This window comes from Ruditapes philippinarum, unplaced genomic scaffold (genome assembly GCF_026571515.1).
Source record: "Ruditapes philippinarum isolate M1 unplaced genomic scaffold, ASM2657151v2 ctg370_1_1_1_1, whole genome shotgun sequence".
NCBI classification, from domain to species: Eukaryota; Metazoa; Mollusca; class Bivalvia; order Venerida; family Veneridae; genus Ruditapes; species Ruditapes philippinarum.
In genome coordinates, this window is record NW_026852008.1 from 53,921 (window position 1) to 126,009 (window position 72,089).

At 30.7% G+C, this 72,089-nt stretch overlaps 1 protein-coding gene across 1 annotated transcript; it reads left to right on the forward strand.

Annotated features, from left to right (window-relative positions):
- The first annotated feature begins 453 nt into the window (after positions 1 to 453).
- LOC132746213 (H(+)/Cl(-) exchange transporter 7-like) lies at positions 454 to 33,619 on the forward strand. Its single transcript, XM_060735294.1, is given in 23 exon segments — positions 454 to 600; positions 6,492 to 6,614; positions 7,043 to 7,108; positions 7,643 to 7,775; positions 8,400 to 8,509; positions 10,388 to 10,615; positions 11,029 to 11,187; positions 12,823 to 12,933; positions 14,672 to 14,726; positions 15,047 to 15,107; positions 15,830 to 15,968; positions 16,615 to 16,708; positions 17,500 to 17,669; positions 18,523 to 18,574; positions 19,169 to 19,296; positions 19,770 to 19,855; positions 22,603 to 22,735; positions 23,383 to 23,460; positions 25,303 to 25,393; positions 25,710 to 25,754; positions 25,757 to 25,794; positions 27,757 to 27,837; positions 28,637 to 33,619. Coding segments are annotated over 23 exon segments (2,367 nt in total). The 5' UTR covers positions 454 to 510; the 3' UTR covers positions 28,733 to 33,619.
- Positions 33,620 to 72,089: the final 38,470 nt, after the last annotated feature.

Consider the following 72,089-nt stretch of genomic DNA (forward strand, 5'->3'; position numbering starts at 1 on the left):
TGTACCGATAGGCCATAGTGTATTATTGTATTTAAAACAAGTAAATATATAACGTTTTATTGCAGTTATAATACTTGAAAATCACATGAATGTTCAGAACTGTACGTTGTTCAAGTGGCCTTTCCGTTAGCGTAACTTTAAATGCAGTTTATCGTGATAACCACAAAATCACGTGACATTAGAAGTTACATTAATATGATAACATTATTTTAAACAGACAAGTAAATGTGATTGTACATATATCATTTATGAATGATAACATATATTGGATACATAGATCACCCTTTAACAATCAATCACATTTGATTGTTTCAGCACAACGGAAGGTTTTACAATATATCTCAGGTATTTTATTTTCAATTTCATTTAAACTAAATTAATGCATTCAAAATATTAAGTTTGTTTAAACCTAATTATTTACTCAACTGCAAAGAAACCGAAACGCTTTTATGTAACCACAGCGAGACTGTTTAACAAAACGAGTGTTGTTTTCATGCGAGAAATGTGATCATGACTGAACAAACTGGACTTGGACTCACGATTCGTGGAAGGAGTCTGAATATAATTCATCGATTACACTGTGAAAATTTAGTAACGCAGGTAACGCAGAATCCTGCAATTTTATTAAAATATTTCCAGGAGAGGGTTTGTCTTCTTAAGATCATTCGTGAGAATGGCGACCTACCTAGCGTGTTCAGAGGTTACTTTTGTTATTCGTCAATAAAACAATAACGTAAATATTTGTATATAATTATTAAATTTTTCTTGTTTTTATTTTTTTTATTTGTTATCCCTGAAACATTTGCAAAACTACTCGTGTCATATAACATTACTCTTAAATAAACAAATGAAATGTAACTCAAACAAGTTTTTACGAGGTAATGTCTCTCGTGCAGGATGCATCAAATCAACGCTGCATGGTTATCTTATTAAAAGGTAGATGAATTGTAATTTATTTCCTATCTTTAAGTATACATGTATGATATGACACTAGTTTTTAAACAAATGTCTAAGGTATATTGAATTTCAATACAATAAAGTTTTAAATGCATATTGTACTTTAAAATGTATACGGAACTCAAGTCGCCTTCAAAACCGTAGCCTTGTCAGGTCGACATTCTCAGGGATGATTTTAAAAAGTAAACATTCCTGAAATATTTGTAATGCTGGTTTTATTGCACAGATTCGGCGTTACTTTTGCACAATTCTTGCGTTATTTTCACACGCTACAAAATATGATTGGTTTCGGCACGGATCTTAAATTTATTGTATAAATCAGTGGTTTCGGTTATTTTTGTTTATAAATTTCGCAGTTTTTTAGATATTACTCATACTCGTGATTTCATTTTGTACAGCATTTTTTTTAGTTATGATTATATGGCAACTCGCCAGCTTTATACTGGTTGGAGAAACTACGAAACAGTCAATGTAGTTTGCTATATTCGACGTCACGTCACTGGCGGGATTTGAACCAACAATTGATATTTTGGTTATTATTAGTATTTCATATGCATGCACTCAGGTGTTTCAAAATATTGATATAATTATTTTACATTTTCATGTTCTATTGAGTTGTGTTGTTAAATTTAGTACGTCAACATGTATTATTCTAAGAAAACTTGTTATTGCATCCAGGATCTTTCTACTTGAAATACCCTGTTGAAAGAAAATTAATGCAGTATGACACATTTAACTTCAAGGATGATGTATTCACAATATAGCTTTAAGATATTAAATTTTTTTATGGTATTTTACTCGTATAAATGCGTAACCCTAGCATCTGTATAACATATCGTTAACGATGTTTACAAATGTTATCAGGGTCGATAATAGGTCGATATCAGGGTCAGGGCACTTACCCGTGCCTCCGTAAAAATGGTATTGCTCGGCCGTACATATACCATTTGCGTTATATAAACGTAGGCTACTGTACGTCTTCATTTTGGGTATGTGGTAAATACAATATTGTATTCGTGTAGGTTCATTTGTGAATTTATTGAATGCATTGATCCGGTAATGAACTTGTAACACTCATTCAATATACTCTCTATATATATTATGTATGTGTATATATATATCCCTGAAGTTATGAAATAAAGTTCAGGGGTGCGTTTCATAAAGAATCGTAAGTCTAAAACATAAGACTAAAGTTAGGACTGGATAAGATTGCACTTAGGAGCGTTTTCAAGAAAACTGTCTTAACTTCTTGTACTTAGGATTAGTCCTAACTTTTTTACTTAAGACAAAATCTTCCTAATGGAGATAAAAACATTCACTTGTTCCATATCCTGTAATATGTCATTGTCATGTTGAAATATTGTGTAGAATGGCGGATGATTAAATATAAAAGGCCTGTAAAATTGACAATTTAAACATTAATATTCTTTATGTATAACTAAGAATCTACTCATATCATTAATGTTAATTTGTAACCTTGAGCACTAACAATTTTTTTTTTTTCTTACATTCCTTTAAATTGTATACTTAAATTGTATACTTTCTTGAAAAAATACTCCATATTTTACTCAAATGTAAAATATCCTCTTAATATTTATGAGACAAATATCAATTCTGCAGTGAATTATTGTAGAATAATATGCTCCTAGTATAAATATTACTAACATAAGGCCGATAGCGGAGTTATTTATTACAAAGCATTTAAAAACAATTAACCATAGATCACATCATTTTACTGTACTGACAGTATACGTAAGAAAAAGATAATATCTCATTCTAACATGGTAATAAAAAAAGATAATCAATAAAAACATTTTAACATTACTAAGCATAGTTCTAAGTAGTTTATCTACGTCATTTATTTATATGACGTCATATCTGACTTTATTATTATGTGTATCTTTCTTTTTCATGCCATGCATAATTTTTATATCTAATCACTTGACTAGTCAGCCTTACTGTATCTGTTTATATAGGGGAATAATGTGAGGCGTGTTTGAATTTTATGAAATTTTAAAAATTACTGAATCTTGAAAATGAAACAAATCGCCAAACTAAGTCCGGCAAAGCCATATCAGTCACAATGTCAGTCATACACTATATGAGTAGTCATGATTTTCTTTACTAATTAATAAAACCTATCAATACACTGGTAACAAAATGAACATGTTTATTTTAACAAAAGTTTTATTTACCTTAAACATATTTAATTAAGTAATATCACAGTAACCAACACTTATTATAATTTCATATTAAATCAGTATAATTATAACAAAAATTTATTTAATATACAGTATTAATATCCTTTTTCTTCACTTATCCTTCATTTTAACATATATATATCGTTTACCAGAGAATAAAACAAGAGCTGCAATGATTTTTTCAGCACTTGTTTTTGCTATTTATCGACTTAAGACAAAAGTTAGAGGTGCCCTGAGGCAACCTATAGGAAAAGTCTTAGTTTAGTCTTAAAATTGTACTTAGGAACTTTTCTTTGAAACGCATTTATCACAGCTTATGCACTTACGTACTAAAATCTGGCTCTAAGATTCTTTATGAAACGCACCCCAGAGTTCAAACAATCCAGATATTGACCTAGTCTACAGTTAGATACAACTTATAAAAACTGTTTAATTCAGATCATCCCAAATAATGTGTTTCAATCGGTATATGTCATAATTAAGATAGAATATCCGTTAATATGATTAAGAGTTTGTTTTTTTTAGAAATGACAACTGTTTTTTTTATCTGAGTCCAGGGTAGCAAATTGGACGTCGTTTTGCCTACTCCCTGATATCATTATTCTTTACGGCAAATCTGTTCATAAGTGTGAAGAAATTCGAATCTGTCAGCAAACAGAGACATCCACGCTAGCTTCCATGCATACGTCTTGGTCGGTGCCATGCCTTGAACTTCTCTAAGAATGGCCTTGGAATATATGAATACTTAAGTAATAGTGTTCTTTTTTTCTCTTGTATTTACTTTTAGCTTCATTTTTAGCGTAAAAACAAAAACATAGCCATGACAATCATATTTCATTGGATTTTAGTTAACGCGGGGATAAAAGCCGTGTAAAAGCTATGATATTATGTACGGAATTTCCCGTGAAACGGAACATATTCATAATTTATCACGTGATAATAACAAAATGTAGGATGGCAATAATTCATTTTTTCTTCACTCTGGCTTTGCTTTCGACAAGAACAAAATGTTAACTAACCTAATTCAGTAAATGATAAACATATTTAAAATATATATATTTATGTTTTCAAAAGTCCTAAAATTATGTCCATGGTGAAATATTGCATAATAATTGTGTCAACCCTACTTTTCACCAGTTCTTGTGCTTATGAATACAACTCAACACAACATGCCGCTCTGCTAAAATGCAAGATTGCTGCCCCATCGTGAATTGTCTAATGAAAGCAACTTTTTTCTGTTGTTAAAATTCTGTCATTTTATCTCTCACAAATGATTGCACCATTATATCGATTGTATCTATAATAAAGATCACGGAAACCTTATGCTGAAACTTATTGATGAAACATGTATTCTTATAATTTTGTTTCATTGGACGTGGCGGTATATGACTGCATTCCTAATGAAATTACTTTAAAACAAAACATGATGTTCTTATTTTGCAAAAATGTTATTTAATGATGCAACAAATTTTATTTGATGTTTAAATTTACAAGCAATATTGTTTGTATATAGTAGGGCTAAAGCATATATATATAGCCTGGAACCTGTTGATAATCGATCTATTTACCCATATAATCACAACTGCATTTAAGAATTCAAATCTCCCTAATATTATTGAGTCCCCTACCGGTTACCGGAAGGTACTTTTAGGTAAACACCTCCGTCCGTCCGTCTGTCCGTCCTGTCTGTCATCTGTTCCGTCCGCAAACTAGATCCGCATAACTGAATAAGTACTGAAATATTTTTTAGAAACTTTATATGATAGATGGCAGTATGGAGATTAATTGCACGTCTTTTTCGTTTCTTCTATGTTGAAAATTCTGGTTGCCTATGGCAACACAATAGGCTAAATATGGCAATTTTACACATAAACTGGATCCAGTGATAACGCAAAATAGTACTGGATAATATTTTTATGAAAGCTTTACTGGGTAGGATGGCAGCTTGAGATTATGCACCGTCTTTTTCTTTTCTTCCTATGTTTTAAAATTCTGGTTGCTATAGGCAAACAAATAGGCTGGAATATATGAGCAAATTTTACACATAAACTGTATCAGGTGATAACGCAAAAGTACTGGAAATATTTTTATGAAACTTGACATATGGGTAGATGGCAGTCATTGAAATTATGCACGTTTTTTTCTTTCTTCCTATGTTTAAAATATCTGGTTGCAAAAAAAAAAAAAAAAAAAAATGGCAAACATAAAAGACATAAAAAAAATATGGCAAATTTAACACGCATCAAACGTGAATCATTGATTAACTCAAAAGTACTGGAAATATTTTATGAAACTTGACATATGGTAATAGCAGTCTTGAGATTATGCAATGCCTTATCTGTTTCTTCCTATTTTGAAAAAATATCAGTTGCCTGCAACAAATAGGCTCTAAAAACATGGCAAATATAACAATATTTTGTGATTAGTCAAAAAGAGCTGAACATTTTTATGAATTGCATCTTTAATTCAAGAGTTATCTCCTCTTTAAGAATTTTGCTTTTAAAATGGTATATATTTTGTAACAGGGATGTTTTCAAATATTAACTTTAGAGTGTCCTTCAGTCCGTCTGTCTGTCTGTTCATAAAAAACTGAATCCTGTGATCACTTTTTAAAGAGAACTTTTCCAACAAATTTTTTTAAAGTATGAGAAAAAATTGAAACATTAGTGAATGGCCAATGCCCTTCAGAATGTTGATGGGGTTCTATACCGGTAGGGGACTTATGGATTGCTTGCAATACTATGATAATTGCTTGTTTTGTATCATTTATTTTGATCCTTTTGCCATAATAATTACATGGCAAAACATCACTGATATATAGTTTTTAGCTTGGAATATACCGAATATCTTACAGACATGTCAAACAGGTTGAAGAATTAGGTCACGCCATTATATCGATGCACTTGTGAGAATCGCTCATTAGCCAAATTAGGGAAAGCCTTACCATCTTTATGTTAGATTAGATACTTTCAGTCAATTAGAAACATGTTTTAAATGTTTTAAAATGTAGCATAAATTTAGGAACTTTTAACAGACAATAAATGTACTTTTAATAAGAACACATTATTTATAAGTCTATTTATTATCTTCAACGTCTTACGGTATTGGAAACATGTTTTTGATCATTTTACTGCACAAAAATACATGTGAAAGATTTTCGTGACAGTGTTGTAAATGTTAACAATCAGTAGGTGACGTATTTTGCAAAAAATGTAAAGATTTGTAAATAGATCGATACAATGAATAGCACGATACAATGGGGGTTCCACTATATGTACATGTAATGCATTTACAAAATTTCCTTTTGTTATGTATTTTCTTCTCACATTACAGATAAACAATAGAGATGGCATAATTCCATCACAGAGTGAGGATGTGGAAGACGCAGTAAAACCTAAAGTGAAAATTGAGATGGATTTAAATGATACAGAACATGTTCTTGCTGGAACATATGAAGTATGACACTTTTATTAACTGTAACATTTTTTGTTGATGAGCATGAATTTGGACATTAAGATTCATCTCTTTTTCTAAATGATAGAAATAATGTGATTTAATAGAAATAATGTAATTTATTACAGCTTATATAACTTTTTATGAGATTACTGATGTTTACGGCACACTAACATAATTTAGGTCACATGGCGCCGAAACAGGAAAGATGATTTTGGCTAACCTCGGGTTTTACAAACACCAGGGGTCAAACCCACCTCACTTGCTGGAGCTAAGAGATACATGTGTGTTTCTTGAAAGGAAAATGTTATTATATCTAAATGATGTATTGATGTGCATAGAGAAAATGGAAAAATACTTTACATAAATTATATATTTTAAACAATCTTCCTAACAATCGTCATATTTGTTTTTTTCTTTTCACATTTCAGAGTCTTGATTATGATGTCTGTGAAAATGTGATACATAGAAGAGATGAATCTGGTCGAGGAACAAAAGTAATTTTTCAGAAAGACTGAATTTATTTTTAATAAGAAATGAATGCATATATTTTAATGATTACATATTATGTGAACAAATATTTGCAGTACATATTTTACATATTTTTCGATGTTTGAAATTTTTTTTAGAAGCATAATTATATACATATATAAAATTTCACTTAAGTGTAGTAACAACCTTAATAACAACATACATTACAGGATCTTTAACTTTATTTACTTAAATTTAAATGCATGCATGTGGAGTAGGAATTTACTCTCTTCTCTTAAAGATATGTGCACCCGTATAGTCTCTTGATTTAACACAAACTGATGGGATACAATATCTATTAATGCAATGCTAGCTATAAAGAAAACCTTAGACTCAACATCATTGATTGATCTGCATATTCCTATTTTAGTTCTTTAGTGATTATTTGTATAATAAAAAAGAAAGGATATCTCATGAAAATATAATTTGGAAAGTTTAAGATGAACTCCTTTTCATTGATGAAACTGCTTTTTATTATTATGTACATATAATTATTACAGTGGGTGATCAAAAGAGAAGTTGCGAGATGGGCTGTAATGGGAATGATAGGTATTGTCACAGGTCTTATTGCTTCCCTCATTGATGTGTGTGTCGAATACGCATCTGATCTCAAATTTACATATGTCAAGCAGTGTATCCTTGTTTATAAAACATATACATGTAACAATGATCTCAATAACTTCTATTTATGCTGTATACAGTAAACCAGTGCTTCATATTTCTTTTTCAGTTTGATAATACATGTACATGTATTAAAAAAGTGATCAATTAACTGTTTAATTTTGCATTGAAGTTAAAGAATGTTCTAAGGTTTTATCATTTGCATGAATTTTGTTATTAGTTTTCAGTGTAAGAAATAAGGATTTGGATCGACCAGGCTGGTCGGACTACCAGATTGGAATATTCACTAGCCTAAAAGTCTTTTCACTAGCACGACTCATTTGTTCAAAACAGTTGTTTATATTGCCTCTGAAAATACAGTAGCCTGGTCGGGCTTGTTACTGTGAAAAGTTTGTAGCCCGAGGAGAATTTTAGTAGTCAGGGGCTATAGGACTACTACTAATTTCAAACACTGAGTTTTATAACTAAAATCTTTCATCTGAGAAATTCTCGGCAAGTATTAATATTCTTAACATTCTGTAGCACTAGAAATGACAAAACATGAGATAACCTTTAAGAAGACAATAATACATTGTGTTTGAAAAACGTGAAATAATTATTTATAAAATTGCACATTTAGTCTTAACTGAGACATAGATGTAGATGATTGCGCTGAAAAGCATTGTCTAGTAAATCCATTTGTAGCATGGGTTGGTTTTAACGCATTAATTGTGATGGTTGGAGCTATCCTCACTGCTGTGTTTGCAGTAAGAATTTATTTATTTTCAATTTAAAGAGTTATTATCAACATTTTAGTAAATGCTTTAACAGAAATAAATGACTTTTTTATATGCAAACGTGGTTACTGTTTATATGGAAGTATTTTAAATGATAATTATTTTTTGAAAAAAAGGCGTTTTTATGCCCCCGCCATGTAATGGCCGGGGCATATAGTGTTACCCTGTTCCGTCATTCCGTCCTTCCATCCTTCCGTCCTTCCGTCATTCTGTCATTCCGTCATCATCAGTTTCCGTTCATTATCTTAAGAACGGTTGCACACATTCAAGTCAAATTTGACATATGGATATGTCATGAGAAAATACAGGTCAAGTTCGAATTTGGTCATGGTTCGATGATTTTTGGCAGAGTTATGCCCCTTTTACTTTGAAAATAATATGAAATTTCAGTTTCCGTTCATTATCTCCCCAATGGTACAACACATTCCACTCAAACTTGACATATGGATATATCATGAGAAAATACAGGTCAAGTTCGAATTTGGTCATGGTTCGGTGATTTTTGGCAGAGTTATGCCCCTTTTACTTTGAAAATAATATGAAATTTTCAGTTTCCGTTCATTATCTCCCCAACGGTACAACACATTCAACTCAAACTTGACATATGGATATGTCATGAGAAAATACAGGTCAAGTTCAAATTTGGTCGTGGTTCGATGATTTTTGGCAGAGTTATGCCCCTTTTACTTTGAAAATAATATGAAATTTTCAGTTTCCGTTCATTATCTCCCCAAAAGTACAACACATTCAACTCAAACTTGACATATGGATGCGTCGAAGGAATGCGCAGGTCAAGTTCAAATTTGGTCATGGTTCAATGATTTTTGGCAGAGTTAAGCCCCTTTCACTTTGAAAGTAATATGAAATTTTCAGTTTCCGTTTTTTATCTCCCCAATGGTACAACACATTCAACTCAAATTTGACATATGGATATGTTTTTGGAATGCCCAGGCCAAGTTCGAGTTTGGTCATGGTTCAATGATTTTTGGCAGAGTAATGCCCCTTTCACTTTGAAAATAATATGAAATTTACAGTTTCTGTTCATTATCTACCCAACAGTGTTACATATGCAACTTAAATTTGACATATGGATATGTCAAAGGAATGGGCAGGTCAAGTTGGAATTTGGTCATGGTTGATGATTTTTTGGCAGAGTTATGTCCCTTTCACTTTGAAAAATAATATAGATACATCTTAGGAATAAGCAGTTTAAGTTTGAATTTGGTTGTAGTTCAATGATTTAAGACAAACTTATCTTTCCTGAATGTTGGAAAAATTTTGAACTTTCACTTTCAGCACTCTTACTTTTAGTCATTATAACAAATATGCAATATGCTATTTTTAAAAGGTTTAGACTGAATAATTTCAGTGCCTTGAACATTGTATGAAAATGGTTTGTGTTAACATTGAAAAGTTTTAAGGGCTTTGAACTTAAAATGAAAAAAATAATTAAAGCACCATCTGAAATTTTGGCTGCATGCGGGGGCATCCGTGGCATGATGACACATTTCTAGTTTTATTATCTAAAGCGTATGTAAGCACCCATTGTTGACCCCCTTACATCATCCAACCCGGATGTAAAAGATGTGCCCGCGCAAATTTGACTGTTGGACGCAGATGCGTATCAATATTATATAATGTTTGATGTATGTGTAAAACGGAAATATCATTGTTAAAACAAGCATTATAGATGAGAACAAATGCTTGTCTTGTTACTATTTACAAGCTTGTACAATTGTTAGAAGAATATTATGATAACTATTTAACTGAACAGAAGGTAATTTATAATTATGACTAGTATATTTTACTGTCTGAAGGTTATGTTTATGCTGTATTTGTACTTTACAGCCTGTTGCTGCTGGAAGTGGTATCCCACAGATTAAATGTTTCCTCAATGGTGTTAAGGTGCCACATGTTGTACGTGTGAAGACATTGGTTGTGAAAGTTATAGGAGTTGTGTCAGCTGTAGCTGGGGGTCTTGCTGTGGGCAAGGAGGGACCAATGATCCACTCAGGGGCTGTGGTGGCAGCTGGTATCTCCCAGGGTAGATCATCATCATTTAAATTTGATCTTAAGGTAAATTGTCTCTCATTAGTAAAATTCATAGAAGTTCAAGGTAACTTTTTTTTTTATTTAGAAAAGTCATATAAGTTCCAAGTACATTTCAAGGAATTTTGTTTCTTATTAACAAAAATTCATATAAATTTCAGGTACATTTTATTTTTGTGCACATTTATTAATAATCATTTAAATAGTAGCCAAGTTTTAATAGACAGTTATTGGCAATGTTACTCATTACTAATACAGTTATGTTCTGACAGTCTTTATTTCCAACTTTTATTTTACCTATATTTTTACTTGATTTCATAGTTCTCAATTAGAGGGGGGATTTTTATTAAGCAATTTAGCAACTTCTCATGACTGCTTATTCAAAACAATACCATTATAATAATATTTGTAAATAAGGTTTGCCATGTTTTACTTTACAGTTATTTGAGTATTTCCGCACAGATACAGAGAAGCGTGATTTTGTATCCGGTGGGGCAGCAGCAGGTGTTTCTGCAGCTTTCGGGGCACCAGTAGGGGGAGTACTTTTCAGTCTGGAGGAAGGAGCAAGTTTTTGGAACCAATCTTTAACATGGAGGATTGTAAGTTTATATGAATCATTCTGATATAAATATGTAAAAAGTACAAAATTAATTCTTACCACACTTAATATCACAAATGGACTTGTCCATCTTTCAATCTAGACAAAATGTTCATCATTTTTGTGTCGCCTCTACGGAGTAGTGGCGACATATAGGGATCACTTCTCCGTCGTCTGTCTGTCCGAGCAAACATTTGATTATTATGAGCTTCATTCCGTAGTTAAATAAAGAACAAAAACTCATAAAATTCAAATTAAGAGCTATTTTTTTGTTTTTATGAGCTTATTTTGCTTATGGACGTTGGTCCAGGTGGTGTTTATGAGCTGATTTGCCTCATAAACATCAAAAGTTGGTACGTCCGTCTGTCCATCCGTCCGTCACAAAACTTGTCCGGACTACTCCTCATAAACTACTGGTGCAATTTCATCCAAACTTTACAGGAATGATCAGTACCAAGTCTAGTTGTGCATATTGTCAGCATTTTCCGATTCAATGATTTTTGTCAGAGTTATGGCCCTTTAATAATTTTTATTTTTAAAGCTTGTCCGGACTACTTCTCTTATACCATTAATGCAATTTCAATGAAACTTTACAGGATTGATCTGTAGCTCAAGTCCTTGCGCATATTGCATGTGTTTTCCGGTTGAATGATTTTTTGCCGAGTTATGGCCCTTTGATAAAAAGGGTTTTTTTCTGTGTGTTGCCAGATACACAAAAGCTTGTCAAGACTACTCCTCATAAACTACTGGTGCAATTTTATCCAAATTTTACAGGAATGATCAGTACGCAAGTCTAGTTGTGCATATTGTCAGCATTTTCCGGTTCAATGATTTTTGTCAGAGTTATGGCCCTTTAATAATTTTTATTTTTAAAGTTTGTTCGGACTACTTCTCTTATACCACTAATGCAAATTTCAATGAATCTTTACAGGATGATCTGTAGCTCAAGTCCTTGCGCATATTGCACGGGTTTTTTCTGGTTGAATGATTTTTTGGCAGAGTTTATGGCCTTTTGATAAAAAGGTGTTTTTTCTGTGTGTTGCCAGAATACGCAAAAGCTTGTCCGGACTACTCCTCATAAACTACTGGTGCAATTTTATCCAAACTTTACAGGAATGATCAGTACCAGTCTAGTTGTTGCACTGTCCCGTCTGTCTGTCCGTCTGTTACAAAATTTGTCCCAACATGAAATTGGCCATCACGAGGCGACACATGTGATTACTGATCGCTCTTGTTAAAAAGAAAAGTTTCAAAATGATTACTTACTGAATTGCAACAGTGCAGACTATACTCAGCTGGCACAGATGTATCTGCACTGGTTGCATGGGTAGATTCATGTGCTGCCAGTTGGTTAAAGTGACATTAATTGCTAGAGTTCATTAAACAGAGTTTAATGGACAATATATCTAACACAAAGTAGTTAACAAAAAGCAATGACTCAATAAATTTTAGAAATATTTTTTTACTGTTATGTATTAGTTTGATATTTTGATAAGCATTTCAAAATGTTATGTTGTCTTTGCTGTTATATATATAATAATGGACATTCTCCTTTAATTTATTGACCTTGATGTAGAGTATAAAGTGTCTTATTATTCTAAGTATGATGGATTGGTGATTTGATTTTTATTTTCAGTTCTTTGCATCTATGTTATCTACTGTAACATTAAACATAGTAGCTAGCTGTCGTAATGGTAACTGCCTAGACTTGTCATCACCTGGTCTTTTCAACTTTGGAAAATTCAATGTAAGGCAATAAGACTTAAAGCAGCATGCTCCAGATTTATGTTAATTTTCGTAAAAATTTTGAAAATGTATTTCAAAGTAAAATATTGTGAAGTTAACAAATAATGTAATTTACACATTGCAAACGGCACTAACAAGCAACGAAAATTGCCAAAAAAGAGGCCAAAATATACAAAACTACCTCTTACTGTGTTAGTAACGCAGTAAAATTATAGTGATTGATACTGCAAAATTCGTCATTAATCGCACATGACATGTAAATAATTAATTAGATTTTGAATCTTTTTACTTTTCTTAAGATATTAATACATTTGTCTAAAGATAGAATTTCTTGAAATATTTTGGCTCATCCGGAGGCGTGCAGCTTTAAACCTTAAGCTTTAACAATTAATATTATTGTATATGTAGGAATATTGATATCAAGGGGAATAAATCAGAAGATGCAACATTTTATTGATATTTGATAATATGCTGTTGACTGTGTGAATGTTACGAAGTCAATGCATTTAAAACAACCATCTTGAAATTAACCTAGGCATTTTATTTGTTAGATTTAGGTAATTTCTGTTTCCAGTTTATTTTTGTAAGAAATAAATGTCAATGCGCATGCTCAATTTTTTTTTTTTTTGATTTTAACATTTGTCTGTTAAGTGATTTGATATCACATGATTATTTTGATTAACATTATTTCCTGTTCAAACAATGACTAAGCTTTTGATTGTGTTGATTTACAAATAAGAAAGTTGACATGATGTCAGATATAATGTCAATTAACTGAATGACACTGAAAAAATACTTATCAGCTGAATGGACATGGATTTTTTTGTAAAGTAACCGTGATTATTATTCTGATTGTTTATAACAATATAACTGTTTATTACATGCTTTTCGGTGGTTTATAGAAATATATCAGTGATATAAAACTGGTAATTTCACTGTTTGAAACAGTGAAATTACCACTTTGATAATTTCACTGTTTTGAATTTAATCCCCATACGTTGTTTCAATGAAATACAAGCGTGCACAGTACTGGGTACCAACTTAATGACGTGACGTCGTAAATGACGTCACGTTGTATAATTATTTGGCGCGCTTTTCATTCAATATTTGGTTAAATGTCTTTTTAAAACGTTTCTTTGCATATAATAAAAAGAAAATTTGTTTAGTTTAGTGTAAGATCGAAATATATTTCACCTTGTGAACACCAAAAGTTTATATTTCACTCGTGGCTGCACCACTCGTGAAATATACCTTTTGGTGCTCACTCGGTGAAATATATTCCGATCTTACACTGAACTAAACAAATATCCTCTATATATCTAATCTGAAAGTTCACCAGCATTGGATTTGCAATCCAGGGGTCACTTGTTCGATCCTCAAATGAGGCAAAATTTCTCTGTGACAATTGATGTCTCAAGGTCATTTGTCTTTCACCCCAAATTCAGAAATCATATGGGATAAGTAGTCGGTCACTTTTGGAGAATTTGATTATTATCTGTAGCAGGTTTGATGTATCAACCGCTGAGATATGACAAAAACTGTGTTAAAATCAGCATTGATAGCAGAACATTTAAATGAACAAAATATGATCTCTTATCATACAATATAATCTAACAATACACTTTGAAGTTGTTATATACTTTTTTCTTTTTTTTCTGATTGATGTTTCTTTTGGTTTATTTGTTTTATATTTATATTGGTTTATTTTGTTATTACATGTATGTTTTTTAACCTTTCAGCAAACAAGTTATGGTGGAGTGGAGATTTTCATGTTTATTGTTATGGGTGTTATAGGTAAAAACATTGTTTTATTCCTTAATACAAATAAACATGCAGATATTGTATTGGTTTAAACAAAATTTATTTCTTCTTCAGTATTTTAAACAAAATTACAATACATAAATTCCATACAGGATTGAGTAGAAAGCTATCATATTGTATTTCATTGTAAGATAAAATATTTTATACATCTTTATTTTAAAGTAATAGTTGATTCTGTTTAAAATGCATTGGTAGTGTAGTTTGTAGGGTTTTTCTCTTTACAAACTGTTAATACAGGTATGTTCTTTTAAACTGTTTTAATATTCAATTGTGGTCACTTGCTTTATTTTCAGGAGGTTTACTAGGTGCCTTGTTCAACCATATTAACTATAAATTATCTTTATTTAGACTCAGGTATGTATAATATATAATTTTTATATTCTGAGTTCAGTAATATAGAGCAATAGTTTGTTTGACTGTTAGTGATCTTAAACATTCATTATATTACAACCTAAAAATTGATATACAGGTGATCCTCAAAGCTGCTTTTGTATCAGTATACAAGGATATATGATTTTTAACCATAAATCTTTGTTTTGCATGTGAAATCCAAATATATTTCACACAGTGAATGCCAAATTAGTATAAGAGCTGGTGTTCATGATTGAAATATAATTTGATCTTACATACAAATGAACAGTTTTCCATTTATTCCATGCTTTTTTGTGTTTTTCAGTCATTTTTTTGTTTACAAACTTTTGCAGCACAATGACATGCACTCTGATTCATGACATCAAGTCATGACATCACATAATTCATGTTGAAAAATAATTCTTTAAAGATTCACTGATCATTTTTAACATGATATGTAAAAATCTTCATGTGCTTATCGTAATCAAGCACATTTTGATTTTTACCTACCACAGAGTGTATTTCTGAAGATATTTCCACTTACTTATGATACACTGTTCTTATCTACATTCAAATATGGCCGGCTACTGTGAAAACTCCTTTAATAATTACAATGTGTATTTAGAAAAAAATAATTTCACTGTCTACAGAAAAACATGTTATAAAGACCCATATTTAGTAGAATTGAAAATATATATGAAGTGTATGACTACATATAATTTCAGATACATTCACTTTAAGTTTTTACGTGTTTTGGAAGCAATGATGGTTGCACTGATATCTGGGACTGTGTCATTTATTGTTATACTGAGCTGGAATGATTGCCAGCCTATGAGAGCTGAGCCTGCATCTTATCCTGTTAAGGTACGCATCATGTTATGTAAAAGTGTTTTCATATCTTGTATATTTATTATCTCATCAATTATATAAATTGTCATAAAATATGGAGGTCAACTTCTTTCCTTGTAATGGCATAGCCATACTATGTTTATATATGATTGTAAAATGTGACTGTAAAAATCATATTCTATAAAGGTTCCATATTCACTTGATGTACCAGTTTATATCATATCCTGTAAAGGTATACATCATATCCTGTAATGATTAACATCATATCCCATATCCATTTAATATTCTAGCATACATCATATCATTTAAAGGTAAACATCATTTCATGTAAATTATTGCCATATCCATTTCATATATACATCATATCCTTTAAAAGTCAAATTCAAATCCTGTTAACTTGTTTCATGAGATAATGATGAAGTTATATCATATTACAACATCATATCATATAAAAACATTTATTATAACATGAATACAAATCTTGTATTTAAACAAGTGTGATCCAAAATGACAGCATTACATACCAGTAACATGGACAAGTTGGATATAACTAAGGGATTAGAGGGGAAAAATATATTTATAATGAGAAACATCCATGAAAGATACAAAACTAACCTGAAACTTTAACCAAATTTTAATCAAATTTAATGATTAATTTCAGTTTTTCTGTACTGCTGGACAGTATAGTTCTACAGCTTGGTTGTTCTTTCAAACTCCAGAAGAAGGTGTCAAACATTTGTTCCATGATGCTGAAGGTAGGTTTCAGTTTGAATACAAAACAATACTTTTTTTTATGAAATTTTCTGCTTGACTTGTTTTTATGCTCTATGTGATTAAAGATCACCATATAAATTAATAGCTGTGACTCTGTTAAAAGGCAATATGATTTGTGCATTCAACAATAGTTTACTGGAATGAACTTTCTTATAATCACATTTTGTTAGTTTTGATTTAATTTTGTCAATGTTGTGTCAATTTAAGTAGAAGAATGTTCCCTGTTGTTCAATTTAACTACCGGTAGTTAAATATATAGTAGAGAATTTCAATTTTATTTGGTATAAAACCTGTAAACTGGTTCAAATTACAATCTTAAAAATCAAACTTAAAATTTATTCTTTAAAATTTAGTTATTTCAAATACCGGTACATTGTATATGTAATATTTGTTTACAGCGTTTTTTTTCTCTACTTTGGGAATGGTGCCGGTACCAGACTGATTGGGGGCAAAATGCGTTATTTTTACTTAAATTGGGAATTTTTTTATGCATTTTTTCAGCTACAAATAAGATTAGTCATCATGAATAAAGATAGCTAACAGCTTCCACTGTCCAGGTAGAACTAATGAGTAGAAATTTATATGAATATGTTGGATTTAAATAATTTCAGAGGAATCAGTTGGCCTTGTGGGAATTTGAACAGCCATTTAGGGAAATTAAACTTTGGAAATTGGGAATTTTAATGTCTATTTTCTATTAGGAACAGTACTGTTTTAGGGTAGTAGTTATATAAAGAAAAAAAAAAACACTGGTTACTTTATGACACTATAGGTACCTACAGTGTAGTGACATTGGTGCTGTATTGTCTGACATTCTTCTTCCTGGCTTGTTGGACGTATGGACTGTCTATACCTAGTGGATTATTTATACCAAGTTTACTGGTGGGTGCAGCATGGGGACGGCTGTTTGGACAATGTTTACAACTGATGTTCCCTAATGCTGTGAGTTGTCAATCAAATTAAAACTCATACAAATACTGATTTTAAATGAAAAGATTATTGTTTAGATGTATACTAAAAGTTAATAAAGATTTTCATGATTTTTTCGCATCATTTATATGTATTAGATATAAGCAGGGCTGCCAATTACCATGGATTTGCGGAAAACTCCTAGTTTTATGATCTACAGAACCATTTTTCAGATTGATTCAGAGAGAAAATTAATTTCATGGGATTAGACAATATTACAGTTTACTTTAGCAAATATTAGACAATCCTCTACCAATAAATTCATGAAAGTTTATAATTGTATTTGACTATCAGTACGGCTTGGATTTTATTATTATCTCATTATTATTGTAAACCTTTTAAAGAAGTGACTGCTATTTGAAAATATTTACGAACCATACTACCTGCAAGTTCTCTTAATTGTCATAGAAAATTTACAAAAAATGTTGAGGAAAAAAAGAAGTGAAGCACTTGCAGATCAACTGAACTTTCAGAGCTTTTGAAAAATGCACTCCTTGGTCACAGAACCCATGAATTTCGACTTTACCTGTTGGCAGCCTTGTTTTTTCTTATGTTATATAAGGTCACTTACTGAAATTTGTTTAATAATTTTCTCAATTACATTATATATTGCTATATAAATAAAGGGAAAACATTGTCTAGTGGTTAAGATTTCTTCATTTCAGACTTTACTATAGTCATGAAAATGTTTCATATGATGCCAGTTCTGGTTTGTCATAAATGTGCCAAAAGAAGTTGAAAGGACTTGTTTTACAATGTAACTTATGAATTTATTTGAACTAGTACAATTGTATATAAATGATGTATTCTTTCATGGTTATTGTAGGAATGGCTAGATTCTGGAAAGTATGCACTGATTGGAGCTGCTGCCCAGCTAGGTATGGTTAGATAAATAATGTATTACATTGCTATGATAACATTTGAAAGAATTATGCTGTTGAAGGCCGATCTTCATATGGAATTTATTGCATTTATATCAATTAATATTTGAGAGATCTTTTAAAAGTAGTTTGTTAATTATCCTAGCCTATTGTATCATTTAGAAACATTTTTAAATGGAATTTGTCTTTGGCAATCATTGATATTTATTTATGTTTGTTAGGTAGGTGCTTTAGAAACACATATATATTTGTTGCCAAGGGTATTGTATTCAGTATATTAGTTGCGTCATGACAAAACCAACATAGTGTGTTTGAGACCAGCATGAATCCAGACCAGCCTGCGCATCCACGCAGTCTGATCAGGATCCATGCTGTTCGCTTACCAACTCTGTTACAAGTAGAGAAACTGATAGCGAACAGCATGGATCCTGAACAGACTGCGGGGATGCGCAGGCTGGTCTGGATCCAGGCTGGTTGCAAACGCACTATGTTGGTTTTGTCATGACGCGGCTCAATTATGATTTCTTTGATCAGCTTAAATAAGTTCTAATTACATGTAGAATATGAAGAATGATGAATTGTTAATTTTAGGTGGAATAGTTCGTATGACAATAAGTTTGACTGTGATTATTATAGAAGCTACAGGAAATATAACATTTGGTTTACCTGTAATGGTGGTACTTATGGTATCCAAGTGGATTGGTGATCTCTTTAATGAGGTATGTGTATCTGTTGAATTATGTTTTAAGCTATAATACTATCTTTACGATAAATGACCTAGTTATAAGGCAAAGATTTATAGATGAGCTTTTCGAAAGCCACTAATACTCATTCATATTAAAATTTAAAACATTTAAAAATATTTGGTGTTTGTTAATTTTACGTGATTTTCAAAGAATACTGGGACTATCCTTCTTATCTGGCATAATACTTGATAAAGGCTGCCAGTTTGATTCTGCTAGATACCATGAATTTTTCCAATGAAGATATCCAGCTAACTTGTAAGAAGTTGCAGGTTCTACCTTGATGCTATTCTGTAAGTACAATAAAGCATGGCTATGTATCTCGGGTCTACCTCTACCTGTAAAACCTGAAAGTTGCCATTTGATCTTAGCTGGAAAAAAATTATATAGACATTTAGACATAGGTGTATTATTTAATATCTTCAAATTTTTCATTTGATATGTTTCAGGGTATATATGATATGCACATACATCTTCAAGGTGTTCCACTGTTAGGCTGGGAACCACCAGTACTTTCTTCAAACATCTCAGCCAAGTAAGCATTTCTTTATTTTTTTTATTAGTGAATTGAAGTATAGTAGGAGATATTTTTAGCCATTTTTAATGAATTGATTTATTTATGAATCTTATTTTTTTTGTCGACCATACTATGTAATGTTGGTATCAGTTGTAAGGAAATTTCATTATTAGTTTATTTGCTTCATGCCAGTAGTTAAACGCAAATGGTTTAATAACAAAACAAAATTATTTGTTAGGAGTTTTACTTAACTAGTGACTGAACACAGTTACTTCCCCTCCCCTGTAACCACATGTTACAGTTTTTGGTTGTAGTCTCTTTTTAAGATAATTATTAAATTCTTTTATATTAGATATGTAAAACCAGTATGACATTTCTATATAAATCCTTGGTATCCAAGATGTTATGTTGGCAATTAACTGTTTATAGATTGCATGAGCCATGTTAAATACATGTTGAGATACATATTTTGAGATATTTATTGCTATGCCATTCAGCAATCCAGTTTAGTGTTTTAATTCATACTCTTCATTTAATTCAATAAATACAATGTTTGTGACATATTTTTATAACACTCTGTGCAGTATCTTAGAAAACAAAGCTTTGACTGTGTCAGCACTTTAAACTTTTATGTTTCTAAGGTAATTTTGAATGCATGCATATAGCATGCTTTTGTAAGTATAAAGGTGTGAAGTGTTTTTAAAGTTTGATAATTGTAATATACTGAGTTTGTTGTGCCATGCTAACATTTTTCAGACTAGCACTTAGGGTATATAGTTCAGTAATGATGGCATGTATGCTATCCAAATAGATGTTCCTTGAAGCTAAAAGGGGTGTTTGTGGCCAAAGTGGTTAAGGTTATTGACTTCAAATCACCTGCCCCTAATCTCTGTGGGTTTTTATCCTGCCAGGGACTTTGAAATCTTACATATGAGGGAGCTTTCTAGCTACAAGCCTATGGAATGTCAGAATGTAGTTCCATTTAAATTTATAATTAGTAGTCATAGTAACTTTTGTTATAAATGTAGTCATTATTGTTTAACATTAAAGTCACCATTACTATAACAGTATTGCTTTGATTATAAAAGTCTTGTTGCCATTGATGCAAAATTCATTATATCATTGTTGCCATTGTTGTTATTTGTATAAAATCAATTTCGCAATAGATACAATAGTTATGTTGCCTTTGATACAAAGTTAATGTTGAAATTGGTATAACATTCATTGGTGTAAAAACATATGATCATTGCCACAGAAATCTGATCCTTTTGTACAACTGATGCATGTCATCATGGGCGTAAAATAAATTTTGCCTTTGGTACAAAGCTCATATTGCCATTTGCCATATATTTATATTGTCTGGTATAAAATCATTTAGCCATTGCAACAAAATAATTTTGTCATCAATTGGTCATTGTTGTCACATGTTCACAGATATTTTGCCATTGAAAAAGTTGTATTGGCATTGATGCACCTTGTACAAAATTCATATGACTATTTATACTACATCATTTGCATTGGTACAAAAATCAACAGTGCCAATGCTTTAAACATAAGATGCTATTTGTTGGTACATTCATAATGCTGCCATTGGTGCCATTTGTACAATATTTATATCACCATACATACAAAAGTTGTATTAATATTTTTCTCTATAATTGACATTTTCTTGTGTTACATTAGTGTAAAATCCAGTTCACCCACATGTTATTGTGCAAAAATCAGATTGCCATGCCTACTTTACATATTTTTGCCTTTAGAAAAAAAATATAGATACTGACTTACAGCTTGTAACGAATAAAGAAGGATTTGAAACCTTGTCAGAAAGAATATTTGATATTGTCCCATGAAAACAATCTGTTTACAATAATGGTGACTCTTTCCTTTGAAGTTCTTTGATGTTGTTTTATGTCACTGTATTTGACTTTTAAAGAAACATCAAACAGAAAATATATTCATATTTATAACCAACATCTGGTGTGAGTGAGATTTTTCATAAATCCAGACTTATTTTATTGACAGCTAATGTAGATTAACAGAATAAAAATAGACATTTGTAGAGGAATGTGACATGAAACAAAATGTCCATGAATTTCATCAGTCTGTTCTATTGGCATTTCTTAAAATGTTTAAGATTAAATAATGTTCTAGGTGGCACATAGTTTGATTGTGGTAAAGCCTTAAAATGTATTCTTGGGTAACAGTTTTATTAATAAAGAAAAAAACACTGCTTTTTCTTTACATAAAAGATATATTGCAAAAGGGAAATATATTATCTCAAATCAAAGTCAGTATTTCAGACCATTTATTTTTGCATTAGTTGTTTGTAATTGTTATAAAAGAAAATCTCAGTTTACTGGGTAGATAACATTAACATTATTTCATAAAGTTTCCTTTTTTTATTGCCAAAAATTGGTGTAAATATTTAAATCAATGCTTCCTTCAATTTATGTTTTAAGCGTTAAAAGATGATCTTTAAACTATTTGAGCCGTGCCATGACAAAACCAACATAGTGCGTTTGCGACCAGCATGGATCCAGACTAGCCTGCGCATCCGCGCAGTCTGATCAGGATCAATGCTGTTCGCTTACAGACCCTATTACTAGTAGAGAAACTGATAGCGAACAGCATGGATCCTGATCAGACTGCACGGATGTGCAGGCTGGTCTGGATCCGTGCTGGTCGCAAATGCATTATGTTGGTTTTGTCATGGTGGGGCTCATTATTAGATTTGAGTTTTTACTAATATTTATCATATTTAACAGAGAAGTGATGAGTCATCCTGTAACAGTATTAAGGAAGTGTGAGAAGGTGGGGCGTATTGTGGACATTCTCAAAGCTGAATCTCATAATGGTTTTCCTGTAGTACAGGACTTTGATCCAGATAGTGTTCAAAATGTAAGACAAGTCATTGTATTTTCTTTGTTTAAACCAAAATGCTATCAATGTTGTTTTTGTTTTTGAGATAGACTTATAGCCTTTTCCCTGTTAAATATTTCTTATGGACGTGTCCAGGTTTAATTTTTAAATTGTCCATTAGGTAATGTAAGGTATATCATTATTAAAATACATGTACTTTATAATCCAAAACTTTAATAGAATCTGGGCTTTACTGGTAGCATCACTTGGTAGCATGAACCTTCTAGTTTTAATCTTAACTGTTAAATTTTTTAAATTTTATTTACTTAATATAAAGAATTACTTCAGTTCTGCTTCTACTTGGTAAAAGTTTTATTTCATTACTGAAAAAATCTTGTTCATAATTTTTTATAAAAAACTGAAACATCTAGGTTGTTTTGTATATATTTTGTAAGCATTGGTATGTACTGTACCCTTGCCAGTGCTTAAAGTGTAATGTTGATATTGAAGATTAGCAATGATATTGAATATTAAAAATCAAGATAATTTCTTTAGGTTGTGTTACAATTTTATCTCAATAATAACATTGATTACCTTTTGTATGATGCAACTTTCTTGTAGCAGAATCATCTTATGTGTTCCTGTTAATAATTGGTGAAAATAAAAGATTTTTATTATTACTATAGCAAGATGGTGTTCAAACATTTGGTACATTCCGTGGTGTGGTACTTAGGGACCAACTTATTGTACTTCTTAAATTAAAGGTAAAAAAAACAACTTTATACTCTCTACAAATTAGACCTTTCTTTATGTTTCATTCCATTTATGTTTCAGTATTGAAGCTATTATGTAACATTTGTGACAGACTAGTAAATAAGTGTTCAAATTGAACTTCTTGTTGCCATTATATAACAGAATGACTTGTAAAATATTTTTGAAATGGCTTTATATGATGTGCTTATTATGCTCACTCCAAAAATAAATCCTCTATTTTGTTATACCCCCAAAAACGAAGTTTGGGGGGGTATATAGGAGTCACCCGGTGGTCGGTTGGTCGGTCGGGCGGTCGGTCGGTCGGTCGGTCCAGACGTCCGTTGCATTTTCCTTGTCCGGACCATAACTTGAAGACTAATGGTTGGAATTCAATATAACTACATACAATGGTCAAGCACATTGAGAGGAAGTGCAGTGCACAAGAACCATAACTCTATCTTGACTAATTACAGAGTTATTGCCCTTTGTTACTTTTCCTTGTCCGGAGCATAACTTGAAAACTACTGGTTGGAATTCAAAACAACTTCATACAATTGTCAAACACAATAAGGGGAAGTGCAGTACACAAGAACCATAACTCTATCTTAAGTAATTACAGAGTTATTGCCCTTTGTTACTTTTCCATTGCTTTCTTTTGTCCTGACCATAACTTGAAGACTAATGGTTGGAATTCAATATAACTTCATACAATGGTCAAGCACATTGAGAGGAAGTGCAGTGCACAAGAACCATAACTCTATTTTGACTAATTACAGAGTTATTGCCCTTTGTTACTTTTCCTTGTCCGGGGCATAACTTGAAAACTACTGGTTGGAATTAAAAACAACTTCATACAATTGTCAAACACAGTAAGGGGAAGTGCAGTGCATAAGAACCATAACTCTATCTAAAGTAATTACAGAGTTATTGCCTTTTGTAACTTTTCCATTGCTTTCTTTTGTCCGGAGTATAACTTGAAGACTAATTGTTGGAATTCATTATAACTACATACAATGGTCAAGCACATTGAGAGGAAGTGCAGTGCACAAGAACCATAACTCCATCTTGACTAATTACAGAGTTACTGCCCTTTGTTACTTTTCCATTGCTTTTTTTGTCCGGAGCATAACTTGAAGACTAATGGTTGGAATTCAATATAACTTCATACAATGGTCAAGCACATTGAGAGGAAGTGCAGTGCACAAGAACCATAACTTTATCTTGACAAATTACAGAGTTATTGCCCTTTGTTACTTTTCCTTGTCCAGAGCATAACTTCAAAACTACTGTTTGGAATTCAATACAACTTCATACAGTTGTCAAGGACATTAAAAGGAAGTGCAGTGCATAAGAGCCATAACTCCATTTTTGACAAAATACAGAGTTACTGCCCTTTGATACTTTCCTTGTCTGGAGCATAACTTAAAACGTACTGGTTGAAATTCAAAACAACTTCATACAATGGTCAAGCACAAAAAGAGGAAGTGCAGTGCACAAGAACTATAACTCCATCTTCAGTATTTATAGAGTTATTGCCCTTTGTTCCTTTTCTTTGTCTTTCTGGACTTATTACAGAGTAATTCAATAAAACTTCATCAATGGCCAACCACATTGAAAGGAAATGCAATATACAAGAACCACAACTATCTTTAATTGCCCACAACCATATTTCTATATTTCAATTCTTTTACAAGATATTCTGTTACTAGTAACATCCTCATTTCCTAAGCAGTTTTGTGGGGGTATTAATCACATTTAGTGATAGTTCTAGTTTTGTATGTTATGGAGCCAATAAAGTAATTTCACCAGTTACAAATTTGTATTTTTCACTCAAGTACAATTGTATGTTTCAGATATTTCAAGAATTACCAGATATTGACAGAAGATTATCAGATTTAAAATCTTCAGACTTCAGGGATGCTTATCCAAGATTCCCACCTATACAGGTATATTCTCACATAATCTCATGATTTATAATATGAGTTTATTATTATATTGGGAGGATGGCATTAAGAAAATTAATACTACTGGATTACTGGCTTATAAATTTAGATTACCTTCAAGTTTTAAACTTTTGCTAGTGGTTGTATTGACTTGCCTAAGTTACCAGTATAGAGCCAAGTCTGTCTTCACATCCTTCAAACTAATACATAATTGTTTTAAAATCTTACAGTTATGAGTAATATGTCTTTAAGTAGTTTTTAGTCATATATATTTACTATATTTTAGTATTTTTGTTCCATTTCTATCAGATTTTACAATAGATTTGATGTATCCTCACAAGAACGAGATTTTACAATAGATTTATGCCCTTTATGAACCCAGGAACATACACAATACAGGATGTAAGCATTATTTTTTTCTGTATTTCCTAATCCTTGTACCATGCATATATGTTAGATAAAGGTTTACTTGATCCAGTTTGTTCAGTATTTATCATTCTCACAGTCTATACCTGCAATCTTTTGGGCATTTTAATTAAAATAATCCCTCATTACAAACCATAAAATAGTGACTTATACTTGCTACAAGCAGTCTCATTTCTTTAGATTTAAGGTATATACATTCTAAGATGTTCATTTTTAGCTCAACTTTTTTTTTTTTTTTGAAAAAAAAAAGTAGAGGTATTGCTATAGTCGCGGCGGCGTTCCTGTTCCCGTCCGCAAACTTGTACCTGGATCATAACTTTTTTATTTCTTGGTGTATTGTCTTCATACTTGGCCACAACAACCCTTGAGACAAGACCTTTCAGTAGACCAGACTAACCTTGACCTTCATCCATAAATGACCTTGACCTTCAAGGTTAAAAGTCCAAATTTTGCTTGTTCATGCTGTTATTGGCTGTAACTTTGTTATTTTTGAATGGATTGTCTTCAAACTTGAACATAATACTCTTCAAGGATATCCCTTAAAAATAACCAGACAGACCTTGACCTTTACTCATAAATTACCTTGATTTTGAAGGTCAAATTATTGAAATTTTCAACTTTTTTGGCTATTATTGGCTGTATCTTTGTTATTTTTGAATGGATTGTCTTCAAACTTGAACATAATAATCTTCAAGGATAACCCTTAAAAATAACCAGACAGACCTTGACCTTCACTCATTAATGACCTTGACTTTGAAGTTCAAATTATTGAAATTTTCATTGTTTTGGCTGTAACTGGCTGTAACTTTGCTATTATTGAAGGGATCAACCACCACCACCACTACGTGTCACCAACACCATGTGTCATCACCACCACGTCACCATCACGAGTCACCACCAACACGTGTCACAACCACCACATGTCACCACCACCACATGACACCACCATCACGTATAACCACCACATGTCACCACATGACACCATTACATGACACCATTACGTGACAACACCACGTGACCACACCACATGACTCCACCACATGACTTCACCACGTGACTCCACCACCTGACACCACCACGTGAATCCACCACGTGAATCCACCACATGACGTTACCACGTGACTCAACCACGTGACTTTACCATGTGACTCCACCACGTGACTCCACCACCTGACACCACCACATGACACCACCACATGACATCACCACGTGACTCCACCACATGACTCTACCAAGTGATACCACCACGTGACTTTACCACGTGACTCGGCCACGTGACTCAGCCATGTGACTCCACCACGTGACAATACCATGTGACACTACCACGTGACACCACCACATGACTTTACCACGAGACTTTACCACGTGACTCCACCACGTGACACCACCACAAGACACCACCACATGTCAACCACGTGACACCACCACGTGTCACCGCGTGACTCACCCACGTGTATCTATTTATAGAATTTTCTATTTATAGAATTGTGTGTTTCTATTTATAGAATTGCATGTTTCTATTTATAGAATTTTCTATTTATAGAATTGCGTGTTTCTATTTATATACATGTATATATATAATTTAGTATATTTATATATACAAAATATATAAACAAAACTTATGTGTTAAGACAGACCGATTAATTTTATAAAAAGGAAACGTTAAGATTTTGTTCAAACATTTCTTTGTTTGCTTTTAGAGAAAGTAAAAAGTCAAGCGTTACCCCCGCCCGGCGGTGGCTCTTGTTTAAAAGCAAAATAGCCTTGGAAGGCCACGACTTAATATTTTTTCCAAAAGCATATGTTCTGGAGGAACATGTTATGTTAACACACCCCATTAGACAATAGGTCCATTGTTTAAATACACCTATACAACCCATAGTAAATTGATTTCATTAAGTAATCTTTATTTTATATGTCTATATTAACATATTTCAGTGTTCATCATTGCCAAGAATATTCCGTCTATTCAGAGCATTGGGTTTGAGACATGTAGTGGTGATAAATGAAAGGAATGAGGTAATTGTCACACTTTCTTAATGGTTAATCTAAGACCATCTTTTAGTCCTTATTTTACAATATAATATCATATCTGGGAAAAATTGAAATTATATTAAAACATGAAAATATCAAGAATAGAGATGTTTATCCAAAATGCTTTTTTAACAAGAAGTTTGAGATGTACATAAAGTTATATCACAATGTTGGTATTGATATACAATGTGTTGTCACTAGCAATATCTTAAGTGTTGTTTGCTTACTGGTTGCTGTCGACACTATAGACATGTCAATTACTACTTACAGTAGCTAAAATACTATGAGTGGTTACTAGCAGTTAACTTATTAATTAAATATATTAAATATAGGACTGGAGTTACTGACAGATCCATCAGTATTACTGATACACTACCTGTAGCAATAAACTTCTATACTAGTAAAGGCATTAGGTGTTTATACAGTTTTTTTTTAGTTTGGCTATATAGGAAGCTATAATCTTATAGACACACTTCCAAATCCATTCCTGGAACCTACCAGTACTAAGCAATGAGTGTAAAGTTTCTTGCTCAAGGAAATAACGACTTGCCCCTTAAGGGGTTTGAACCTACATGGCTAACAGTCCATAAATACATGTAACTAGTTTGATCCATTAACTAATTGGTGTTGCATCAACTAAGCATTGGTGTCAAAAGCAGCAGTAATAGCAATAGGTACTATGGATATACTGCTAGAAGTTACAAGTGGTTGTAGGGGCAGCATTACTGTTATACTGGTAGTAACAACATTACATCATCATTTAATATAAATCTATCTATTTCAGGTGATAGGAATGGTAACAAGAAAAGATCTGGCTCGTTATAAGGTGCATGTGTCATGCGGAAAAATAAGAATAAAAGAATTAAATGTCTCAAGATAACCTAATTAATGATAAAAACTTTTATGTCACTGCTGAAAATTTCATATTATGAAATTGTTTCAGTATATTTTGTTTGTACTGAGCTTACATAGACTTTGATAATATTCTGTTAAGCTCTTGTTGTTAAATTTTGCTACCTGTTAGGCTGGTCAAGTAAAAAAATGTTTTCCTTTTTACCATACAAATAGGCTGTTATAGATGGTGCTTTAAACACAATGTATGGATTGGAAAATTTGAAATAATACCATATCCGTAACTGCTCTGAAAGAATAACTATTTCAGACCTAGAATATATTTGTTCTTCAAAAGTTACCTTTCCATTTAATCTCTATAAACAATACCTCATTTTCCTAAAATTTTATATTTTCTGAAAAGTTGTTATTGGTGCTAGTGTTCATTTATGTAAGACATTTACTCCTATGTCAGCCATGCTTCTTTATTTCAATGGTTAAATACACAATTAACTTCTTCAGCAATTGTTTGTATAGTAATTTTGAAATAGTTTTTTTTCAGCAACAAAAGTGCAATGTTGTGGGTTTTTTTGGATAAAAATACTTAATATATTAACATTTATTAAAAAAAGTCAATTTGTGTTCACTTTTATTAAACATAATGTTTTAAAAAATAATAGTGACATGTTTTAGCTGTGTTCATTTATTTTTGCTATTATTTATTAGAAAAACTGATTTATGAATTACCGATTACAGGCAAAACATTGTACCAGTCTGAACATTATCAAACCTTGTAACCTACATGGATATGAGAAATTGGAAATATAAAAACTGCCATAGCAATATTAATGTCTCCTACCAAATCTAGTAGGGTATGTTTTATCAAACAGAGAAAATATTTAAATTTTGCTTTTACTATAATTATGAATTTAAAGTGTTTATGTTTAATTTATTCTTTGTACAATGTGTATACATTTTTTTTATAAAGATGACCCTGTTTTGTACTTGTTTGATACAGGTGTTAACTACTTTATTCAGATTTATTTAATTTAGTTTTTATATTTTGAAGTGATAGAGCAATGAAAATGCCTTACCTTTGCCACTAGTATCAGCGTGGGCTAACCTTCACATGCTGCATGACACCATACACTTGAATATTCACTGAAATCTTCTTACAATAACTATTTTATTATATGACCAAATTAAAATTCTTCATTTGGTAAATCTATTTCCTTTTTCATGCATGCAAGTCCTAAATAAGCGGACAGAAAGCGCAGTAGTTTTTTTTTTACATTTTTGTCTCATTTGTTTCATTTATTTAATTCCGTTTTAAAGTAGGTAAATGTTCATAAGAAAACACAGAAAGATGTTTTTAGTTTATCATTGTATTTTTTTTACCCAAAAACAAAACTCTGTCTAAATCTGTAAATTACTATACCAGCCTACACATTAACTAACTTTGAAATACAGATCCTGGGATTTTTCCCAACCTTTGTTGTAACATTTGACCATGTTGAATAAACTATCTTTTTCTAGTTATATTGGCTACTGAATAAATAGCGCAGTAGATTTTGAAATGATTTTGTCAAGTTTCTTTCTTGAGTTAAGTTAAGATGTCAGTAATAATTTATTGATATATTAAACTGAATTACAATGATTTGTTTGATTTTTTTCATTATTATTTTTTTTATCATCTTGTGTTTTATAATGAAACTCACTGCAAGAAAGAGAAATATATTTTTTTGTAATGTAATTTGATAGTCAAACAGATGTTGTTTCAGTTGTTTCAAATTTCAAGTCATCATATTAGGATATTATCAAGCTTGTTATATGATATTACAAATTTAAAACTTTAAACATTTTTCTAAATGTTCAGTGTGAGCATTGTCTCTTTAAGCTGTATGAGAAGTAGATAGTTACATTTAAAATACACAGAAATAAAGTTCACATCTGCTAGTCTGATTGTCTATTTTACTTGGCACACAATTTGAACACATGAAGCCAAATGTTATCTAATGATGTAGCATTTTATTTTTGTTTTCTGCAATGTACGTAGGTTCTTTTTAGTTTAAATTTAACATCTTTTTTTTTTTTAATTTTCAAAGATAAATGTAGTCTAATACTGGTATATAATATTCATAGCCATTAACAGATAAAAAGTTAAAAGTCATTTGAGGTAACTGTTGAAATAGTCAAAATGTTGAAAAATATATTTTAGCTAAATATTGAAAAAAAAAGCAAAGTAAATTAGGAGAAAAAAATTGTTTCAATAAAATGTTGAAAACTATTTGAGCCAAATGTTGAATTGGAAAATCATTTAAGCAAAATATTAAGAAGGTATTTGAACAAATACTGTGAATTTATTTAAACAAAATGTTGGGGAAATCATTTGAGCAGAACAATGGAAAAGTCAAAATGTTGGAAAAAACAATCAAACGAGCTAGATTCTGCAAATAATTTGAGAGAAATATCTTTTAAAAAAATCAATTGATCATTATGTTTGGCACATTGGAACAATATATATTGAAAAAATGTTTTGAGCAAAGTATTGGAAAATCACTCCAGCAACAATTTAAGAAGAACGTTGAAAATTAGTTAAGCAGAATGTTGGATGTGGTAGGGGCAAATTTTAGAAAACTTTTAAAAGAATTACAGAAAAATGTTAAAAATTATTAGGACAAAATATGTTTTAATAAATCATTTTTGCAAAAAAAATAAATGAAAAATATTTTGAGTAAAAGGCTAAAAAACATTGTTTTTTTACAAAAGTGAAAATGGTAGGTGCTCAATGTTTGAAATGATGCCTGAAGTAATTAATAACAAAAGGTGTATTCATATCTGTTATACCTTTTATATGCATAAATTTAAACATATTTTATTTCAAACATTTTCACACAAACATATATTACATACTATCATTAGTTACATGATAAACAATGTTGAAAAATGATTAGATCCGAAAGCATACAATGCTTATAGAGGTCTTTGTCTAACATAAAATTCATTACTGTAAATTTGGCGGTAAATTTCATGTTTATGTGCATTGTGTAATAAAGGTAAAAAAGTTGTTATTATTTAATAGTATATTATTGAAACATTGGTTAAGAACGCTGCTGTTATTGTATGTAAATTTATACCTATTTGTGCAATATTCTTTTGTTATATTTATTATTTTGTAGTTTTCACTAAGTATGTACTCCAAGTTATACACATTATGAATGTGTGACTTTATTTGAGTTTGTTTTCATTTATGTTTTTACAATACATGTATTAACATTTCAATTAGAAGTACAAGTAATGTTATGCAAGTTTGCAGACGTAGCACCTTTGGTATTAAAGCTGCATGCCTCCAGATGAACCAAAATATTTAAAGAAAATCATACTTGATAAAAATTACTGAGATTTTAAGAAAAGTAAAAAGATTCAAGATAAATGTAATAATTTTCATGTTATGTGCCATTTATGACCAATTTTGCAGTATTTTCACTATCTTTCGACTGTGTTACTAACGCAGTAAGGGGCAAATTTTGCATATTTTGACTGTTTTTAGTAATTTTTATGGTCTGTTGAATGTTTGCAATTAAAAAATTATTTACTTTGTTAATTTTACAAAATATTAATTTTTAATGCATTTTCAAACTTTTCATGAAAATTATCATGAATCTGGAGGCGTGCTGCTTTAAGAATATTTATTATTACTTTGTGGTAACCTATGTTAATTTAAAATTGTCTCAGTAGACAGTGGCTTCATTAGCATTTTTTAGAATTACCATTTTTCCACAATTAAGTCTTCTATGTACATTTAAAATTTATTGATGAATATGCGTAAATAGTTTAAGTGATTTTGGTGTTATGAATGTAGCATTCATTAGTTCCATTGGTCAAATAAGAAATGGACCTATTGTCACATCACTCTCCTTGATGTTGGTACTTGGATAGGAAGCAAAAAGACTGGTTACCCCAAAATAAATGTTTGAATGGGTTGCCCCTGTTTCATTGTAGAAATTTTCTGTGTTGACGCAGAGCCTTGCTAAGATCTATTTCTAAAGAAATATTCAAGATATGCCTCCACTATGATAGTTGTTTCTTCTAAAAAAAAACTCTTTTATTGAATCAGCAGAGACCCTAGTTTTTTTTATCTATACTCAAAATTTCATGATGAAAGGAAAATTTAATTTAAAAGATGGTTCATACAAATTTTTGTATTGGTCCTATGGGATATCAAAGAGTTGCTATTTGTGTAGTAATTTATTATTATTGTTGTTATCAGGGTAATACGAGAAATATTTTCAGTATCACTGGACAATCTACTGCAGTTAAAACCCGGCTTTAATTGAATTAGTCTGATCTTTCTAGGAAAAAAAATGATATTATCTCTTTATCAGATATATCTTGGTTTATTGTTATGATCAATTTCAATATCCACCATAGAAACAGGGGAGGCCTAATGTTTTATATTACGATAGTTGTTTTATTTTTCATACTGAATTTTGTTTCATTGCCTTGTTCGTTCTTTTCTGTTTATTTAATGAACAATGTATATATTTTGATATCATTTTTGCAGCAGGAGCACAAGTTAAGTCAAGTTATATTGTAGATATCATGCTTTAAACATTTAATTAGTTGAATAATCTCCCTCCTTTAAAGTTTTATATAGCACCAAATCCTGATTATTAAATATTTTTTATCTTTATGTTAAGATATGAAAACACATTTTACTGAAGCAGTTTATCATGTTGGTAATGTAAAACATTTATTCCACAGAAATTAAGAGATGAGTTTTTAATGGAATAGTCCGACCTAATCAAAAGCGAATTTCAGAATGATGTTATTTGTTTTGTTAAATACATGTTTGTTTACAATTGTCATCATTATCTTTAGAAAAGATAGTGTTTGTTGTTTTTGTAAGAAAATTGAAAATAAACTGATAAATTTCTTCAAGCATATTTGTTATGTTTCAGTGTTTTATATATCTTGTAAAATTCAATGCTCAGACAGTCATAAGTTATAGCTTGTGACCACAAGCATGTAATTTTACAGAATGAAATTTGTTTAATTTTTTTTTATCTTTATGTTAAGATATGAAAACACATTTTACTGAAGCAGTTTATCATGTTGGTAATGTAAAACATTTATTTTACAGAAATTAAGAGATGAGTTTTATAATGGAATTATTCTTTTTAAGTGCACATAGTTTTAGTGTACCGAGGAATATAGATATATACGTGTTGTGATAAAGTTTTAGATTTCTACATTACTAGGTGTATTGCATTTCAGGAAATAATTGCGAACAAAACGAAACTTGCAAAATACGTTCTTTATGTTTAATGTATAATGCAAACAAGTATACCGTCAAACAAAATTACAGGCGATATAAAAATTACCCGATTGATAGTTTAAAAATTATAGCATTGTATGACCAAATTACAATTATACAGGATGTCCAGTTTCATTTTGTCCTTTTATGCTTTAAACAAACCATTTGAAGTTCCGAACAATCTAGTGAAACATTTACTAGTGTAGAAAAGCTATGTGGAGGAGCACGCATCATACCCATAGAGATAATAAACTGCCGAAGGAAGCTCTTGCGCGCGTTATTTACATAATATTTTTTTGTGCTTCAAAGTAAGTTTTTTTTCTCACACTACATCAATAAGGATCTTTGTTCCAAACAGGATTGTCTGCTTAATGCATGTCTTGATCAAAGCGAGCGGTTTGAAGACAATAGTAAAGAAAGAGATCAAGATTTTACTTGATGTCTACAATGCTCGAGCACAACAGAATCTTTAGTCAATAGCATTCTAGAAACGTACTCCTTTTTAGCATTTTTCAATAAGAAAAAAACGTAGGAAAAACGTAAAAGTAAATTTGTAATGTGATGAATGATATATCAAAAAAAAACATTAATGATTAATACGGTTGCACCATGATTCTTTAAGTGTTGCTTTGTTTCAAGTTTTCATACAAGCTATCAATAAAACGTTAATTGCGATGCTGATTGATTTATTAAGTAGACAACACATCTTTCATATTTTCTTTATGAAATTACTCATTCACAGTCGGGGAGAATAATCTTCAAGTCGTTCCGTTCAGAATTATTGTTACTGAACATAAAAGAAAACGGATAAAAGATACATAAAGAAAAAGCACTACCGTTAACTTTAAGTGTAACAATATATAATATTGTTATGTTTATTGAAGAAGAAAAAAAAAGATTTATTTCCGTACTTATACAGTCTCTTGTAAAATACATTATTTTAGCAGTGCTTTTATATTTTCTATCCATATGTGGTTTTAAGTTGCTTGACAGTTTTTAAAAGCTCGCTTACCAATGTGCCATATACACAGTGTACACATTCAATCATTTTTAGAAGAAAATAGAAACAAGTGAACCACCTCTTCGATAACATCTCTGTTGCTATTATGTATAAGCATGCAAAAAATATTTTTTGAATCTACAACCCCCTTAATATAATTGCAACCGGGAGTGATTAGCCTTGACCACCAGTAAAGAGCCGGACAAGACGCCTAACTGTTAAAGCTGAGTTTTTGTATTTTTATTGAAATCCTGTCGGCCTTGAATGAACTGTTCCAAGTACAACGCAAGGAAATTCCATTACATCAATCCAGCATGTTTTAGATGCGGCATTATTGGTGAACAGGTAAAATTAACTGATTATTTTATTGCTTATTTAAGCAAATACTTTTCTTGTGTTTTGAGAGCACCATATTTCTTTTAATGTCGTGTACAAGTGCGTGTTAACTATGTACTTTTAAGCAATGCCCTTCCTACCGAAGAAAATATGCAAATATATAAGACGCCAAAGGTTTATTTTTACTTTCATGTTGACAGAAAAAAATACTTCAAACGATAATTGTATGCAAATACAGCATGACTGATTATAACAGCTGGTACTTTGATATCACAATTATAACTTGTATTATGATATTTTTATGTATCTACAACAAATATGATAAGCTTTGTATTCATTCATGCATACTAAACTGGTCTTATACTTGTGCATATGTAATATCTTATGTGTACATAGACGAGACAGAAATAAAGATATATTTATGTGTTTATGTGTCTCAAAAAGGGTTTAGGGCTGTAAATATAATATTTGTTATCTACCGTCTCTATAATCATGATAATTTACATTTTATCTTATGTCATTTTATCATCGCAATAAAAAATATATTTGACGATCTTAATAATAGCTTGTAACGAAAAAAAGAACTATTTCTTTCAGTCATTATACAGAATGTAACAAATGTAAGATATCGAAGTCTTTTACAGAAGTCAAGAAAGTAATTCAGTAACATTTTTTTATTGAATTTGCTAATATTTTGAATAAAGATAAATTATATTTACAAGATACAGGGTATCACTATTTCAGTTCTTAGTATTTTTGAATGAATGAATGAATTTAAATCATTATTCACAATCTTGATTATGTAACTTACAAGGGTAATTTGTAGGATAATAGAAAATGAAACGTACATGTGAAGTACAACACTATTGAAGCTGCTTCATTTAAATTATTTGGGTATGTTTATATAACCGCATCAAATAAGCAAACAATTAATTTCTGCCTATTAACAATTAATTTGTGCCTATTAACAAAATTCATTTCATTACTGATTCGCAGATATAGAAACTATTTACTAAGTATAAAGGGAACATTAGCTTGAAAAGAAAAAGATAAGGCATGTTCAAATTATATTATTGGATTAGAAAATCAGTAAAAATACGTTAATGTCAGATTAAATTGATTGATAGATGATATCAAAGAATTATATAATGAGTTTATATCTTTGTCTAATTGAATTAGAATACGCTCATTGTCACAGTAATTTATCATTTAGTTTGAACTACTAATTGCAAAATCCACATCGGCAAATGTAACAAATTAAAGATTAATATTCCTGCCAACCATGATCTGATTTAATTAAATTGTAGGCTACCAACAACATTTACATGTTAACGCAAATTCTCTGTTAGATATTCAGATATTTGTGACGGTATTCTGGATTACATTGTGTCATGTAATCTATAATACAGTATGACAGAGAAGTTAATATACTATATTTTAAAGCGCTTCTAATTTGTTATAACTTTCAATAAAAAAATACAATAACTTTTAATCTATATACGTTTTTACTGTTACTTCTCATCAGAATTAAGCAATGTATACTACCCGATGGGGACAAGGTTTAAAATGCATCCAAAATATTTGTTCTGCAATCAGTAGCATTGTACTTTTAGACTTCAAGAAAATACAATAATGATCAAATTAAAGTACAAGCTCCAAAAGTACATGTAGCATTTTACGCGTAATCCAATAAACTTAAAATGATATGTTAGTGTGAAACGTGTTGTTTAATGTGGTTGGTTATATAAACTAAAATGCTATTAACCTATAGCTCTTCAGCGCTTCTTATGTAAAATTCTTCCAAGTATAATTTCCAATAACCGTAAATTATACCATACCCAGACTATGGTATAATTTTCAGTTTTGAAGATCGAAGGAGTAAGTGTTTCTGGGCGGAGCTATAGGTTAAAACAGATACACCATTGGTGCGTTGACGATTTCTGGGTTTGCGTAAATTATACCATAATCACGTGACCTTTCTTCTGCAACCTCACTCGACTTCGTCTCGTGAGGTTAAGGCATAAGAAAGGTCACGTGATTATGGTATAATTTACGCAAACCCAGAAATCGTCAACGCAACAATGGTATATCTATTACCTAACATTCTCATTAAATCACACATTTATGGCAGACAGTGAAAGCTTACCCCTTTTTTTTCAGCTGCAGATTAAAAATATTTCCACGATTATTAAAATATGAGGATAACATATGTTTTATACACATCTATTTGTTGTCGGTGTGTAATGTTGCTTGTATTTAAATGCCAATGATATAATCCTTGCTGGAAGAATTAAATGTTCAATATTGTTTAGTAAGTGTTAGTTAAGTGTTCAGCAAGTGTGTAGGTTTTAAGTATAAAAGATCAGACATATGCAAACATTAAAAATGTGTAATTTATGATACTTACTAAAATATCAAAATTGCATTAGTAATGTTTAAAAATACCTGTAAATTGTCAAAATAAATATCACTAGTATTTGAACATGAACCTTAAACTAACAACGGGATACGGCGGGTGCATGTTAACATTTTAATGTCAAACATGGAATCATTGTTTTCTTACAAAGGCCCATTTAAGAGTTGATGAAATTTCTTAAATTGTAATATATTTTTATTTGGCTAAAACGCATTTTATACTTATACATGTATACCGCCAAATTACGTTTAATAACAAAATTAACGCTTGCTTAAAAGTTTAGAAATCAACCTCATGTACCTCGTATTTCCGTTACATGCACTTTTGTTAACTGGAAGAGATTAATTTTATTAGTTTTATTTTCTTTGAAGACAAAATAAACTATTCCAGTATCTTGCAGGCGGTTAACCACACTACATTTAAATAATGATTTGATAATTACAAACGTGCATGTTGGTTTCAAACGTCCCTATAAGCTGTATATATTTAGATATCCTCACTTTGATAAAGTCCTAACTATGATAAAGTCCTCACTTTGATGAAGTTCTCACTTTGATAATACCATTTCAAATGTATATGGGAATACATAACTTTTTATCAATCTTGTCGTTAAATTTAAAAAAAAAAGGGGATATACTAATAAATTTGTGAAAATGAAATATCATTTAGACTATGTTTCAGAAGGTGATAGATAATCAAATGCACCTTTACGTTCGTAATATTCTTAAGAAATGGACCAGCGCTTGTTTTAGGAATATCTCGTTCTTTTTTATGCCCAGTTTTCATTTAAATGTCTGTGATTTGTACTTCTGTATTTACGTTAAAAGAGAAACATATTTACATTTGGATGTACGTTGTCTGTAAAGCAATGGTATTAACTACTAAATGAAGCTTGGTAAAAATAAATGGCTGAAGCTTAAAAACCAATAGGTTCACATATAGGAATCTAGAATACACTTTATAAAATCGAACATGTAAAATTTTCATTACTTATTACACTGTTTTAAACGACTCGAGTGGATGTGATCGTATATGCGCAAACTTAGAATTATCGTTCTGTCAGAGAAAATGAAATGTTTGTTCGCAATCTTTTTCATAGAAAAAAAATCAAACATTCCTTTGCAACCAATCATGAATACATAATTTCCCACATGACATGTTACAGAAATCGTTGACCAATATGCTAGAAACTTGGAAAAATATGGTCCGTTAACTTCTGAACTTGAAGAATTTATACAAGAATTCAGAACTAGGAAAAATACACTAGAGGAATTCATATGAACCCTTCTTGTTTGATAAATTTCTAAACCGATCTGAAATTGTTTGCTTTTTTAATACTACGTCATCCGTTCACTCCCAGACAGTCCAAAAGCTTCCTTTTTCTCCTTTAGAAATAATGTAATAATAGTATTATATTTAATTGAAAACTGTATGTCTTCCTATCAGATAAAAAAGAAACGCTAAGCACCCAAAAAAAATTGTATGTGAAGCATTTACTTGTACACAGGTCTGTTTTTGAAATGTTTATTTACAAAGTACGATCCCTGTTTAAAACATTCGTAAAATTGTTATAAAACAAGAAGTTCAATGAGTACTTTACAACTTCCTCCTTTGTTCCTCAAATACACTTTAAAGAACAATAAATCTTTACTTTCCGACACCATTGCAACATTTACAGATTATTTTTTTACAGTAAATTAATGCTAGTAAATAAGAAAAATATTACTATATGTTGTAACAAGCTATATATCATTAACTTTCAAATGCCGTCCCCAGCATCATTAGATGTATAATATATATGTACTTCCCAGCATCTGACCTATAATACCGTATGTAGAACACAAACATCTATTTAGTTTTCTTTAATTAGTAAAATATATGAGAAGATGAATCATGTAGAGTCAATTATCCATGTAATTAGTATAGATAATAGTAGCAGACTATCTTAAAATTAGCGATATATCAAGATTTATGAGGATTCTATAAGATTTCTATATATTCAACTATGGCCTTTTATCGTACATTGCAAAAAGTCATTGTAAGGAGTATTGAAATGGGGGCAACGAAACGTAATAACTGTTTTATGGAAATTCTTAAGTAAAATCTAAGTATTTTTGAAAGACGTTTTAAGAATGGAATATGATTTATATCCTAGGATATGAATTATATCCTAGTACGACTACATCTTTAAAATATCGTACAAAAACGGTTTGCGAAAGACAAACGCCCAATACAGTTCCGAAAATAAACTTTTCATTGTTGTTGGAATGAGTCATGCCTAAGCAAACTGTATTTTTTAACTATGTCATCATAACAAAAATCTAAAAATTACTTAAAGCATGCTAATCTATATTCAAGCATGAGCAAGATTATCTGATATTGTTGCAGGAATATAATTGTATGTCAACACACTCAAAGAAATGCTGTCGCCAATGAAAATAAACGCGCTCATTTTTCTTAAATGCAAGTGTTGTATTGTTTTATGTTACAAAGTTTCCCTAATTCAGCAACAATCATTTACATTGGAATTGGAAATAGCTTGTTCAAAATGTAGAGAAACGTACAGGGGGGCAGTACTTGTGTTTTGTATATGACGGTACATGCAATGCCTTTCAGCTGTACATATTAAGACATTAAAGTTTTCAATTATAACGCATTAAATCATGCAGTTTTTAAAGAGCTTATTTGCCACATTGTTAGAACATTTTGACATCCATTTTGTGGCATTTTCTTTTTGCACGAAACAAATTCTGGAATGTTTCAATTTAGAAAATGTTCAGTCTCAAGTGAATTTTAACAATGATATTAATTTTTAGATAATTGTATTATTGTTATATTATATCTTAATAGTTTTGAAAAGAATCGATCGTTAACTGGAATTAAAGACTGCTATAGTCTCTGGTGAATTATGATTAGAAAATGAGACACTTTACTGTAATACTCATGAGTAGTCCAAAGTTTTCCCTAATTTGCAGTTTAACTCTGACATTGTCATGGAAACAGCATGTGTTCTAAGCAATGTGTATTGAAAGTTCTTTTCTACATATTATAACGATACATGTATTTTTTATGAAAAGGTGTTGTATTAAATAACATGTATCATACTTTTGTATTGTTATATTGCATATAATTGCACTGAAATTATGCTCAATAAGAAAAAATATACAATTATATATAATATACATTTCTCGTTTCGTTATTGTCGTTTTAATTTATTTTAAGCGTAGGAGGGTGTGTTTTTGTGGGAGGGGGTGTTAAGCTTCCTCACATGAAAGAATCCTAAGTCCCTGTCGGGATTCGAACACAAAGCGGTGAGGGGCAAGTGGTTTGAAGTCAACGACATTAACCACTTGGCCACAGATGCCCCGGAGGGAGAGTGTCAGCGAAATTGTTATGTTTCATGTATGCCTTTTATAAGTATGTTAGGTATAAACTTTTAAGTCAATTCTTTTTCTTTTTCATGATAAAAGCACACAAAAAACAAGTGATCTGTATAAACTGTTGTAACTTATTGGGAATGGAATTGTGTATGCTGCCGGGAAAATCACGTTTTGAGTTATATAATCTTGTGCAGTTAATGATTATTCAATTAGACTAAGCTATCAACTAATTATATAACTTGGTGATATAATCTATCAATTAAATCGATAAGAATTTAGCTTAATTTCATCAATTTTCTGATCTAACAATATAAATTATTCTTCAAACATTGTTTCCTTTAGACTTTGAAAAATGTTTTTCTACGAGATATCTGTCAATCAGTAATACAACGATTTTACTAATGGGCATAAATGAATTGATTGTTTTGAGCAATCACAGAGATTATTTGATTTGGTATGCAAACATGTAATGAGTATATGACCAGAATTAGGAGCAACTTTAAAATGACAAACTAATTTTACTTTCTTCTGATTTTAATTTACAACTGTCAATTAGCAAAATAAAAAAAATAATAAAAAAACAACAAAAATAAACCGTATATAAGATGCAAAGTTTTACATCTTATACGGTTTATTTTAACACAAAACTCCGTTTCTATTTCATTACATTTTAAAACAGTATATAAGAACATACATGTATATTATTATTCCTTGAACGTCCATGGACCATCTAACAGTATAGGAAATTATATATATTGCAGCGCAAATTGTAACATATGTTAACAATAATAACTTTTGTTGAATGTTCAATATTTTAACGTTGTATTTCGTATTAGATATTTCATAATAGATACAAATAATACCATTTATCTTTTAATTTGCTTTTGATTTAATCATGGTATTTGTTTTATTGTATACTTTTTGGAATTCGTTTTCATTCTTTTTAATGTAATGAAAATAAGCAGTTTTGAGGATATGCACTGATCTTGTTAATATAATAAGTAATTCATTTATAATTGATAGATTACTTAGAAATTATTTTATAAAATAAATCACATATTGTGCGGCAGTAATTATTTGAATTCGGGAAACAAAGGTAGAAAATTTCTCAAAAATGTTTTTTGCTCTAGGTTGCACATTTTGCAGTGGCATTAAATGAAACAAGAATTCCGTGCGCATTATTTTCCAATATCGATGATACGTTTCCTGTTATAAAAGAGAAGACAGAATCCGTATATATGTTAACAGATCGTAAGTTTATTTTAATAACAGTGTCTGAAATAAAAGGTAAAAATACAACCGTGAGAACAGCCAGAAGAATAAGAGAGATGATTTACGCAACTGTAACAGACTGCTTATAATCGATTGACTAATTTACAAAAGTACCTTAAACCAATAAAAACTCATGAACAAAGTGTGTGCATCTCCTTATCATTTAGATACTATATAGTGCAATTTTATGATCTTCTTGTCATGAAAATATACGTTAAAGTTAACTGCCTATAGCCAGATCAAAGATATTGACATAGGGTATCGTCTTCAAAGAAACATTGGTAAAATCAACCGACTTAATTACTTTTACGAAACGAAAGTGCAGATGAATTAACTTATATGTTGGGACACGAGTACTTTAAAACACGTGTTAACTTGTAATAGTGGAAAAAAAAATTACAATGTGTTTGTTCAATGAATATATACTTGTTAATTGTGTCGTTTTCGTACTGCCCTAACTATATCAACACACGATCATTGCAAAAGATATGTGAAATATAAAAAATATTAGTTGGATGTTTGAATCTTCCTTCTCCTCAATATTTCATATTGCATATTTTTGTCTTTATAGTTAAATGAAAAGTCATCGCCTTTTCAGTAGTTTCAAAGACGAAAAGTAAACTGAAGCTCGAAACTGATGCAGTGTATAATGGCTCCAAATGGAAAGAATATTTTCAAATATTGTATTCCTAGTATTCACCGTGGTTCGTCTTACAACAATTTTACTAATGTATTCTTATATATTATTACGATATTTAGATCCGTATTACTCTTTAAAACAACACAGTTGAAATTGGTTGTTACAATACTTTAAAAACAATAAATGCACTTATGGTTAAAAGAAATTATTACTTGCACAAAACTTTGTTGATTCAATTATGGAATTGAATTAAAGCAAAACACATTACAAAAAGGGATGGTATGGAGCTCTTTTTTTTCGTGCATTAAATTATTCACTTGTTATAAACATATGCAGTAGTTTATTTTACATAGGATTGTCACAGATATTTACACGATAGTCTTTGATTTTTTTTCGATAAAATGAAACAAAATAGCAACTTCTGCACTATTGTCTAAATCTATTGAACATTGATTAATAAAGTAATCTGACTCACACTGCACATAAAAGTACTCTGCTATAAATTGTATTTTATCTATAGCCCAACATTCATTAAATGTCTGGAGTTCTGTTTCATTACATTATATCAATCAGTGATTACGTAAAATCATATGATTTAAACATGTTTGATCTTAAATTGAACAAATAGCAAGCAGTTTTATTCTTTTCCACATGAAACAAATGTTACACATTTACGAGCGCTTTGAAGTTTATTGAATAAAGGAATTGTTCAACAACGTACGCAGAAACATATTAACACTCTAAAAGTGCAAAGGTATAGATTGTATCGGCCTAGCCAAATTTCTATTGTAAATCGGTCATGTTTGAGGCTTCATTCTGGATTCCATAATAAACAGTCTTCAACTTCAAACGTCAACACTATCCAAGTCAAATGATACCTAAAATATAATATGTTAGCCATCGTTTTTGAGGAGATTTCAATTTGTTGAGACGTCGTTTAAATCGTACACTTTAAACAATTTTATCTGCTGGTGCTTAGTACATCTTAAGCTTAATGGAGGTCTATCCGCCAATGTGTGGCACAAAAAGTAGCTTTTGCTATCGACTACGGACCCCAGGAATGTCATCATTCATGACCTTAAAGGGTGAAATTTTGAATCACAAAGTGGTGATATTTTACGTCCATGTAATTTCTAAAGAGTATTAGCCAAAGAGATGAATTTTGTACCAAAGTAGGTCACTATATAGCAGTATATGAACTTCATGGCGCAAAGTAACCTTTATAAAAAGAGGTGACCTTGTTAAAGATTGTTGATCCCAAGCAAAGCTGTCACTACGTACTAGCGGTGTACGCACCTAGTACCTTTCCTCGTCGCCGATGCCTACTTTGTAGAACCACTGCTCTCGGACATCGGCAGCTTATTTCCCGTACACCAAATGAGTTTAAAATTCTGGAAAGGAATTTATATAAATGTTATGCTTGTTTTACAATGAATATATATTGTGATGTAAAATAATACATACTTGTCAATTTTCTCAATTAAATAATATGTTTACTCAACGAGTTTATTCAAATTGTATACATAAGGTCCAGAGTCTTGAGCCATAAACCGAGCTCTTCAATCTTCTGCCGATGCCTTGTGTCTATTAACGACGTGCATGTATCAACATGGGGTCAAAAAGAGATGGTACGCCATATAAAATCTTGTTCAAATATGAAAGATTAAACAAAACCACACTTGTATGTAAGAGATTGGGTTCCAATCTTAAGTTTCATTGATTTGACCTCTAAAGCCTTGCAATTTTGAAGTGACCATGTTTCTTCAAATCTTTGTTTGTTGACAAGAAGATAATAAAATTACGTTTTTTACATAATCTTCCAATCAAAATTAGATTTAGTTTTAATTTTCTCAATAAAAAAGTCTACAATCTAGAAATACTTGACAAGGTTCCATGCGAAGTGCCGAGAAACTATCTCTAGAGTTGAAAGGTTATTATCACAACTGATACGTCTTTTGACCAAGGTAACGGTAATGTACGAGTATGAAAAGGCACTAACAATGCATCTTTTTTTATGTAGTTCTATTATATGGCTCAGTATTTAGCAATTATGTCATATTAAATTCAAGAATACCTGAGCAGGCGAAGATTTATTCTTCTTGATTACATTTTATACAAGCAAACATAGAAATTATGAACAAAAAGCTTAATTAAGGATTTATTCTTTTTGATGTGGTTTCCAACATTGTAAAGACTTACGTAGAGTTATGGGAAACGATATTTGATTTGACCATATGAAGTACCAGGTGTGAAAATTAGACTTTAAGTGTTTGCATACTTAATTAAGGAAATATCATCTCCATGCATATGCACAAAACCCCGGTCATATCCGGCATTTTGTCTTTTGAATTAGTAGATGCATTGTCGTCAGTTTATCAAAATTCGAGATACAAAACGACGCACCCAAAAAGAAAACTTGAAGATGGCTAACAACGAATATAGCAGAGAACTTTCTTTATTAAAGTATACAATACATGTGTCTTGTTAATAGAACAACAAATTAAATACATATTGTGATTTCACTTTATTTCAAAATGTTTGATTTTTGAAAATACCTTTGTAATTGAATAAACCTATCTTGAATTTATGATTATATAGGACATGAAAACATACTGTTTAACTGGTGCATTTTGACATTATTTTAAATTATATTGTATTGTACAAATTAGCAACATTACAATTATGCGACAAGCCGTAGAAATAATCAAAGATTAAATCTCAAGAACTAAATCTCTCTACTGTGCACGAAAAATGACAGCAAATAGTAAAAAAACATAATGTACGTCAATGTTGGGAAAAGAAACATTGTTCTAATCACCTTAAGATTATGTTGACTTCAGTTGATAGATAAAGAGGAATATGTGTTTCTTCATGAAATTGTTGAAGACATATGACCCTAAAGACCAAAAGAATGAAAAATTACTTTCAAATTTTGACGTTAGTCAGCGTTTTATGTTATTACTTTTGACGTATGTGTTCTTACTTTCAAATGTTATATGTAACTAAATATCAAACCAGTGTTTCACTTCATTTCGAGGAGTCGTTTTGAACATTAATATTTTTTTTCTTTTTTGTAAAACACAAAACATATTTGTACGCAGATGTTCTTATTATTGTTTTTGATTGCAAAAACTATCACTTCTAAAGAAGGTAGTAAATGTACAATTTGATTCGTAGATGATACCACGTGTTATTTCATAAAATAATGTTTTTTTTTCTGTCGACAACTAACGCAAAAATAGTCGAAAACTTTATATCATATACACTTTATGTGCATATGTGAAAAGATTCAATTTCTAAGAAGAAGAAAAAAAACAAGAAGAAGAAGAGAAAGAAGGAAGTTAAATCATGAATCAACAAAATATTACAACAGTATAGCCAAACAATTAGCCAAACAATCCCTTCATAATCATTAATATGCCTTAGCCTATCTGACATATAAATAAATATATAAATTTATATAACTTATAAATAGTTATGGGTCCTTTCTTTTCTTCATAAGACTAGTGTTGATAGACCTTATATTATATACTTTTACTTCTCGTTTTTTATGCGTGTTATATATTCCTTATAATTACTGAAGACAAAGTAGACAAATTGTGTTTTAATAATTGTAGTAAAGTTAACATGATATTTAACTAATGATGCTGGTGACATTATTAAGGAATCCAGTTTGTTGATAAATGGCAAGTTGTCAGACATTTATGACTCTAATTATCGAGATTTATGATGGGATAATGTTATATATATAGGATTTGAAACTGGGACGCTGAAAAAATACATTAAGAACAAATTAACGTAAGATACGCTTCCGTTAGGGACAAAAAGTAAGAAGTTGTCTTTGAAATTAGAATTATATTTGGTAAATAAACAATGAAACCATTTAAATGTCTTGATTGCTAGGTTTTTTGGATATGTAGTGTTGGTGTTGTTCTGAGTGTTTTGGTCGGTTTTGTTGTTGTTGTTGTTGTATTGTTAATGGGGTGGGAGGGTTTTTGTTGTTGTTCTTTCATGAAGGCGGCAAGCCTCTATATAATTTTTTAAAATTTATAAAAATTACACTATAGCTCTTCCTTCGAATTATAGGGTGTCGCATTGTGATGTTCATTATAGAATAAATACTGCTATCCAGAACGATACAGGGCACTAAACACATAATACTACAACCATTAACAGAATTCTTCTCTTCAAGCTTTTTATTAGGATTATTATAGCAACATATCTCGACTTTCATTGTGTGTTTTTTTATTGTGTGTTTTTTTTGGCACATCGATCAAAGAATAAAAGAAAGCTTACGCTTTCAAACTATATTTCTGCAAATGATTCTTCCAAATTGAAAATCATATTTTGCTAGACATAATGTAATAGAAATAACAACAAAATATCCTCATTGCATGGTTTTGTAATAAATTATCTCAATATATTCAAAAGATGTTTTAATACAGCCAAAATAAACAATTGCTTCACAATTATGTTTTCACCACAGACATGATTCTATTACTAGTTGCCAGAATTTAAAACATTCTGTAACAATGTCTGAAATTAATGATGTTAAAACAATACAACATGTAGTTTCTATAGCGACATATCGTAATTGTGGCTATAAAGTACATTGTATATCTAAAACGAATATTCCAAATATCTATTAATGGAAAATAGGTCCGTTTTACATGGAATAATTTAAGTAAAACTGGATACAACTTCTTTGACAAAAATGATTACAGTATTTCTCGTTTTTAAAAATAATATACATAACCACCAGCCAAAACATCACAAATATCATATATTGTAAACGACCTATACCTTCAAATGAGAGAATTTTGGGCAAAACGTTTAGCATAGTTATATATTCCATATTTAAACATTTAAATCAATTGTAAAATTTATCTCTTAATTTATCAGTAAAGTAAATATCTCTCAGATTTAGCTACATCATTTCGACAATGGCATCTAAATATTTGCTTTGCACCAATTTGCACCAATTTATGGTTTGTTCCAAAGATGAAAAATTATTATAATAGCATTTTACTTCATAATTTAAAACAAAGGAAGAAACTGAATATGATGGTTTACTAAAGCCTTTATATCAAATTCTGTCCGGCTTACCTTAAAATATTTTAAGTGTTTTGATAAATTCCGTCAAACTTACAAGGGATGATAATCTGGATAAAGTTTGACCCCTCAGAAACATAAATCACAACAAAATTACATAAAAATTGCAGATTCGGTTTGATTGAGTCTGTACATGAAAATGAAAGAATGGAATATCCGTCTAGTTTAAACTTATGCCTGCTATTGCTTTTATATTTTCATAAACGATGGAACTATGTCTCTTTTTATATATTTTTTTTGTTCTCTTGTAAATATGTAATTTTCTCACTTTTCAACTTGTATTTTAGATCTTGGAAACAAAGATCTGTGGTTTCTTTCAAACATAAATTCAAAAGTTTCAATTGATGATAGTTCTTTAAAATGTTGTATCTTTCAGACATTGGTTAAATGGATGAACAGCATGTTGTTCGTCTTGTACTGAAATGCATTTGCTCGGAATCAACCAAAACATCTAGAACCATTTAAGTATCTTGAAAGTGAATGCATCTATCAATGTTATGTATTTTTGTGACTATCAGATCATGAAATTAGCAATGGATGGTTATTGCATGCAATTTGATCAAAAAAGTGGTTAAGTGTTGATATTTTTATCTTCAAAGAAATATTAATGATACTTATTGACTTAATTACTATTGTGTAACATGAGCATTTGTGATTGAAATACCCGACGTAAATACTGATCCAGATATTCGTAGACATTTCGTGTAGTTTCTTTATTCATTGTCGATTGCAGAAATCTTGCTACAGCTACAAACCATAGGTATTGTAAACTATGTTAAAGTTAATGGAAATCAAAAACTAATCAGTGATTCCATATCATTTTATGGTTGTTTAGTGAACATCCAAACTGACTTTACCATAATTTTCTTGTCAATTTATGTTTGTTAAATGAATAGTTATATATTCAAAATGCATGTAATGAAATTATTGTTGTAATGCATCCGTACTTATAAAAGAAAAGTCTCACAGCATATTTTTGTATTGAAAGTAAACGTGTATAAAGTAATATTAAGATATACGAGTAGATCAACTAATGATTTACTTGTACACGTTAGGTTAGCATTATTTCACAAGAAAAAGGTAAACAAGAGAATCAAAACGTTTCATGTTTAACCTAAATGAAAATCAATTAAATTTTAAGTCTAGTACTTGGTGATATATGTTTTGATGCAATATGTTACTGAATGAATATTCATCATTCAGTTCATTTTTAATGATATTGTTTTTTGTTTCGGCTATGAACGGTGTTTTAAGACATTATAGTCGAACATAACCATATTAAAAAAGATATAAGGAATTTCAAACAAATTTATTTTTAACAATAAATTTAAAACGTTTTAGTGATAACGTTCAGCAATATTTGGCAATAGTTATCAAGAGTAAAACATGAAGAGAAAAAGTGAACATAATCTAAAGCACTTAAAATATCAAACATCTGTAAAGGATAATAAAGAAAAATATTCAGAAATAAATTGAATATCAATTTCTTGGACGATTCTTAGCCTTATTTGTATACACTTTTCATTTTTGGAAAACAATTTCTTTCAAATTAAAATAATATTTAAAATAAATTCGTTTTTATCAATAAGTTTCAGTAAATGTTTAAACGAAATCTTTATATCTACGTCAATTTCAATGATTTGGGAATGATTCCAGTACATTTAAATCGTAAACAATGTTCACTAATTTTGTTAATGTATTATACAATAAATTTATGATTGATTGCTTTTCAGGTATTACTTTTAATGATAAATAAAGTAACTTTGCTTGCTTCACATCATTTGAATGTGAATGAATAAACAATACTTAAAATCCTCGGGAGTTATTTACAAAATAATATTAAGAGAAGAATAGAAGCGAAGTTAATCTTTATTTCTGTTGTGAAGGTGCGCTAAATATTTGTTCAAAGGAGTAACTGAGTAATCTGTGAGACCACAAATAAATATGTACATTCTCCACATTCATAATATGAACTGATATTTAGTTTATATTTTCTTTATTCAATAAATTGTACATAAAATGACATTTACAAACATTTCACAACAATGTAGTTCAGACTGGATTGGAAAACAAGTAAAATAATACTTATATCAATGCCTTTCCAGCGAATGATATTTACATATATCACACTATTAGAAAATATCAGCAAAAGGTGACCGTTTATCACCTTAATATTCAGCAAAACATAATACACATGTTAAAAAAGATTATGTACATAACTACTGAAAATCACTAATTAATGAACAAATTGAATTGGACTACTCATAGCAAAACTCACACTTTACGGCTATTTCAACATACGAGTTTTAAAACCATAATTTAATATAAAGCTGTCTTTAAAAAGCTTAACATTTATATTGATGACAATTGCTAAACAACAGTTTTTTTACTGGTTACCAGAGACACAGAACATCATGAGTTAATGTCTGAACTATAAGCTCCATTTTTGCCATATATTTTGACGTATATTTTAAAACTTTCAATTGATGGTAGTTCTTTAACATGTTTATGTCTTTTAGACAAGAATATAATTGTAGATCAGATTAACTGTTGCATAAAAAAGCGTTTGTGTCTTTACAACTTGTACTTTGAAGACAACTAAACTTTTCCCAAACCAATGAAGAAGCTTGAAAGTGCGTGCGTGCATCTGACAGTTTTGCGCATTTCTTTTTGTGACAACCAGATCATGAAATTAGTAATAAAGGTTAATTGTATGCAGTTTGATCAAAGATAATGGTAAGTGTTTGTATTTTTGACTTCAAAGAATTATTAATGATGTAATTACTTTTATGTAACAAGAGTTCGTGTTATTGAAATACCCGATGGAATAATGCGTACATTATAACGTGTTCATATACGTGATGTTAAAGTTAAGAGAATTAATGGAATGTGATCAAAGACTTATTAGTGATTCAGTCACTATAACGTTGGTTAGTGAAAAGACAAAATCATTTTTACAGTAATTATCTTGTCAATGTTGGCTAAGAATGAATCGTTTAATATTCAAAATATAATTGTTTGAATTATTGCTGTATTTTGTCTGTGAAATTAAAAGAAAAGCCTCACTGCGTATTGTCGCAATGAAATAAGATGTGGTCCACAGTGCAGCATGTACTAATGTTTAAATAAAACATGTACAATTTGTATTCATGTTCGGAAGATAAACAATCTTCATTGAGGCAGTTATAATAGAATGAATTATTTGTCACAAAAAAATCAGTTGATGATAGAATCCATCAGAAATTGAAAAATGTTTTTTTGCCAACCTCTTCATTTCTCATATCGTTTAAGCTTGTATGAGATTGATTTACTTAATTTTTACCTAACTTACAAAGGTTTTACAAAACATAGACTGAAAATTAAAAATAAATTCATAGCGATTATTGCAATAGGTGGGGCTCATATCAAAAATGTGTTGAATTGCATATTACATTTTAATATTTATCGATAGTTTATATCTTTCGCGAACTTTCATCATCTAGAGCGACCTTTCTCTCAGTTTATACGAATTTATTTTAGTTTGATTAAGTTGGAAGCTACAAGCTTTTTGAAACACTCTCGAATCTTCTCCTGGAAACAAACCAATACTAACCAGTATCTTGCTCATTGAATCAGCGGCTGGCCTGTGAACCCATGCGGTCAGCCATCCTTATATTACTACTCCGACGCGTTAACCACTCGGCCACGCCCGCCACTCCTCCTATGAGCCGGACATCTACATTTTGAAAGGGAGATTCTTTTTAATTGAAAAGATAAAGGCGTACAAATTTCAAACTGCTTATTTTCACAATTTATTTGATTATTTTCTAGTGATAATACCCAATGTTTTAAGTTACCAAGCATTAAAAAGTAAGTTAGGATCTGGTTACACATAAGAAATAAACAATTGTTACAAAAACTTATATATTTGTTTTGATTCCCATTAGGTAAAACAGACACTACCAAATTACTGATTGGCAGCAACAGAAAGAATCCCGAGTTCAAAAGATAAAACGTATAATTTTCAAGGATTGGCGAGAAGTACAAGAATTTTTTGGAAGAAGAATGTTTTCTATTATACAGTTCAGTATCTACAGCTATATGTGTTTAATACTGGTTTATTGAGTACTTCCGGTTGTGTTTGATATGAAATATAAAATTAAAATATATGCCGAGTATTGCAATAGATTTTTGACAATTGTTATCTATTATAAGGATTTGCAGAGATTTATCATCCACTCATTTCCAGAAAATATAAAGTAGATATTATGAATACAAATACAATAGCTTTGTCAATTTTAAGATTGTTCGCATCTTATAAAGACATAGATGATAGGCAAATTTAAACAAATTTTCTTTTCATATCAATTCTTGAGTATATAATAGTACAAAATTTCAAAGCATATTTACATTAATTTAGAAACACGCTTGTAATTACAAAACATGTTAGTTTACCCATTGGCCAATTGCATTTCATTTTCTGGAATATAAAGATAAAGCATACTTGAGTGTATGAATCAGTAAAATTGAGCATTACGGCAAACCCAGGTTTTCCAGATATAACGATAATAACAATAACGAACAAAGCTTGCCGTGATTATACCTAATCAACTGCAACAGATATCACCTCTCTTTCATTGCCAAACCAGTTTACAAATATTAGCTAGAAATACACCAATATAATATAGATCAGGTTTTATATATCAAAATGCTATTTTTGACTAGGTCAGATATTTGTTGCGAAGTTTTTAACTCTGTTTTTTCTTTGATGGTAATTTATTTTCTTCTTTGATAGTAATATTTGAAATGATCAGTAAAATGTAAGCGACATATGTAACTATGTGATGGAATTAATGATATCTGTTAATAGAAATTATGTAGTAACGTATTAATAACTCACATGAAATCAAATTAGAGTATTTTTCCAAGAAAACACACACACGAACGGGCACGCATGCACGCACGCACTAACATACACACACACACACAACAAAAGTTTATTTCCAAACTCGTAGGTGACATTAAGTATAAGAGCGAGATCCTTTAATCTGAATGTTATTATCTTCCGATTAATAACAAAATATATCCTGTGACCTTAGAGGGTATCAATAGTTGTAGCATTACTTGTGTAAATTAATGATCTTGGTAACATAGTAAGCTAGTGATTTAAGAATAAAATTACAACGTACTAATTGATATGAAACGTAGAATACACTCAGCGTCGTTTACTTTCGTTCATCATTTTCAGATTAACCGATATCTTAGACAAACCCTAGCTTTCCAATTATATGGTAAGTAAGTACAAAGTGTAACAATTTTTCATAACAAGTGGCAGTATCAACTATAAAAAACATAAACATATTTACCTTTTGTATTTTATATACGACATATAGTACAAATCTGGAGAAGGTAGATCGTTTTGATCGCAACCAACATCATTACAACCCTTGATTGGTTTCTTTTCGGGGTACCGATAATTGACACTACCAAGAAAACTTGGAAACTTATAATTATTTACAATGAAGCATTTCTTTGAGACACGGAATAAAAAAGTCATAGGGACACAGGTCAGGTAAATAAGGCTGGTGGTTTCCCAATACCACCTTCTAAGAAGCCAGACAATATTTCAAACGGACCCATATCAATAGCAGTAACATAAAAAAAGCACAAACAACATCAAATAATAAACATCCTTTGCTTGGAGGAGTATTATTAACCTTATTTCACTTTCTTCAAAGCAGTTTTCTTGTAGAATCTCCAAGTGACTGTTTGACCATACGGTTAAAACCACTGCAACTAATCACTAGAATTAAAGAAAATGTTATGTAATTATTTATTAGTTGTGAATACAGCAATGTTTTGATATTTCTGTTTCAACCGTACTCTGTGGATTAGGGTTCGTAACGTGCTACAAGTTAGAAAGAACCCGTCTACAGAAATCATTAATTTCCCATACATCTGCTTATTTTGATTCTAAATAAGCATATTGGTACCCTACCTACAGTAAGCCTATCTCGAAAAGAAAAAGATTTTTTTCAGAATCCATTTTCACAATGCCTTTTGATATGCCACTGCCATTGGCTATTTCTTTGGAGGGCAAACGCATGTTTTATCACAAATTTTTAAACGCGATGTTTGCCTTTCTTACCTACCAGGGTGGGTAGTTTATTCAAATATTGCCCATGCTTTTAAAGACTATGACATGCCCAATAGTGTCAAAACTCGCAGAACAGTTGAAAGAGACAAAACCTGGCTGAAAAAAGAAATTATCTGTTGCGTCGGGTCACTGACTATATTCGTAGCTAAAATGTAATGTAAAATAAAATATTCTGTAAATAGCAAATAAAAAATGTATTTATAAAACAGTCAGTTAAAAGCACATAATAATGTATTCCTGGGCATAAAATTACACTCCTTTTCAGCTCATTAATAATTTTACTCTATTATAATTTATTATGTTTTATTTTGATCCAGCTAAAATTCAAATAAATTATGTCAATGTTCAATGGTTATTACGATAACATTCGTCGCGCCACAAAACCACTTACCTTACAGGAATGGTTTAACAGAGCACATAATTAATATTTTATGTTCTTTTAAACATTGAAAGCATCTGTATTCAAAGAAAATGAAACTATGGGTTTTGAAAGAAATAGAAACACTATGTGTATTAGTTTTCTAAAGAAACAAAAATAACAACAAAACAGACACAAACAAATTACTGATAAGTGGATACTGAGGAATAACTGAAATTAAACGATAAAACATATACTATTTCTATCAATGAATATGAAAGTTGAGCATGTGTAACAGATAAAATATGATAAAACAAAGAAATCGAGTTATATATAGAGAGTTCTCTCGAGGCAATGCTGATTCATTTCACACTGGAAATCTGCTCGATTTTATTTTTATTAATATAATATATATATATTTATTTGTTTAGTACTTACCTATACTAAGTAACATTTATTGTGAATTGAATATTGTAATCAAATATTCATTTGCAATCAGGCATTGACTAGGCTTATGTTAGTGTTTAAAAATGTCATTTGATTCTTGCAGATACATCGTTGTTTTTGTTTGTAGTTTCAATTTTTCCCTTTTACGGCATGATATCAATGCAAAACGTGTGTCCTGTTTATTCTGTAAATTGTGACTATCAGATCATGAAATTAGCATGGATGTTCATTGTATGCAATTTGATCAAAGATAATGGTTAATTGTTGGTATTTTTATCTTCAAAGAAATATAAATGATACTTATTGACTTAATTACTACTGTGTAACAAGAGCATTTGTTATTGAAATACCCGACGTAAATACTGATCCAGGTATTCCTACACATTTCGTGTAATTTCTTTTTTCATTGTCGATATTGAAGAAATCTTGGTATAGGTACAAACCATATATATTGTAAACTATGTTTAAGTTAATGGAAATCAAAGACTAATCATTGATTCTATATCATTTTATGGTTGTTATATTCAAATGCATGTAATGAAATAATTGTTGTAATGCATCCGTACTTATAAAAGAAAAGTCTCACCGCATAATTTTTGTATTGAAAGTAAACGTGTATAAAGTAATATTAAGATATACGAGTAGATCAACTAGTGATTTACTTGTACACAATGTGTGTGAATTTTGAAGAAGAAGAAGAAAACTGCATTGAACAAAGTTCTACCTATAACTTTAAGGAAATGAAGTAAATATGTTTTATAAAATGAAAGAAAATGACGGTAGATAGATCAAACTAATAAAGACAAAATTCTCGTGTCAAAGGAGTTAACTCAAGCCTTCAATTAAGATGATCTTATTTCAAACACATTTGCATAGCAAAATAATAGAAAATGACTCAATGTCCAATAGTGTTGCTATGGGCAGAGTAGTATCATAAGTTTATTGATACTTATGTTTTTCGAACAGATTGGTTGACACAACATTTTATAAATATCTAATATTATCCTTGAGAAGAAGTTTGAAGTCCCAAACATATAGACATATATCAACTATAATCATTCTTCTATCTCATTTACACATAGGCATGTTAGGTTAGCATTATTTCACAAGACAGAAAGTAAACAAGAGAATCAAAACGTTTCATGTTTAACCTAAATGACAATCAATTAAATTGTAAGTCTAGCACTTGGTGATAAATGTTTTTGATGCATTTTTGTTACTATATGAATATTCATCATTCAGTTCATTTTTAATGATAGTGTTTTTGTTTCGGCTATGAACGGTGTTTTAAGACATTATAGTCGAACATAACCATATTAAAAAAGATATAAGGAATTTCAAACAAATTTATTTTATAAATAATAAATTTAAAACGTTTAAGTGATGGCATTTAATAGCCATAGTTATCAAGAGTAAAACATGAAGAGAAAAACTGAACATAATCTAAAGCACTTAAAATATAAAACATCTGTAAAGGATAATAAAGAAAAATATTCAGAAGTTGATTGAATGTCAATCTCTTGAACGATTCTTAGCCTAATTTGTGTACGCTTTTCATTTTTGGAAAAAAAATCTTCAAAATTAGAATCATATCTAAAATAAATTAAATTTACTTTTTCAGCTTTCATCAATTTGTTTCAGCATAATATATGTTTGAACAAAATCTTTATATCTTCGTCGGTTTGAATAATTTGGGAATGATTCCAGTACATTTAAATCGTAAACAATGTTCACTTATTTTGTTAATGTATTATTCAATACATTTATAATTGATGGCTTTTCAGGTATTACTTTTAATGATAAATTAAATACTTTGCTTGCTTCACATTATTTGAATGTTAATGAAAAAACAATGCTTAAAATCCCCGGGAGATATTTTACAAAATAATATTAATAGAAGAACAGAAACGAAGTTAATGTTTATTTCTGTTGTAAAGGTGCGCTAAATATTTGTTCAAAGATGTAAACTGAGAAACTTTTGAGACCACTGAGAAAAAGGTATGTTCTCCACATTCATATATCAACTGATATTTAGTTTAAACTTTATTTATTCAATAAATTGTACATGACAATTACAAACATTTCACAACTGGATTGGAAAACAAATTAAACACTACTTATATCAATTCCTCTCCAGCGACTTACATATATCATAGAAAATAGCAGCAAAAGGTGACTGTTTTTGACCTTTATATTCAGCAAAACATGATACACATGTTATATAAAGGTCATATACATTATTACTGAAAATCACTGATTAATGAACAAATTGAATTGAACTACTCATAGCAAAACTCACACTTTACGGCTATTTCCACATACGAGTTTTAAAACCATTATTTAATATAAAGATGTCTTAAAGCTTATACACAATGTTGAAATTTATATTGATGACAATTGCTTAACAACAGTTAAATTTTTACGTCCAATTACTGGTTACCAGAAACACAGAACATCAAATAATAATGTCTAAACTAAGACCTCCTTTCTTGCCATTTATTTCCGCTCTCTTTTGGACGTATATTTTAAAACTTTCAATTGATGTTAGTTTCTTAACAGTGTTGTGTCTTTTAGGCAATTATATAATTGTAGATTAGATTAACTATTGCATAAAAAAGCGTCTGTGTCTTTACAACTTGTACTTTGAAATCAACTAAACATTTCTCAAGAAGCTTAAAAGTGCCTGCATCTGATTGTATTGCGCATTTCTTTTTGTGACAACCAGATCATGAAATTAGTAATAAAGGTTATTTGTATGCAGTTTGATCAAAGATAATGGTAAGTGTTTGCATTTTTGTCTTCAAAGAAATATTAATGATGTAATTACTTTTATGTAACAAGAGTACGTGTTATTGAAAAACCCGATGGAGTTATGCGTACTTGAAACCGTGTTCATATACGTGATGTTAAAGTTAAGAGAATTAATGGAATGTGATCAAAGACCTATTAGTGATTCAGTCACTATAACGTTGGTTAGTGAAAAGACAAGATCATTTTTATCTTAATTATCTTGTCAATATTAGCTAAGAATGAATCATTTAATATTCAAAACGTAATTGTTTGAATTATTGCTGCAATTTATCTGTGAAATTAAAAGAAAAGCCTCACTGCGTATTGTCGCAATAAAATAAGATGTGGTCTACGGTGCAGCATGTACTAATGTTTAAATAAAACATGTACAATTTGTATTCATGTTCGGAAGATAAACAAACTTCGTTAAGCAAAGTTTTGTCTACAGTTATAATGGAATTAGTTATTTGTCACAAAAATAATCAGGTGATGATAGATTCCAACAGAAGAAAAGGAAAGATGTATTTTGCCGACCTCTTCATTTCTCATGTCGTATAAAACTTGTATGTGATTAAATTAAAAAGTTATATAGGTTCTACAAAACATAGACTGAAAATTGAAAATAAATTCATAGTGATTATTGCAAAAGGTGGGGATCATATCAAAACTGTGTTGACTTGCATATTACATTTTAATATTAATCGATAATTTATATCTATATTTCTAGAGCGACCTTATTCTCAGTTTAAACGAATTTATTTTAGTTTGATTAAGTTGAAAGCTACAAGCTTTTTGAAACATTCTCGAATCTGCTCCTCGAAACAAACCAATACTAACCAGTATCTTGCTCATTGAATCAACGACTGGCCTGTGAACCCATGCGGTCAGCCATCCTTATATTACAACTCCGACGCGTTAACAACTCGGCCACACCGCCACTCCTCCTATGAGCCGGACATCTACATTTTGAAAGGGGGTTCTTTTTAAGTGAAAAGATAACCTTGTTCTTGGGCATACAAATTTCAAACTACTTATTATTGGATTATTTTCTAGTTATAATTCTAGTACCCAATGTTTTAAGTTACCAAGCATTAAAAAGTAAGTTAGGATCTGGTTACACATAGGAAATAAACAATTGTTACAAAAACTTATATATTTGTTTTGATTCCCATTAGGTAAAACAGACACTACCAAATTACTGATTGGCAGCAACAAAAAGAATCCCGAGTTAAAAAGATAAAACGTATAATTTTCAAGGATTGGCGAGTTGAACAGAACATCGATATCAAGTACAAGAATTTTGGTAGAAGAATTTTTCTATAATACAGTATAGTATGTGTTTAATACTGGTTTATTGACTTCCGGTTGTATTTGATATGAAAAATAAAATTGAAATATGTTTATACCGAGTATTGCAATAGTTTTAGACAAAAGTTATCTTGATTTCATTTTTCAGAGATTTGCACAGATTTATCATCCAATCATTTTCAGAAAATATAAAGTAGATATTATCAATACAAAGACAATAGCTTTGTCAGTTCTAAAAAATGTTCGCATCTTATTAAGCATAGATAGACAGCACATTTAGATAAAATTCCTTTTCATTTCATTTATTGAGTATATAATTGTACAAAAGTTCAAAGCATATTTAGATAAATTTAGAAACACGCTTGTACTTACAAAACAGTGAAAATTAGTTTACCTACTGGACAATTGAATTACATTTTCTGGAATATAAAGATAAAGCATACTTGAGTGTATGAATCAGTAAAATTGAGAATTACGGCAAACCCAGGTTTCTCAGATATAACGATAATAACAATAACGAACAAAGCTTGCCGTGATTATACCTAATCAACTGCAACAGATATCACCCCTTTTTTCATTGCCAAACCAGTTTACAAATATCAGCTAGAAATACGATATAATATAAATCAGGTTTTATATATCAAAATGCTATTTTTGACTAGCTCAGACATTTGTGGCAACGTTTTTGAATCTGTTGTTTCTTTGATGGTAATTTCTTTTCTTCTTTGATAGTAACATTCGAAATTATCAGTTACATGTAAGCGACATTTGTAACCTTGTGACGGAATTAATAATATCTGTTCATATAATCAAATAAGAGTAATTTTACCAAGAAACACACTTACACATAGATACAGTATATTTCCGAACAACTAAGTGACATTAAATGCGAGATCTCATAGTCTTAATATCAACATCTTCAGAGTAATAACAAAAATATATCCTGTGATCTCAGAGGGTACGTATTCACGGTTATAACACACATTTGCTCCTGTAAATTAATGATCTTGGTAACATAGTAAGTTAGTGACATAAGAATGGAATAATAATTTTCTAATTGATATGAAACGTAGAATACACTCTCGTAACGTCTCGTTCATCATTTTCAGATTAACCGATTTCTTAGACAAACCCTAGCTTTCCAATTAGACGGTAAGTTAGTAAGTACAAAGCGTAACAATTTTTTTTCATAACAAGTGGCAGTAACAACTTCTTTAATCAACTATAAAGTACACGAACACACTTAATTTTTCACTTTTGTACAATTCGTACAATTAGATATGAAGAAGGAATCCCCTTTTGCAACATTGTTTGGTTTCATTTCGGAGAAAAGGGACACAAGTCAGGTAAATAAGGTTGATGGTTTCCCAATAGCCAGAAAATACATTACAGAAACATTGTCGTGTATTAAACGGACCCTTATCAACAACAGTAACAAAAATATATAATTATTTATTAACTTAATGTCCTGTTGACAATACAGCAATGTTTTGATATTTCCGTTTCAGCCGTTCTCTGTGGATCAAGGTTCCGTCACGTGTTACACGTTAAAAAGAACCCGTCTACAGCAAATCTTTGCACACTTGGCTATTTCTATTAAGGACAAACGCATGTTGTTTTATTCACAACGTTTTTTTTTTCAAAGCGATGTTTGCCTTTCTTATTATCTATAGTTAACTAGAGAGTTCTCTCAAGGCAATGCTGATTCATTTCACACTGGCGATCTGCTCGATTTTATTTCTTATTAGTATTATATCTATTTATTTATTTGCTTAGTACTTACCTATATTAAGAAAACTGAACGTAAAACAAATATTGCGAATTGAATATGTTAGCAAATATTCATTGGCAATCAGGCATTAACTGAACTTATGTGAGTGTTCAAAAGTGTCATTTGATTCTTGCAGGTACATCGTTTACTGTTTCTCTTCTTCGCTTTAACGATATCATATCAATGCAAACCATGTATCTTATTATTCGGATTGTATCAACCAAACATGAATGAAATGCATATTTATCAGTCTACAACAGTTGCCTGTCAACCTGTCGTCGGGATCTTCGTCCATTATTACAGTGTTTTACTTTTCTTTTGCACTGTTCTTTCACATCGTTGCATTCTTATGCAGTACAGTATACGACAGTTAGCAGCGAATACATGCACTCACAGTTAATTAGGGTCAGGTTTTAATCCTTTAGACATTTAACGAAAACTTTCCATGCCAATTAACCACTTTCAATTGAACCTGTATAATGCATATGGTAAGTAAATATTCGTATTAAAACAAAGCCATTCAGTACAAACCTATAATTAACATTCATCTGAAAAGCAGCTCGTATATCATATGCTTACTTGATGGTTTTACGATCAAATAGTCTAACTATCTGAACTCGAGCAATCAGAAACAAAACCTCGGACAAAAAAAACGAAACAATAGCTTCTCAAACAAGTAGGATTTTTTCTATTCTATCAGCAAAACATAAAAGATCTAATTACTGATTGGCAGATACAAAAAAAGTTTTGTTGCAATTTCTGGAATTGAAAGATAAAACATGTTTGTGCTGTTTTCGTAGAAGATTCAGTAAATTGAAAATTAGGGGGAACCTAGTTTATCAGATAAAATAATAACAGTAATGAACACAATTTTCTAAAAAAAACCGAACCATTGTATTTGTTTGGGACTGCATTCTATTTGAATACTTTATTAGAAAGCGTTTGGAAGGAACATTTTTTCAAGTTTTTTTTTTCGTTCTTTTCCCCCAAAATTTCATAATATGTGTATCTGAATAGATAGATAGTTCTTGTCATATTTCAAATACTTTAGCTGACACATTGTGTGCATGAATTTAAACAAACACATCTACATAATATGAAACGATTTTAGAAAGTAAGAAATGACTTGTAAAGTTTATGCAATATATACGAGAGGACTGAATGTCTTTCAAGCATGTCCTTATTTCTTCATCAAGATTTTCTGGTGGTCTAGGAAACACTCAGTACAGTAGGTTACTTCTTAAACCAACCTCCATACAAAATCTGAATTGTTATATGTATGAACGTTTACGACAGGGGTCTGGCAATCCCGATAGGAATGATCTTTATACTGAAACAATATGAAGAGAAAAATACATTAGTCTCTTTGCATTATATCATGATTTTAACTATTGATCAACGACCAACATTTACAGTGAATAACCATTTGTATAAAAGTTAAGACCATTAGAGTTCCTCTTTACAACTATATTTCCGCTCTCTTTTAGACGTATATTTTAAAACTTTCAATTGATGGTAATTTCTTAGGACGTGTGTGTCTTTTCGGCAATTATATAATTAAAGCTCACATTAACAGTGGCATAAAAGGTGTTTGTGTCTTTTCGGCAATTATATAATTGTAGATTAGATTATCTGTTGCATAAAAAAGCGTTTGTGTCTTTACAGATTGTACTTTGAAATCAACTAAACCTTTCTAAAAGCACTGAAGAAGCTTGAAAGTGCGTGCATCTGTCAGTATTGCGCATTTCTTTTTGTGACAACCAGATCATGAAATTAGTAATAAAGGTTAATTGTATGCAGTTTGATCAAAGATAATGGTAAGTGTTTGCATTTTTGTCTTCAAAGAAATATTAATGGTGTAATTACTCTTATGTAACAAGAGTGCGTGTTATTGAAATACCCGATGGAATTATGCGTACATTAAAACGTGTTCATATACGTGATGTTAAAGTTAAGAGAATTAACAGAATGTGATAAAAGACTTATTAGTGATTCAGTCACTATAAACGTTGGTTAGTGAAAAGACAAGATCATTTTTACCTTAATTATCTTGACAATATTTTCTAGGAATGAATCGTTTAATATTCATAATATAATTGTTTGATGAGTTTGTGTGTGAAATTAAAAGAAAAGCCTCACTGCGTATTGTCGCAATAAAATAAAATGTGGTTTACGGTGCAGCATGTACTAATATTTAAATAAAACATGTACAATTTGTATTCATGTTCGTAAGACAAACAAACTTCATTGAGCAAAGTTTTGTCTACAGTTATAATAGAATGAATAATTTGTCACAAAAATATCAGGTGATGATAGATTTCAACAGAAGAAAAGGAAAGATGTATTTTGCAAACCTCTTCATTTCTCATGTCGTAAAAAACTTGTATGAGATTGATTTAAAAAGTTACAAAGGTTTTACAAAACAAAGACTGAAAATTGAAAATAAATTCATAGTGATTATTGCAATAGTTGGGGCTCATATCAAAAATGTGTTGACTTGCATATTACCTATTTAATATCAATCGATAGTTTATATCTATATTTCTAGAGCGACCTTTCTCTCAGTTTATACGAATTTATTTTAGTTTGATTAAGTTGGAAGCTACAAGCTTTTTGAACCACTCTCGAATCTTCTCCTGGAAACAAACCAATACTAAACAGTATCTTGCTCATTGAATCAACGCCTGGCCTGTGAACCCATGCGGTCAGCCATCCTTATATTACTACTCCGACGCGTTAACCACTCGGCCACACCGCCACTCCTCCTATGAGCCGGACATCTATATTTTGAAAGGGGGGTTCTTTTTAAGTGAAAAGATAACCTTGTTCTTGGGCATACAAATTTCAAACTACTTATTATTGGATTATTTTCTAGTTATAATGCTAGTACCCAATGTTTTAAGTTACCAAGCATAAAACAGTAAGTTAGGATCTGGTTACACATAAAAATAAACAATTGTTACAAAAACTTATATATTTGTTTTGATTCCCATTAGGTAAAACAGACACTACCAAAAATTACTGATTAGCAGCAACAGAAAGAATCCCGAGTTCAAAAGATAAAACGTATAATTTTCAAGGATTGGCGAGTTGAACAGAACATCGATATCAAGTACAAGAATTTTGGAAGAAGAATTTTTCTATTATACAGTATAGTATCTACAGCTATATGTGTTTAATACTGGTTTATTGACTTCCGGTTTATACCGAGTATTGCAATAGTTTTAGACAATATTTATCTTGATTTCATTTTTCAGAGATTTGCACAGATTTATCATCCAATCATTTTCAGAAAATATGAAGTAGATGTTAGCAATACAAAGACAATAGCTTTGTCAGTTCTAAAAATTGTTCGCATCTTATTAAGCATAGATAGACAGCACATTTAGATAAAATTTCTTTTCATTTCATTTATTGAGTATATAATAGTACAAATGTTCAAAGCATATTTAGATAAATTTAGAAACACGCTTGTACTTACAAAACAGTGAAAAGTTAGTTTACCTACTGGACAATTGAATTACATTTTCTGGAATATAAAGATAAAGCATACTTGCTTGTATGAATCAGTAAAGTTGAAAATTACGGCAAACCTAGGTTTTCCAGATATAACGATAATAGCAATAACGAACAAAGCTTGCCGTGATTATACCTATTCAACTGCAACAGATATCACCTCTCTTTCATTGCCAAACCAGTTTACAGATTAATAACAAAATATATCCTGTAACCTTAGAGGGTATTAACAGTTGTAACATTACTTGTGTAAATTAATGATCTTGGTAACATAGTAAATTAGTGACTTAAGAATGAAATAACAACGTACTAATTGATATAAAACCTACAATACACTCAGCATCGTTTCGTTCATCATTTTCAGATTAACCGTATATCTTAAACAAACCCTGCGGTAAGTAAGTACAAAGCGTAACAATTTTTATAACAAATTGCAGTAACAACTTCTTAAATCAACTATAAAGTACATGAACACTCTTAATTTATCACTTTTATACACTTTATACAATTCAGATATGAAGAGGGAAGAATCTTTTGCGTACTATCGAGGTTCCTGTACAATTTAATTTCTACCAGCAGTACAAACCTTGTTTGGATTCTGTTCGGAGTACTGTTAACTGACACAACCAAGAAAACTTAGAAACATATAATTCTTTACAGTGGATACATTGAAATAAAAAAGTAAACGGACACAGGTCAGGTAAATAAGGCTGATAGTTTCCCAATACCACCTTCTAAGAAGCCAGAAAATACTTCACATAGGCACTGTCGTGTATCAAACGGACCAGCTAAAACAACACATAAATACACACATCAAATAATTATCTTCCCTTGCTTAGAAGACTATTCTTAACCTTATTTCACTTTCGTCAAAACAGTTTTCTTGTGACCCTATGATCACATGGTTAAAACCACTTACACAACTATTTATTAACTTAAAATTCTGTTGACAATACAACAATGTTTTGGTATTTTCGTTTCAGCCGTTCTCTTTTGATCAAGGTTTTGTCACGTGTTACACACTGTTTTATGATATGCCACTTCCATCGGCTATTTTGTGAAGGACAAACACATATTGTTCTGTTTTATCACAACTTTTTAAAAGAAATGTTTGCCTTTGTTTCCTACCAGAATGGGTAGTACAATGTATATTCAAATAATATCCATTCTTTAAAAACATTTAAATGGCATGCCCAATAGTGACAGAATAAAAATATAGAAACAATGTGAAGTACGGGCACTTTTTTACAGCTGCCACAAAGCACTTGACACCTGCTGTTGTGAAGTATAAAAATCTGGAAACATTGTGATCCATTGGAAACATTAATCACAACAAAATTAGATGAAAAATCCAGACTCGGTTTGATTGAGTCTGTACATGAGAGCTAATGAATAAGTGCAACATCCCTCACGCTCCCCCCCCCCTTAGCACCGGCTTGAGCGGTACTCAATTCTCAACTCTAAATAGTGCTGGCATCAATGATCCCGAAGGACCAGAAAAATATAACAACACTGAAATGAAGTACGGGCAACCTTTTACAGCTGCCACAAAGCCCTTGACACCTGCTGTTGTGAAGTCTAAAAATCTGGATCCCTCGGAAGCATTAATCACAACAAAATAACATGAAAATTGCAGACTCGGTTTGATCGAGTCTGTACATGAGAGATAATGAATGAATAAGTGCAACATCCCTCACGCCCCCTAGCACCGGCTTGTGCGGTAGTTAATTCTCAACACTTAATAGTGTTGGCATCAATGATCCCGAAGGACCAGAAAAAAAAACTCGCAGAACAGATCAAAAGAAACAAAACCTAGCTGAATTTGGAAACGGTTAACTCTCTATGTTCTTAACTATATATTCATTCGTACATTTGTAAGAACAATAAAATATTATGTTAATAGCAAGTACAAGATGTATTCCTGGGCATAAAATTACACTTCTTTTCAGCTCATTAATAATTTTACTCTATTATATTATGTTTTATTTTGATCCAGTTAAACTTCAAATATATGATAACATTTGTCGCGCCACAAAACCACTTACCTCACAGGGCACATCATTAATGTTTTATGTTCTATAAAAGCATTTGTGTTCAAAGGAAATGAAACAATGGGTTCTAAAGAAACACTAGGTTTATTAGTTTTCTGAAAGATAAAAAAACACAAACAAAACAGACACAAACCAATTACTGATAAATGGATATTTAGAAATAACTGAAATTAAACGATAAAACATATACTATTTCCATCAATGAATACGAAAGTTGAGCATCCGACGAACTCGTGTGTAACAGATAAAATATGATAAAACAAAGAAATCGGGTTAGATATAGAGAGTTCTCTCAAGGCAATGGTGATTCATTTCACACTGGCAATCTGCTCGATTTTATATCTTATTAATATAATATCTACAGTGTATATATTTATTTGCTTAGTACTTACCTATATTAAGAAAACTAAACGTAAAACAAATATTGCGAATTGAATATGTTAGCAAATATTCATTGGCAATCAGGCATTGACTGAACTTATGTGAGTGTTCAAAAGTGTCATTTGATTCTTGCAGGTACATCGTTTGCTGTTTCACTTCTTCGCTTTAACGGCATCATATCAATGTAAACCATGTATCTTTTTCTGATTGTATCAACCAAATATAAATGAAATACCAGTTTATAATTTGAGCCACAAAGTCTACATCAGCTGCCTGTTAACCTGTCGTCAGGATCTTCGTCCATTAATACAGCAATTTACTTTTCTTTTGCACTGTTGTATTCTTATGCAATACAGTATACGTCAGTAAGCGAATACATGTACTCACAGTTAATTATGGTCCAGTTATAACCCTTAAATTAACCACTTTCAGTTGAACCTGTATAATGCATATGGTAAGTAAATATTCGTATTAAAACAAAGCCATTCAGTACAAACCTATAATTAACATTCATCTGAAAAGCAGCTCGTATATCATATGCTTACTAGATGGTTTTACGATCAAATAGTCTAACTATCTGAACTCGAGCAATCAGAAACAAAACCTCGGACAAAAAACCGAAACAATTGCTTCTCAAACAAGTAGGATTTTTTTCTATTCTATTAGCAAAACATAAAAGATCTAATTACTGATTGGCAGATACAAAAAAAGTTTTGTTGCAATTTCTGGAATTGAAAGATAAAACATGTTTGTGCTGTTTTCGTAGAAGATTCAGTAAATTGAAAATTAGGGGGAACTTAGTTTATCATATAAAATAATAACAATAATGAACACAATTTTCTCAAAAAATACGAACAGATGTTTTATTTGGGACTGCACTTGTCTGAATACTTTATTAGAAAACATTTGGAATGAACTTTTTTTTTCAAGTTTTTTTTAATTTTTTTTTTTTTTTTTTTTCGTTTTTTTTATACCCCAAAATTTCAAAATAAGTGTATCTAACGTTACAGATTTCAGATAGTTCTTGACATATTTCAAATACTTTAGCCGACACATTGTGTGCATGAATTTGAACAAGATTACCTACATAATAATTATGACGATTTAAGAAAGTAAGAAATGACTTATAAAGTTTATATTTGCAATATGTACCAATGTGCTTTTCAAAAATGGCCTTCTTTTGTCTTCTTTAAGATTTCCTGGTGGTTTGGGAAGCACTCATTGCAGTATACGTTACTTCTTAACCCAACCTCCATAGAAAATCTGAATTGTGATTTGGATGAACGGTTACGACAGGATCTCGTATTCCACGATAGGAATCATGAAGAGAAAAATACATTAGTCTTCTGCATTATATCATGAATAAGAAACTGAGAAAGTTATTGATCAACGACCAACACTTACAGTGAATAACCATTTGTATAAAAGTTAACTGACAACGGAGATGAGGAGAAGGATTGTACACTTCAAGGACTCATTAGTTAGCAACATGGTCTTGTTAGACTGTACAAATATGCAAGCTGTAGATGTACAAGTTGTCATTAGCCGCTGGTAACTATATTGACGGAGGAAGACCTCGCCTGCCCTTTAATGTACTATTTCAGGCATGATCTGGTAGAAAACCCAACGCTCCATTTTTATAGATAACTTCCTAACATGAATAAAATCCAGGGTTTCTGGCAGGACTCATACCAACTAAGTGAGGACAAGCGGTTGAAAATAAATGATCTAAACCATTCGGCCATGGATGCCCATGGGATTGTACTGGACATTGGACAAGAACATTTTAAAAGTTACATTTGATGGTAGTTTCTTAACATGTTTGTGTCTGTAACACAATTATATAATTGTAGATCAGCTTATCTGTTGCATCATAAAAAGCGTTTGTGTCTACACAACTTGTACTTTGAAATCAACTAAATCTGTCTGAAAGCACTGAATAAGCTTGAAAGTGAGTGCGTGCATCTGTCAGTATTGCGCATTTCTTTTTGTGACAACCAGAACATAAAATTAGTAATTAAGGGTAATTGTATGCAGTTTGATCAAAGATAATGGTAAGTGTTTGCATTTTTGTCTTCAAAGAAATATAAATGGTGTACTTACTCTTATGTAACAAGAGTGCGTGTTAGTGAAAAAGACTTATTAGTGATTCAGTCACTATAACGTTGGTTAGTGAAAAGACAAGATGATTTTTACCTGAATTATCTTGTCGATATTGTCTAAGAATGAATCGTTTAATATTCATAATGTAATTGTTTGAATTATTGCTGTAATTTGTCTGTGAAATAAAAAAGAAAAGCCTCACTGCGTATTGTCACAATAAAATAAGACGTGATCTACGGTGCAGCATGTACTAATGTTTAAATAAAACATGTACAATTTGTATTCATGTTCGGAAGATAAACAAACTTCGTTAAGCAAAGTTTTGTCTACAGTTATAATAGAATGAATTATTTGTCACAAAAATAATCAGGTGATGATAGATTCCAACAGAAGAAAAGGAAAGATGTATTTTGCCAACCTCTTCATTTCTCATGTCGTATAAAACTTGTATGAGATTGATTTACTCAATTTTTAACTAAGTTTATTTCAAACTTATTTCAAAACATAGACTGAAAATTGAAAATAAATTCATAGTGATTATTGCAATAGTTGGGGCTCATATCAAAAATGTGTTGACTTGCATATTACCTATTTAATATCAATCGATAGTTTATATCTATATTTCTAGAGCGACCTTTCTCTCAGTTTATACGAATTTATTTTAGTTTGATTAAGTTGGAAGATACAAGCTTTTTGAAACACTCTCGAATCCGCTCCTGGAAACAAACCAATACTAACCAGTATCTTGCTCATTGAATCAACGGCTGGCCTATGAACCCATGTGGTCAGCCATCCTTATATTACTACTCCGACGCGTTAACCACTCGGCCACACCGCCACTCCTCCTATGAGCCGGACATCTACATTTTGAAAGGGGGGTTCTTTTTAAGTGAAAAGATAACCTTGTTCTTGGGCATACAAATTTCAAACTACTTATTATTGGATTATTTTCTAGTTATAATTCTAGTACCCAATGTTTTAAGTTACCAAGCATAAAACAGTAAGTTAGGATCTGGTTACACATAAGAAATAAACAATTGTTACAAAAACTTATATATTTGTTTTGATTCCCATTAGGTAAAACAGACACTACCAAAAATTACTGATTGGCAGCAACAGAAAGAATCCCGAGTTCAAAAGATAAAACGTATAATTTTCAAGGATTGGCGAGTTGAACAGAACATCGATATCAAGTACAAGAATTTTGGAAGAAGAATGTTTTCTATTATACAGTACAGTATCTACAGCTATATGTGTTTAATACTGGTTTATTGAGTATTTCCGGTTGTATTTGATATGAAAAATAAAATTGAAATATGTTTATACCGAGTATTGCAATAGTTTTAGACAATTTTTATCTTGATTTCATTTGTCAGAGATTTGCACAGATTTATCATCCAATCATTTTCCGAAAATATAAAGTAGATAATATCAATACAAAGACAATAGCTTTGTCAGTTCTAAAAAAATGTTCGCATCTTATTAAGCATATATAGACAGCACATTTAGATAAAATTCCTTTTCATTTCATTTATTGAGTGTATAATAGTACAAAAATTCAAAGCATATTTAGATAAATTTAGAAACACGCTTGTACTTACAAAACAGTGAAAATTAGTTTACCTACTGGACAATTGAATTACACTTTCTGGAATATATAGATAAAGCATACTTGAGTTTATGAATCAGTAAAATTGAGCATTACGGCAAACCCAGGTTTTCCAGATATAACGATAATAGCAATAACGAACAAAGCTTGCCGTGATTATACCTATTCAACTGCAACAGATATCACCTCTCTTTCATTGCCAAACCAGTTTACAAATATCAGCTAGATATACACAAATATAATATAGATCAGGTTTTATATATCAAATATTTTTGACCAGCTCAGACATTTTTGGCTGCTTTTTGTTTGATGGTTATTTCTTTTCTTCTTTGATAGTAACATTCGAAATTATCAGTAACATGTAAGCGACATTTGTAAAAATGTGGTGGAATTAATGATATCTTTTCATAGAATTTAACGTAGTAATAACTTACATATAATCAAATAAGAAAATCTTTACCAAGAAAACACACAAGCGCGCGCCGCACGCACGGGGTCACGCACGCACGCACACGCAACACACACACACACACATCAAAAGTATATTTCCGAACTCGTAGGTGACATTAAATATAAGTGCGAAATCTTATAATCTTAATATCATTATCTTCAGATTAATAACAAAATATATCCTGTGATCTCAGAGGATATTAACAGTTGTAACATTACTTGTGTAAATTAATGATCTTGGTAACATAGTAAATTAGTGACTTTAGAATGAAATAACAACGTACTAATTGATATGAAACCTACAATACACTCAGCATCGTTTACTTTCGTTCATCAATTTCAGATTAACCGATATCTTAGGCAAACCCTAGCTTTCCAATGAGACGGCAAGTAAGTAAGTATAAAGCGTAACAATTTTTCATAACAAGTTGCAGTAGTAACAACTTCTTTAATTAACTATAATGTACATGAACACACTTTATTTATCACTTTTATACACTTTATACAATTTAAATATGAAGAAGGAAGACCCTTTCGCGTACGATCGAGGTTCCTGTACAATTTCTACCAGCACTACAAACCTTGTTTGGATTCTGTTCGGCGTACTGTTTACTATCACAACCAAGAAAACTTAGAAACATATAATTCTTTACAGTGAAGCATTTTTAGATATATTGAAATAACAAAAGTCATAGGGACACAGGTCAGGTAAATAAGGCTGGTGGTTTCCCAATACCACCTTCTAAGAAATACTTTACAGAGGCATTGCCGTGTAACAAACGGACCAGCAAAAACACATTAACAAAAACCAAACAAAAACACACAAACAACATCAAATAATAATCACCCCTTGCTTGGAGGTTTATTCTTAACCTTATTTCAATCTCTTCAAAACAGTTTTCTTGTGACCCTATGATCACATGGTTAAAACCACTTACACAACTATTTATTAACTTAATGTCCTGTTGACAATACAACAATGTTTCGGTAATTCCGTTTCAGCCGTTCTCTGT